Below are 60,948 nucleotides of genomic sequence, written 5' to 3' on the forward strand. Positions count from 1 at the left end.
CCGAGTTGGATGACCGTTCAAAACGTATTTTCCCAGTTGGAGCTCATTTTCTTCTGAGTTCCCAGTTGTCTTGAACTCACTGAAGTCTGAGATTTCCCAGTTCCGAGTTTCCAGTTTTTTTTGAACACACAGAAGTCATGCTGGATTGACAGCATGGCCAATGTATTCAACCTTTTCTGGTTCATGGTGTTGCGTGTGAATGTTTATTATTTTAAGCTTGGAAAAGAGACCCTTATACTCAGACTTGGACCACACACCCTCTCCACCGAATAGCAGGGGAAGCAAAATAGTGATTGCTTTGCAACGCTTGCAGTCAGCCACTGATTCCTTCCAAACAACTGTTGAATTTGTTGTGTAATGTTTACGTCCAATGGCCGATGAGAACCGATACGTTTTATCTATAATTTATCTTCATATGACAAGGATTGAAAAGGATTTGCCAGTAGATTGTCGACTTGATTCATGATGATGACTGCTTGTCTAGCTTGCTAGCTAAGATTTTGAAAGTATGATTTTGACATGATCAGTCCAATCAAATAAGATTGGTAGATATAACGTGATTTGACGTCATTTTATCTGTGGCCAATGACCTTGAGCCTTCTTGGATGGGCACTTCTAATGTAAATACAGTGGGGAGAACAAGTATTTGATACACTGCCGATTTTGCAGGTTTTCCTACTTACAAAGCATGTAGAGGTCTGTAATTTTTATCATAGGTACACTTCAACTGTGAGAGACGGAATCTAAAGCAAAAATCCAGAAAATCACATTGTATGATTTTTAAGTAATTAATTTGCATTTTATTGCATGACATAAGTATTTGATACATCAGAAAAGCATAACTTAATATTTGGTACAGGAACTAGAGAAGATTACCAACCCCTACGCTCTGTATTTTCCTCTGGCTGCCCCTCCACCACAGAAAGCACTGAGCTAGGCTGAAACACCTGCATTTTGGAGCTGCCTTACCCAAGAGAGCGAAAAATAGACATTGTTTGTAAGCGGCTTTATTAACTCCTAAAAAAAAATTTCACATTGTTTGCAAACTGATATGTGACACGTATTAACGCCAAAATAACACGCAAAACAGCCCTGAATGACCTGCCCTGAATGACGGGTCGCCACTTGGTGCATGTCTGTACTGTATTGACTGAATGACGGGTCGCCACTGGGAGCATGTCTGTACTGTATTGCCTGAATGACGGGTCGCCACTAGGTGCATGTCTTTCTCTGTCAATTGTCATTCCCTGGGCCTGGGTAGAGGCAAAGCTCTGTAGATTAAATCCCCAAGCTGTGATGTTATGGTGGCAGCCTGCTAGGTCTTTGTGTCAGATGTCTCCATTGGAGACAGAGATGCTCCATTGGCATGAGATGCAGTGACAGACCCCACAGGTACCAGGTAATTAACACCTGAGTTGGCCTAGTGGCAAGGCTTTGGCTTGGTACACTATTAGAAAAATGGGTTCCAAAAGGGTTCTCCGGCTGTCCCCATAGAATAATCTTTTTTGGTTCCAGGTAGAACCCTTTTTGGTTCCAGGTAGAACTCTTTCGGGTTCCTCTGTGGAAAAGGTTCTATATGGAACCCAAAAGGGTTATACCTGGAACCAAAAGGGTCTACCTGGAACCAAAAGGGGTTCTTCAAAGGGTTCTCCTATGGGGATAGCCAAATAACCTTTTTTGGTTCTTGATAGCACCTTTTTTTCTAAGAGTGTACACCTTCCTGTAAGTTCTTCTTGTCCATTAACAAAGTCAAAACTCTGAAACATTCCCTGTATTTGGCAATGGTCCCTGCTATCCGGAATCCTTGGGACGTCCTGACTCTGACATTACCCCATTGAAGTTGACATTTAAAATGGTTTAAGGTAAGGGTTAAGATTAGGGTTAGGGTTAAGGTTAGGGTTAGGGTTATGGTAAGGTAGGGGTCAGGGTTTAGGGTAGGAACATCCCAAGGATTCTGGATTGCACTAACCATTTGGCAATGTCATTCAAGCGTATTTCCTCTCAGTTGTTGACCAGGACAAGCATGGCTGGCTCCCCTATCTGGATGGAGGACATTATGCTATCACCAAATGACCCAGGTGTGACACACCACACCAAACAGCAGGGGTCGCTGTCCGTGTAACTCAGTGTAACTGCACCCCCATATATAATCTGTCTGTCTTTCTGAACCTCTGTGCATGTTGGCGTCCATGCTAGAAGAGGCCGGTTTAGGTAAACAAGGGTATAGTGGAGGCCAGTGACCCTGCTGGGGGAAAGTGCTGGCGTAGGGCCTTTGTGTTGAAAAGGCCTGTGTTGTTTCAGAGAGCCCTGTGGCTGCTAGCATCAGCACCAAGCGGGACTGGCATGCGCTGGGCCCTTATTGGCAAATATCATGAGTCATCAGCACGGTGGTCCGACCTCTTTGTTAGAAGGTTTAACTGCATGTTGCCTATTGACCACTTTCTATGGTAACGGGGCTGGACTCCTGGCTTACCACATCCCGCGTCGCGGACGCTCGTAGTCCTACCCCCCTGACCTGACACATCACACACACGCCTCTCTCTACAACCCTCCACCTGAGGCCTACAAACAGAGACAATACATAGGCCTAATACCTTTACTACAAAACGTCATAGTTTCCCTAATTACACCCGATCTCTATCTGAAAGATTTAGTGACATTTTGTGAAGCATTTAGCATTTAATGTTATTGACAGAAAACAACTGTATTGATCAGAAGTCGAGAGGAGTGCTCCCATTGAGTAATTTACTCAATATTTATTTACCCCTGAAATTCGGGTATTAAAGTATTTGGTGAGCAATTCCAGTAGAGGGGTGTAGAGAGAGTGTCCAGACTGGGAGTCTATGTACAGTAGGTGCTGGCTCAATGAGAGGATAGAACATCAGAAACAAAGAGAAGAGTGCAATGCTTTGCCAGTCTGATTCTGAAATAAGTCTTGATAGTCTGCAATACGTCTTGATAGTCTGCAATACGTCTTGATAGTCTGCAATAAGTCTTGATAATCTGCAATAAGTCTTGATAGTCTGCAATAAGTATTGATAGTCTGCAATAAGTATTGATAGTCTGCAATAAGTCTTGATAGTCTGAAATAAGTCTTGATAGTCTGCCATAAGTGTTGATTGTCTATTTTTGACTTACCACTTATTTTTCTTAAAACAGCATTGTTGGTTAAGGGCTTGTAAGTAAGCATTTCACTGTAAGGTCTACACCTGCTGTATTCGACGCATGTGGCAAATACGATTTGATTTGATTTGATGGTCTGCAATACGTTTTGATGGCCTGTGATGAGTCTTGATAGCCTGCAATAAGTGTTGATAGTCTGTGATAAGTCTTGATTGTCTGCAATAAGTCTTGATTGTCTGCAAGGAGTTTCATAGTCTGCAATAAGTCTTGTTAGTCTGACTGCAATAAGTAATGATAGTTGCAGCATCCAGTGTTTGCATGACTGAAGTTAATTGAATTGACTACTTTCCAACCCATTAAAGTAATTTAAATTAATGAAATATACCCCTTGATTTAGAAGAATGATGTATTTTGCATCATATGATGCAAAATGCATCATAAGGGGATAATGTCTGTATTTTGAAAGTAACATATCTTGAAAACTTTATCGCTGACAAGCAAAACATTTTGGGACTATGACAACAATGGACTACAAAAAATAACAAATACCAAAAGAAAGACAGAGGGCCATCTATCATTTGAACACAATGTTTTAACTTTATTAATAAATGTGAAATAACAGTTATGATTATAAACAAGCATGTAGTGAGGCAACTCTAAAAGTTCTGAACGCGATGGATGGACCCCACATTAGAGTGCATGGCGTTCCACTCGGTGAAGCGGCAGTACTCTGCCCTCTCCAGCAGGTGCTGGCGGCTGTGGTAGATGGGGTGCTCGTAGAACACCCAGGCGCCGTCCATCACGGTGCAGGAGTGCACCTTGCAGTGACGCCAACGCTCGGTGAGGTTAGGGTTGTCTTCGCTGAACTCCATCATCTGACCGGCAAAGTCAGGACGCTCGTAGAGGCGGATCCTGAACATGCCAGAGGCCTGGAACACAAAGAGGGAACAAAGACAGGGTCTATACCCATGCTCATAACTTTTTAACTGTTTTAAGGCATTGCATATCTGATTCCAGACCTGTGCTGTGAGATTTCACATTAGGATTCACGTAATCAGTAATCAACTAGGCTAATACTCAACTACAGCGTGAATCAAAAAGTTACATCTGCATATTAGTAGGTTTTTTGTTATGTTTTCTTCCAATACCTGGTCACTGGTTTTGATTGAATGCAATACAGCATATTCAGGTAATTTGGTTGTACAATATGATTGATGAGATAGCGGGTAGAGCTATTGGGAAAGCTATTGTGGAAAATGCTGGGTGGAGATATGCAAGGTTTGGTCCCACATGATGTGGCTCCTGAGCAGTGGCAGTTATTTTACACAGAAATGTATATGGGGAAGACATTTGACTCTCTTTCTCCAAGAAGCATCCTCCACAGCTCTAACATACAGCAACTCTGTGTGTTTTCTAGGTTTTGAGTTGTGTGAACTTGAAGTCAGTCACACTAAATGCCTTTACACCTGAGCAAAGGGGTCAAGGATCTGACCATGTATAAGCTCAGCATTGGGCAAGCATCTAAATGACAATCGCACAATGCACAACTTCAATCAATGTTCAATATAACTGTTTATTAAAGATTTATAAGCTAATAATTAACTTATTTGAAACTACAGATAAACCCTTTATAAATCCTTCAACACTTTAACACTTCAACATACATTTCTACACTTGTAAAGTGTTTCTAGTAAAAGTCTGTTTTTGTAAAAGTCAATGCCCTACTGTTTTATATATCTGCCAATGTCTTAATTAGGCCACTTATGCCCAACTTCATATTTGCTTAGACTTAATAATCATTTCTACCCATGCATATTGCATATTTCAATCAGGATTTCAAACTCTCTGAAGTAAAGTACTTGGATACCTAAATGGACATTTCAAGTTTCCAGTTTTAATGTCACATGCACAAGTACAGTGAAATGCCTTTCTTGCATGCTCCAAACCCAACAATGCAGTAAAGAATATCAATGTAGCACTAAAAATAACATAAGGTAGAACAAAAACACACGAGAAATTAAAATAAGAAATAAGAAGAACACGAGAAAGTAGGAAGCTACAGTGAGGGAAAAAATTATTTGATCCCCTGCTGATTTTCTACGTTTGCCCACTGACAAAGAAATGATCAGTGTATAATTTTAATGGTAGGTTTATTTGAACAGTGAGAGACAGAATAACAACAACAAATTCCAGAAAAACGCATGTCAAAAATGTTAGAAATTGATTTGCATTTTAATGAGAGAAATAAGTATTTGACCCCCTCTCAATCAGAAAGATTTCTGGGCTCCCAGGTGTCTTTATACAGATAACGAGCTGAGATTAGGAGCACACTCTAAAGGGAGTGCTCCTAATCTCAGCATGTTCCTGTATAAAAGACACCTGTCCACAGAAGCAATCAATCAATCAGATTCCAAACTCTCCACCATGGCCAAGACCAAAGAGCTCTCCAAGGATGTCAGGGACAAGATTGTAGACCTACACAAGGCTACAAGACCATCGCCAAGCAGCTTGGTGAGAAGGTGACAACAGTTGGTGTGATTATTCGCAAATGGAAGAAACACATAACAACTGTCAATCTCCCTCGGCCCGGGGCTCCATGCAAGATCTCACCTCGTGGAGTTGCAATGATCATGAGAACGGTGAGGAATCAGCCCAGAACTACACAGGAGGATATTGTCAATGATCTCAAGGCAGCTGGGACCATAGTCACCAAGAAAACAATTGGTAACACACTACGCCGTGAAGGACTGAAATCCTGCAGCGCCCGCAAGGTCCCCCTGCTCAAGAAAGCACATGTACAGGCCGTCTGAAGTTTGCCAATGAACATCTGAATGATTCAGAGGAGAACTGGGTGAAAGTGTTGTGGTCAGATGAGACCAAAATTGAGCTATTTGGCATCAACTCAACTCGCCGTGTTTGGAGGAGGAGGAATGCTGCCTATGACCCCAAGAACACCATCCCCACCGTCAAACATGGAGGTGGAAACATTTTGCTTTGGGGGTGTTTTTCTGCTAAGGGGACAGGACAACTTCACCGCATCAAAGGGATGATGGACGGGGCCTAGCCAGTCTCCAGACCTTAATCCCATAGAAAATCTGTGGAGTGAGCTGAAGGTTCGAGTTGCCAAACGTCAGGCTCGAAACCTTAATGACTTGGAGAAGATCTGCAAAGAGGAGTGGGACAAAATCCCTCCTGAGATGTGTGCAAACCTGGTGGCCAACTACAAGAAACATCTGACCTCTGTGATTGCCAACAAGGGTTTTGCCACCAAGTACTAAGTCATGTTTTGCAGAGGGGTCAAATACTTATTTCCCTCACTAAAATGCAAATCAATTTATAACATTTTTGACATGCGTTTTTCTGGATATTTTTGTTGTTTTTCTGTCTCTCACTGTTCAAATAAACCTACCATTACAATTATAGACTGATCATGTCTTTGTCAGTGGGCAAACGTACAAAATCAGCAGGGGATCTAATACTTTTTTTCCCTCACTGTATATACAGGGTCAGTTATAATACCATATTTACAATGTGCAGGGATACTGGAGTGATAGAGGTAGATACAGTATGTTTAGGGGTAAGGTGACTAGGCATCAGGATATATGATAAACAGTGTAGCAGCAGCGTAAATGATGATTGTATGTGTGTGTGTGTGTGTGTGTGTGTGTGTGTGTGTGTGTGTGTGTGTGTGTGTGTGTGTGTGTGTGTGTGTGTGTGTGTGTGTGTGTGTGTGTGTGTGTGTGTGTGTGTGTGTGTGTGTGTGTGTGTGTGTGTGCAGTCAGTATAACTGTGTGTGCATGCTATGTGAGTGTTGGAGTCAGTGGAGGCTCTTCAGAGGAGGAAGGGGAGGACCAACCTCCTCAGTGAATTTAATAAAAATCTAAATAGTGAAACATTAAAAAAGTTATCCTTTTTACATAAAACTATACTAAATGAATCGTACTACACCGGCTCCGATGCTCGTCGGATGTGGCAGGGCTTGAAAACTATTACAGACTACAAAGGGAAGCACCGCCGCGAGCTGCCCAGTGACACAAGCCTACCAGACGAGCTAAATCACTTCTATGCTCGCTTCGAGGCAAGCAAACTGAAGCATGCATGAGAGCATCAGCTGTTCCGTATGACTATGTGATCACACTCTCCGTAGCCAATGTGAGTAAGACTTTTAAGCAGGTCAACATTCACAAGGCCGCAGGGCCAGACGGATTGCCAGGACGTGTACTCCGAGCATGCGCTGACCAACTGGCAAGTGTCTTCACTGACATTTTCAACATGTCCTTGACTGAGTCTGTAATACCAACATGTTTCAAGCAGACCACCATAGTCCCTGTGCCCAAGAACACTAAGGTAACCTGCCTAAATGCCTTCCGACCCGTAGCACTGACGTCTGTAGCCATGAAGTGCTTTGAAAGGATGGTCATGGCTCACATCAACACCATTATCCCAGAAACCCTAGACCCACTCCAATTTGCATACCGCTCCAACAGATCCACAGATGATGCAATCTATATTGCACTCCACACTGTCCTTTCCCACCTGGACAAGAGGAACACTTACGTGAGAATGCTATTCATTGACTACAGCTCAGCGTTCAACACCATAGTGCCCTCAAAGCTCATTACTAAGCTAAGGACCCTGGGACTAAACTCCTCCCTCTGCAACTGGATCCTGGACTTCCTGACGGGCCGCCCCCAGGTGGTAAGGGTAGGAAACAACACATCTGCCACACTGATCTTCAACACAGGAACCCCTTAGGGGTGCGTGCTGAGTCCCCTACTGTACTCCCTATTCACCCATGACTGCATGGCCAGGCACGACTCCAACACCATCATTAAGTTTGCCGACGACGCAACAGTGGTAGGTCTGATCACCGACAACGATGAGACAGCCTATAGGGAGGAGGTCAGAGACCTGACCGTGTGGTGCCAGGATAACAACCTCTCCCTCAACGTGATCAAGGCAAGGGAGATGATTGTTGACTACAGGGAAAAAAAGAGGACTGAGCACGCCCCCATTCTCATCGACAGGGCTGTAGTGGAACAGGTTGAGAGCTTCAAGTTCCTTGTTGTCCACATCACCAACAAACTATCATGGTCCAAACACACCAAGACAGTCGTGAAGAGGGCACGACAAAGCCTATTCCCCCTCAGGAGACCGAAAAGATTTTGCGATGGGTCCTCAGATCCTCAAAAAGTTCTAGAGCTGCACCATCGAGAGCATCCTGACAGGTTGCATCACCGCCTTGTATGACAACTGCTCGGCCTCCGACCGCAAGGCACTACAGAGGGTAGTGCATACAGCCCTGTACCTCACTGGGGCCAAGCTTCCTGCCATCCAGGACCTCTATACCAGGCGGTGTCAGAGGAAGGCCCTAAAAATGGTCAAAGGCTCCAGCCACCCTAGTCATAGACTGTTCTCTCTGCTACCACACGGCAAGCGTTACCGGAGCGACAAGTCTAGGTCCAAAAGGCTTCTTAACAGCTTCTACCCCAAAGCCATAAGACTCCTGAACACCTAATCATGGCTACCCAGACTATTTGCATTTCTCTGTAAGGTCTACACCTGTTGTATTCGGCGCATGTGGCAAATAACATTTCATTTGATTTGATGTCACCAAATAATTGATTAAAACACACTGTTTTGCAATGAAGGTCTACAGTAGCCTCAGCAGAACTAACTCTGTAGGGTAGCACCATGGTGTGGCCGGAGGACATCTAGCTTCTGTCCTCCTCTGCGTACATTGACTTCAATACAAAACCTAGGAGGCTCATGGTTCTCACCCCCTTCCATTGACTTACACAGTAATTATGACAACTTCCGGAGGACGTCCTCCAACCTATCAGAGCTTTTGCAGCATGAACTGACATGTTGTCCACCCAATCAATGGATCAGAGAATGAATCTTGTACTGAAAGCATAAACTACAGCTAGCTAGCACTGCAGTGCATAAAATGTGGTGAGTAGTTGAACAAATTCATTTCTTCCAAAATTAAGAAGAGAGAGAGAGAGAGAGAGAGAGAGAGAGAGAGAGAGAGAGAGAGAGAGAGAGAGAGAGAGAGATACTCAAACACCCGTCTCAAACAGAGAGGGGCAGCTGATGTGTTGTGCACTGAAGTCAACAAGCAAAGGGAAAAGGTGAGAGGTGGAGAACGCGTAGATATAGTTGCGAGAAGGAATTCCATATACAACGAGCGAAGTGATCATGCTGTTTTTATGTGGCTGCTATGAAAGTGAACTGTTTGCGTGTGATCAGGGGTGTATTCATTCCACTGATTCTGTTGAAAAACATTTCTTAAACGGAAGCAAACGGAATGAAACGGGGATAAACATACCTGCATGTGTCCAATAAAAACTCTAAATTGCAACTGTTGGACTAATGATTCCACCCTAGATCAGCTAGATGCAGGCAAGCGTGTGCAAGGTGGGATTGAATGTGTCACCATCTGTCACCTTGATTACTCAAAATTCTCTAGACCTGTACACCTACGTTGTAAACTTTAATTCATAGGCTAGGTTGTAGCAACCTCATGATAGGTACAGAGAAGATTTGAGTATCATTTAGTAGCCTAAACCTTTCGATGTTACATTGAGCTGGGTGAATGGAATATGAATGATAGTCATCCAATATGCTATAATATAGAAATAAGACCATGCTCATAAAGAAAAGTAATAATCTTCCCTCATCTTAAACGGCACCAACCACCACTGGTTGGAGTGTCAGTGTGGGTGAGTGAGTGTGCATGGAGAGTGCAAAAATAAAATACAAGGGGCAACTCAGATAGTCCATGTAGCCATTCTGTTTGCTCTTTAGCAGAGGGAACAGTCTATGGCCTGGGCAGTGGAGTCTTTAACGATTTTCTGGGCCTTCCTTTCACACCGGCAGATATAGAGGTCCTGGATGGCAGGGAGCTCGGCCCCAGTGATATACTGGGCTGTCCGCACCACCCTCTGTAGCGCCATGCGATCAAGGGCGGTGCTGTAGCTATGCCAAGCAGTGATGCAGCCAGTCAAGATGCTCTCAATGGTGCAGCTGTATAACTTTTTTCGCATTTGAGGGCCCATGATGACAAACCTTTTCAACTTCCTGAGGGGAAAGAGGCACTGTCTCGCCTTCTTCACGACTGTGCATGTGTGAGTGGACCATTTTAAGTCCTTAGTCATTTGGACACAGAGGAACTTGAAGCGCTTGACCTGCTCCACTCGACCCGGATCCCAAAGGCAACACAACTAGTGTATTTTGGTTGTCAAAGAGGTAAATTAGAACAGTATGAAAGGGTGCCATCCCATGAAATTCCTTAGCAGGAATTTCTCGTCAGAAGCTAGCCACTTATTTTATAGAACTAAAAGCTACAACCCCCCAAGGCAAGGACAATATTTCAGGAAGATAGAAGACTCTTATTTTGTGTTTATGTAAGAATTCTTTATTACATTGCTGTGTGCATGAACTGTTGACTTTTTTGAGTGGAAGCAGGAAGGATGTTTAAATGCTGTGCCTAGATATGTGGTCAAGATATTCAAGTCAACTAGGCTAAGTAAAAATAAGTATTGTGCAGATATACTTTTGTAGTTGTTACTTGTGCAGATATCCTTGTGTACTTGTTTTTTTTAAGGGGGTAGATCAGCTTTAATATTGCAGATAGATTGTAACTTCCATCAATGTAATTGTCTGCATCACTTCCAATCCCCCATATGTTTTTTTCTCTCGCAAATATATATATACCAAGCCACCAGCCCTCCAAGATCCCCCCCCCCCCCACAGTTCCAGAGAGCTCCAGAGAGCTGCCCCTCAACCATCCGAGACACTTTATGTTGGTGTTTCCTTTATTTTGGCAGTTACTTGTACATTCCTTTGTTCAGAGACTTTCCTTCTTAATCCTATTCTTGCTGAATTGTGTTGTGTGCTGTGATGATATGGTATTCTAGGTCTATGAGTGGTACAGTAACATTCTGATTCATTGTAATGTGTCTTGAATTTAAACATGTAAGGGTCTTCTGTTATCATCCAACTTTTCTTTCAGACTTTTTTTGAAACCGTGTGTCTGCTGTGCCTGTCTCATATACTCTACATCAGGGTTGCCCAACCCGGTTCCTGGAGAGCTACCCTCCTGTAGGTTTTCGCTCCAACCCCAGGTGTTACTAACCTGATTAATCTTATCAACCTGCTAATTATTAGAATCAGGTGTACTAGATTAGGGTTGGAGCAAAAACCTACTGGACGGCAGCTCTCCAGGAACAATCAATCAATCAATCAATCAAATTGTATTTATAATGCCCATCTGCAAGCAATGCAGATGTAGAAGCACGGTTGGGCAGTCCTGCTCAACATGTTGAACTGGCTTTTTAATTGTGTGACACTGTACTATGTGACAAACTGTATTTGAGTGTTCATTTGTATGGGTAACCTGTGTAGAATTGTGTAAATACTTATTTCCTTGGAGTGCAATAAAGGATTATATTTTATTCTATTCGGTTTTTATCTATTCTACAGTTGATGAAATACTGGTAAAGAAAACTGAGTGAGTAGATCTACTGGTGTTGACGTACGTGTGCCCTGTGGTGATTCCCATGTCAAAGTAATGAAGACAACAGCGTGTGTGCGGATTAGACAGGGTTTTATTTGTTGGACTGCAACACTCTCACACAGAGGTGGGTGTCATAAGAACGGCAGAGAGGTTTCTGGGAAAGGGAGTTGTCGTAGGGTTCTAGAACTAGAACACTAGGGGTCTTAGGGTTCTAGAACTCTGTGATCCTGCGGAAGGAGCCCACGACAGGGGAGGTGGCGCCCCAGTCCGTGAAGTTACGGTACTCTCCGCGCTCCAGGAAGTACTGCTGCCCCCTGTAGTTGGGCAGCTCATAGAAGACCCAGGCACCATCCATCACCACAGCAGAGTGGAATTCACGGAACTTGAAGGCTTCGTGGACCGATGGGCAGTCCTCGCTCCACTCTGCCATCTGGCCAGCTAAATCTGGACTGTCATAGAACCTGATCTTGTAGGAATTCCCATAGATCTGCAAAATAAATACAATCAAAAATACATAAATGCCAGTATCCCTAATTATTCATGTCAAAGTAATCACTTTAATTATTGGAATTGCCATTAATCTGTATGCCCTTAACAATATTAGGCCTTTGGAATGCCTCTTTAAATGGGTTTCTTGGCTGTTGTCCTGGTTTCCTTCAACAATTGATGTGCATGGGCCTGGACGTGAGGCAAACTGCTGCCAAAACATGAGCTTTTTATCTCTCCTTATTGTCTGTTGGCTTCTGACTGATCATTGCCTGGTTGGTGCACCCTGGGGCATTTCATTCACTGCCCTGCATCCAAACCTGGTCAGACACATTTTAACATCCTAATTGCCAAACCCAAATAGTGTAATATAAATTACACGTTTAGTGATGTCTCTCTGATGTAAAATGTACAACATTTAAGATCGGGAAAAGATCTGTCAAAAAGCAAAACATTCTGGAAATATAGAAAATCAAGAAACAGCACAGATTATCAAATTCTTGCCTCAAGTGGTCTGTATCTATCTACTGACACAAAGAAATGCCCGATCCATCAGTGCCATCTTCAAACTCAACAATAAAGTTAGTAGGCTTACAGTTTGTAGCCTACTGTTGGTAGGAAGGCTTACGCTTTTAATAGAGCGACAGGATCTGATGCTGTCATTGAAGCCCATCCACTGCTGGTGGTCAGGGTACTCCCCAGGGGTCAGCACGTACTGGTAGCCTGCGTAGTTGGGGCGCTCGTACAGCACCCAGCAGCCGCTCTCCACCCTGATGGAGTTACAGCGGCTGAAGTAGGAGTGCAGATCTGGGCAGTCGCTGTTACACTCATAACTACGACCTTGGAAATTCTTATCCTCAAAGAATACGATCTGGAAGAGAGAGAGAGAGAGAGAGAGAGAGAGAGAGAGAGTGAGAGAGACAGAAAAGCCTGGTAAGATACAAGCCATAAGTTTCATATAGTACTTCTTCCAATCTGTGGCTGTCATGATTGCTCTTCTGGCGAAGCAGCAATGCTGCAATACATACAATGCTGCTTGAAGTTACAGAAGTAACAAAAATCAAATCAAAGTAAAATTTAACTTCTGATTTCAGTGGTCGAAGTAAGGCAGATTATTATAAAACTAAAAGAATAAACTTTTTCTGTAAAGTTTTTCATACAAGTTTTAAATGTATTCTATGATATTGTCTAAGTAATCCAAAGACTCTTCTTACCTTTCCCATTTTTTTATTGTTATTGTTCACCTCCCACTCACCAGCAGCACTGCCGACGTTTATATCCAAATTCAGAATGTGCCGACAAGGGAAAGCCTTTGTTAACTAAATTAGCCTGATTTGCATATCAGCAAAATGGTTTGTTCAAGTTTGATTTCCCTTTGTCCCAATGTAATGGCTCTGTATCAAAGAATTGCCAGAACTGTGATGTGAAAGTTATAAAGGCCAACTCTACCAACCTATCCTCTAAATGCATTATATGGATTGCTTTCAATCAGTCTGCTCTCATGGAACCTTTATTGGTTTCTATTGGCATCTAGTATTGTGTGATCTATAATAGTTTTTTGGGGGGGGGATTTCATTTTGTCTTGAGCATGATGTTCAGGAACTGTCTTGTTTTGCAACTGTCTCGTCTCAAGTTGTAGAACTGTCTCGTCTCACTGTCTGAAGTTGTAGAACTGTCTCGTCTCATCGTCTGTAGTTGTAGAACTGTCTCGTCTCATCGTCTGTAGTTGTAGAAGTTGTGTAAAAAAAGGTGTAAGGTGATAACTTTTGACCTGACGAAGATCCGTTTCGGATCGAAACGTAGTCAATAAAGCGGTGAATTGGGAGCTTAAAGAGTGTGCGGGCCTTTCTGTTCTTTAAGGGGATAGCTTTTGACCTGAAGAAGATCTGTTTCGGATCGAAACGTAGTCAATAAAGTGGTGAATTAGGAGCTTAAAGAGTGTGCAGGCTTTTCTGTTCTTTAAGGGGATAACGCCACTTGTTCGTTAGTCAGTGGGAAACTATAATTAGTTATTATTATTATTATTATTATTATTATTATAATTATAACTACAATTAATGTATCTTTCTGAAGGCAAGTAAGTTCTTAATGACAAGACAATGCATATCTCAGAGGCCAGTATAATTTATAAACAAATACGTTTTTTTTTAAATAGGAACATCAAGATAAAGCAATGGATTTTACAGGATGATTGATTAATGGATTTGGCAAAATTATATGATATGGTTACAGACACAGCATCCCAAGGGGAAAAGGGAATCAGATGGCCCAAAAGTGTCAGGCAAGCAATTATTCGAATAATTCTACGACGGAACAAGGCAAGAATGTCTAGCAGAAAGATAGCCTAATACAGAGGTACACACAGATTGTACACGCTCAAACCAATCAGGGATCTTAGGGATGAGAAGACAACATTGAATGCGCTTGAAAATTCTGTAGTAATCTCGGGTCGAGATCCAAATGGGTCCTTTCATGCACAAAGGAAAACTGTCTCTGATCAATAATCCATGGTTGATATTTGATCTTCGTCCACTGAGATCGAGACGAAATCAATCTCGATGCGAGATCAAAGGACTAGTGAAACGGAAGTTGGGTTGCAATGCTCTAGCCCAAAGTTCTATGTGTGCTACAGAGGTCGTTCAGGAGGGAGTCCCCCTTGGGGACCAGGACAGTTTCTGAAGGACATGAATTACGTCATTCACAGTATTTTATAGTTTTCCATGGAGGGTTTGACTGTCAGTCTACTCAACCTCTGATTGGCCGAGCTTCAGATCAGTCCTTCCAAGTAGAGTCCAGGTGTGAAAGGAGGTGTGGTTGAGTTAGGGCCTGTTCATAACAAAATATGTCCATAACTGTCTTTACCTTCTTTGTGCAATCACAAAACCTGTTTCAATGTTCATGTCATTTCCTTGTGGATCCGTACATACCAAATTGACATAGTAATAACTTCAAGTTGATGATAGCTAGCCATTATCTGAAATTCATTACACAAAGCATAGTGAAAGACATAGCATAATTACACAATCATTACTTTGTTAGGTTGGATATCAGAAATATCCTCTATGTGTCCTTTGGGAGGGAGAATTTAAGCGAATTTAAGGTTTTGTAAGTCCAGTGTGTTTCACTGTAGCAGTCTGGTCCCTTGGTTTCATCCATGGCCAACACTCTGCACCATCTCTTTGTTGTGCAAAAGTGGAGGGCCTTCCCATTGACAGAGGACCATGTGCTGCAGCCTACACCATGGCTAGTTCCTTTGTTATTAAATGGTGGCCATTTGACAGTAGTCAGTAATCTGATTTTTAAAGGAGGAAGATGAGGAAGAAGGGTTTCTTCTCAACTGGGTGTCATCCTGGATGAGGTGAAGCCATTGAAGAAGAATGGAAATCTTCCTCCCCCATGAAGAGCTGTCTCCTTCTTTGACTGTTGGTTGGCCTTCCCCATCTTGGTGTCGACTGTAGATTGGAAGGTGTAGATTGGGATAAGAAGGTGTCCTTCCTAGTCAGACAGTGTGGGCGAGAGTGCAGTGGAGGGCGACTCTGTGCTAAGATCAGTGGTGTGGCGTGAAGTCGCTACAGCTGTAACAACTGAACTTTCATCCCAATAGTAGTTATCGAGTCATAATTTAGTAGTAATTGATGTGATCCTTTTGTGACTTTCGATGTGCTCTTAATTTACAGTAGATACAGAGGAATGAGCATGGCAATGGACTGTTAACAAAACTGCCTGAAATGATTGATGACACAACATTAACTCTGAACAAGGATATTTTCTCAGGTTGCAAGTGTGACCACTATGACTTAGTTTCTTAAATCTTTCAATGAATGTCTCAATCGGATCTTGAACAAGTATTGATATATTTCAAGAATGACAAAGGAACTCCTCTGTGGGCTCTGTGCAGTCAGAGTAGAGAGTTCCTGTATGATTATATAGGGACTTTGTGACTCTGTTCTATAACAAAATGAAACCTTAGATTAGATTAATTAACCCTGGATCTAAGGCTGTATTACTCCATTGAGTATTTGTAATCAAACAATGTATAGCCTCAACATGTATAAAACTGTCGTACCCATCTCATGGACTTTTTCATCCATACAGTGGCTTGCGAAAGTATTCACCCCCCTTGGTATTTTTCCTATTTTGTTGCCTTACAACCTGGAATTAAAATGGATTTTTGGGGGGTTTGTATCATTTCATTTACACAACATGCCTACCACTTTGAAGATGCAAAATATGTTTTATTATGAAACAAACAAGAAATAAGACAAAAAAGACAAAAAGGTTTCCCTCAAGAATTTCCCTGTATTTAGCGCCATCCATCATTCCTTCAATTCTGACCAGTTTCCCAGTCCCTGCTGATGAAAAACATCCCCACAGCATGATGCTGCCACAACCATGCTTCACTGTGTGGATGGTGTTCTCAGAGTGATGAGAGGTGTTGGGTTTGCGCCAGACATAGCGTTTTCCTTGATGGCCAAAAAGCTCAATTTTAGTCTCATCTGACCAGAGTACCTTCTTCCATATGTTTGGGGAGTCTCCCACATGCCTTTTGGCGAACACCAAACGTGTTTGCTTATTTTTGTCTTTAAGCAATGACTTTTTTCTGGCCACTCTTCCGTAAAGCCCAGCTATGTGGAGTGTACGGCTTAAAGTGGTAATATGGACAGATACTCCAATCTCTGTGTCATGATCGTCATTCATAGAGGAGGACCAAGGCGCAGCGTTGAATGCGAACATTTTATTTATTAGAATGATCACACGATCAAAACAACAAAACGAAACGTGACGTCCCTGGTTACATAAACAAACCAACACGGAACAAGAAACCACAAATAATGAATGCCTAACGGCTACCTAAGTATGACTCCCAATCAGAGACAACGAGCTACAGCCGTCTCTGATTGGGAGCCACCCTGGCCAACATAGATATACAACAACTAGAACATAAACAAATGAAAACTCACACCCTGGCTCAACATACTAGAGTCCTCGGAGCCAGGGCGTGACAGTACCCCCCCCTAAAGGCGCGGACTCCGACCGCGCCAACCAAATACAACAGGGGAGGGACCGGGTGGGCACTCTGCCTCGGCGGCGGATCCGGCTCCGGACATGACCCCCACTCCTTCTCTAACCCCCCAAAGTACCCCTGGTCCGGTCTGGCCCTGCTGACCAGAGCTGAACTGAACACTGGTGGAGCGGATTGCTCTAGCTCCGGCGTGACGCAGCACCTGACCGGTGCCGGACCCGCCACCGGTGGAACAGGCACGGGCCGTGCCGGACTGACGACGCACACCACTGGCTTGGTGTGGGGAGCAGGAGCGGGCCGAGCCGGGCTGACGAAACGCACCACTGACTTGGTGTGGGGAGCAGGAGCGGGCCGGACTGGGCTGACGAAGCGCACCACTGACTTGGTGCGGGGAGCAGGAACGGGCCGTGCCGGGCTGACGACGCGCACCACTGACTTGGTGCGGGGAGCAGGAACGGGCCGGACAGGGCTGACGAAACGCACCACTGACTTGGTGCGGGGAGCAGGAATGGGCCGGACTGGGCTGGCGACGCGCACCACAGACTTGGTGCGGAGAGCAGGAACGGGCCGGACAGGGCTGACGAAACGCACCACAGACTTGGTGCGGGGAGCAGGAATGGGCCGGACTGGGCTGGCGACGCGCACCACAGACTTGGTGCGGAGAGCAGGAACGGGCCGGACAGGGCTGACGAAACGCACCACAGACTTGGTGCGGGGAGCAGGAATGGGCCGGACTGGGCTGGCGACGCGCACCACAGACTTGGTGCGGAGAGCAGGAACGGACCGGACAGGGCTGACGAAACGCACCACTGACTTGGTGCGGGGAGCAGGAATGGGCCGGGCCGAGCTGGCGATGCGCACCGTAGACTTGGTGCGAGTGGCAGGAACAGGCCGGACCGTACTGGGAACACACACCACTGGCCCTACGTGGGGATCAGGAACAGGCCGGACCGGACTGGCAACACACGCCAGTACCTCTCGCCGTGCCTCTACATCTTCCACCCCCTCTTCGACCAGTGGCCCCCGTAACCTGGCGGCCTCCTCTGCCAATCCGCTGGGCCGCTCTGCCGCGGTCTCCTGCTGGCCCGTCGTCCACGGCGTTAGCCCCCCTAAAAAAATTTCTGGGCGTCTCCCCTACCCGTGGACCAGGTCTCCATGTCCCTCGCCAGCCTTTCGCCCTTCTGCCACAATGTCAAGCCCTTCTCTTCCTCACTCGGCTTGACCCAGTCGAGGAGGCGAAGGAGATCTGTTAGGGATCTCCCTGGCGATGGCTCCTGGACACGCTGCTTGGTCACATCTTGGTGGTTTCTTCTGTCACGATCATCATTCATAGAGGAGGACCAAGGCGCAGCGTTGAATGCGAACATTTTATTTATTAGAATGATCACACGATCAAAACAACAAAACGAAACGTGACGTCCCTGGTTACATAAACAAACCAACACGGAACAAGAAACCACAAAATAATGAATGCCTAACGGCTACCTAAGTATGACTCCCAATCAGAGACAACGAGCTACAGCCGTCTCTGATTGGGAGCCACCCTGGCCAACATAGATATACAACAACTAGAACATAAACAAATGAAAACTCACACCCTGGCTCAACATACTAGAGTCCCCGGAGCCAGGGCGTGACAGTACCCCCCCCCCCTAAAGGCGCGGACTCCGACCGCGCCAACCAAATACAACAGGGGAGGGACCGGGTGGGCACTCTGCCTCGGCGGCGGATCCGGCTCCGGACATGACCCCCACTCCTTCTCTAACCCCCCAAAGTACCCCTGGTCCGGTCTGGCCCTGCTGACCAGAGCTGAACTGAACACTGGTGGAGCGGATTGCTCTAGCTCCGGCGTGACGCAGCACCTGACCGGTGCCGGACCCGCCACCGGTGGAACAGGCACGGGCCGTGCCGGACTGACGACGCACACCACTGGCTTGGTGTGGGGAGCAGGAGCGGGCCGAGCCGGGCTGACGAAACGCACCACTGACTTGGTGTGGGGAGCAGGAGCGGGCCGGACTGGGCTGACGAAGCGCACCACTGACTTGGTGCGGGGAGCAGGAACGGGCCGTGCCGGGCTGACGCACGCGCACCACTGACTTGGTGCGGGGAGCAGGAACGGGCCGGACAGGGCTGACGCAAACGCACCACTGACTTGGTGCGGGAGCAGGAATGGGCCGGACTGGGCTGGCGACGCGCACCACAGACTTGGTGCGGAGAGCAGGAACGGGCCGGACAGGGCTGACGAAACGCACCACAGACTTGGTGCGGGGAGCAGGAATGGGCCGGACTGGGCTGGCGACGCGCACCACAGACTTGGTGCGGAGAGCAGGAACGGGCCGGACAGGGCTGGACGAAACGCACCACAGACTTGGTGCGGGGAGCAGGAATGGGCCGGACTGGGCTGGCGACGCGCACCACAGACTTGGTGCGGAGAGCAGGAACGGACCGGACAGGGCTGACGCAAACGCACCACTGACTTGGTGCGGGGAGCAGGAATGGGCCGGGCCGAGCTGGCGATGCGCACCGTAGACTTGGTGCGAGTGGCAGGAACAGGCCGGACCGTACTGGGAACACACACCACTGGCCCTACGTGGGGATCAGGAACAGGCCGGACCGGACTGGCAACACACGCCAGTACCTCTCGCCGTGCCTCTACATCTTCCACCCCCTCTTCGACCAGTGGCCCCCGTAACCTGGCGGCCTCCTCTGCCAATCCGCTGGGCCGCTCTGCCGCGGTCTCCTGCTGGCCCGTCGTCCACGGCGTTAGCCCCCCCCCTAAAAAATTTCTGGGCGTCTCCCCTACCCGTGGACCAGGTCTCCATGTCCCTCGCCAGCCTTTTGCCCTTCTGCCACAATGTCAAGCCCTTCTCTTCCTCACTCGGCTTGACCCAGTCGAGGAGGCGAAGGAGATCTGTTAGGGATCTCCCTGGCGATGGCTCCTGGACACGCTGCTTGGTCACATCTTGGTGGTTTCTTCTGTCACGATCATCATTCATAGAGGAGGACCAAGGCGCAGCATTGAATGCGAACATTTTATTTATTAGAATGATCACACGATCAAAAGAACAAAACGAAACGTGACGTCCCTGGTTACATAAACAAACCAACACGGAACAAGAAACCACAAATAATGAATGCCTAACGGCTACCTAAGTATGACTCCCAATCAGAGACAATGAGCTACAGCCGTCTCTGATTGGGAGCCACCCTGGCCAACATAGATATACAACAACTAGAACATAAACAAATGAAAACTCACACCCTGGCTCAACATACTAGAGTCCCCGGAGCCAGGGCGTGACACTCTGCTGTGGAGCTTTGCAGCTCCTTCAGGGTTATCTTTGGTGTCTTTGTTGCCTCTCTGATAAATGCCCTCCTTGCCTGGTCCGTGAGTTTTGGTGGGCAGCCCTCTCTTGGCAGGTTTGTTGTGGTGCCATATTCTTTCAATTTTTTAATAATGGATTTAATGGTGCTCCGTGGGATGTTCAAAGTTTCTGATATTTTTTTATAACCCAACCCTGATCTGTACTTCTCCACAACTTTGTCCCTGACCTGTTTGGAGAGCTCCTTGGTATTCATGGTGCCACTTGCTTGGTGGTGCCCCTTGCTTAGTGGTGTTGCAGACTCTGGGGCCTTTCAGAACAGGTGTATATATACTGAGATCATGTGACAGATCATGTGACACTTAGATTGCACACAGGTGGACTTTATTTAACTAATTAGGTGACTTCTGAAGGTAATTGGTTGCACCAGATCTTATTTAGGGGCTTCATAGCAAAGGGGGTGAATACATATGCACACACCACTTTTCCGTTATTTTTTTTTTTGAATTTTTTGAAACAGGTTATTTTTTCCATTCCACTTCACCAATTTGGACTATTTTGTGTTTGTCCATTACATGAAATCCAAATAAAAATCCATTTAAATTACAGGTTGTAATGCAACAAAATAGGAAAAACACCAAGGGGGATGAATACTTTTGCAAGGCACTGTATCTCTCTATGAATTTGAGTGGTTCCATTTCCCCCTTGCATGATTCAATTTATTTTTCAACAATTAACACCAGTGTAGAGTGAATGCAACAATAAACAGTGTTGCCAGTGTTATTTACAGTTACAGAAACATAAACATTAACTCTGTGTGGTATGGCACAATCAAATCAAATTTTATTGGTCACATACACATTTTTTGCAGACGTTATTGCGGGTGTAGAGAAATGCTTGTGTTCCTAGCTCCAAAAGTGCAGTAGCGTCTAACAATTCACAACAATACACACAAATCTAAAAGTGAAATAATCGATTTAAGAAATATATAAATATTAGGATGAGCAATGTTGAGGTGGCATTGACTAAAATACAGTAGAACAGAATACAGTATATAGACACTTTTGAGTGTTACATATAACACTAAGTGTTAATTTAGTTTTGAGGTAGCCTAGCAGTTAAGACTGTTTGGCCAATAACTGAAAGATTGCTGGTTTGAATCCCTAAGCTGACTAAGTGAAAAATCTGTTGATGTGCCCTTGAGCAAGGTACTTAACCCTAATTTGCTCCAGGGGTGCTGTACCACTATGGCTGACCCTGTAAAACAACTCATTTCACTGCACCTATCCGGTGCATGTGACAATGAAACATATATAGAGTTGCTCTGGATAAGAGTGTCTGCTAAATGATTTTGCTGTGTGGGTCACCTGCAAGGCAGTGTTACTCCAGGGAGCCAACGGAAGTCTTTAGGTCTCAGGCAAAAATCAATCAATGATTGAACCTGGGTCTCCTGAGCACCACAGGAGTGCGCCTAAGCTTAGGTACTTCAATAAATCGACATAAAACAACAATTTTGTTAAAGCTGCAATATGTAACTTTTTGGGCAACCTGACCAAATTCACATGGAAATGTTAGTTCTACTGTAGATATGTCATTCTCATTGAAAGCAAGTCTAAGAAGTGGTAGATCTGTTCTATGTGCGATATTTCTATGCTTCCCTTTCTTAAGTTTCATTTTTGAGTCTTTGACTTTCGGTTTTGTACATCAGCTTCAAACAACTGAAAATTGAATATTTTTGGTTTATGCAAAATATATTTCACAAAGGTTTAGATATTACAATGATTCTCTACACTATACTTGCTTGTTTTGTCACATAAACTGAAATTAGGTAAACTACTAGAATTTCAGCAACCAGGAAATGGCGGGGGGCAATTTCTGCATAATGCACCTTCAATTTCTTGAACCTGTCACGGTTTCGGCCGAGGCTGCCTGTCACACTCTGGTTCTAGGACTTTTTGTGTTTAGTCAGGGTGTGTAGATTTCCGTGTGTTGTGTACTGTGGGTAGTGTCTAGGTGTTCGCGTTCTATGTTTGGTCAGTGACTCCCAATCGGAGGTAACGAGTGTCAGCTGTCGGCTCGTTATCTCTGATTGGGAGCCATATTTATATGTCTGTGTTCACCTTGTGGTTGTGGGTTTTTGTTCTATGTTCAGTCGGTGTACTGAGGACGTTACGGATCGTGTTTTGTTTTGTCGTTATTTCAACATTAAAGTCATCATGTTCACTCCCAACGCTGCGCTTTGGTCCTACTTTATTGGCGATCGTGACAGAAAAACCCACCACAACGAGACCAAGCAGCAGTTGGAATACGAGTGGTGGAGCCAGAAGAGCGAAGGTTGGGAGAGGACTATGGAGGCCTGGTCCACCGAGAGGAGAGACCCCCAGAAAATGTTTAGGGGGGGGCTCACGACGTCGGGGCAGAAGGTGTACGGCCCGGAGGAGTGCAAGAGGTTGGCAGATATGGCCGCCAGTTTAAGGGGGCCACTGGTTACGAAGGGGATGGAAAGTGTGGAGGCACGGCGAGAGGTACTGGGGGTGTTTCCAGTCCGGTCCGGCCCGTTCCTGATCCCGTGTAGGGCCAGGGGTGTGTGTCCCCAGTGCGGTTCTGTCTGTCCCTGCTCAACGCACCAAGCCTACGGGGTGCGTCGTCAACCCTGTCCAGCCAGAGCCGTCCGCCAGACAGGATCAGCCAGAGCCTTCCGCCAGACAGGATCAGCCAGAGCCTTCCGCCAGCCATGAGCAGCCAGATCCTTCCGCCAGCCATGAGCAGCCAGATCCGTCAGCCAGCCGCGAGCAGCCAGATCCGTCAGCCATCCACGAGCAGCCAGATCCGTCAGCCAGCCACGAGCAGCCAGATCCGTCAGCCAGCCATGAGCCGTCCAGCCAGGATCCGCCAGAGCCTTCCAGCCAGGATCCGCCAGAGCCGTCCAGCCAGGATCCGCCAGAGCCGTCCAGCCAGGATCCGCCAGAGCCGTCCAGCCGGGATCCGCCAGAGCCATCCAGCCGGGATCCGCCAGAGCCTTCCAGCCGGGATCCGCCAGAGCCGTCCAGCCGGGATCCGCCAGAGCCGTCCAGCCGGGATCCGCCAGAGCCGTCCAGCCGGGATCCGCCAGAGCCGTCCAGCCGGGATCCGCCAGAGCCGGAGCCGCCGCCGAGGAGGAATGCCCACCCAGCCCTCCCCTGTTTGCTTGTAGTTAGGCGCGGTCGCAGTCCGCACCTTTGGGGGGGGGGGGTACTGTCACACTCTGGTTCTAGGACTTTTTGTGTTTAGTCAGGGTGTGTAGATTTCCGTGTGTTGTGTACTGTGGGTATTGTCTAGGTGTTCGCGTTCTATGTTTGGTCAGTGACTCCCAATCGGAGGTAACGAGTGTCAGCTGTCGGCTCGTTATCTCTGATTGGGAGCCATATTTATATGTCTGTGTTCACCTTGTGGTTGTGGGTTTTTGTTCTATGTTCAGTCGGTGTACTGAGGACGTTACGGATCGTGTTTTGTTTTGTCGTTATTTCAACATTAAAGTCATCATGTTCACTCCCAACGCTGCGCTTTGGTCCTACTTTATTGGCGATCGTGACACTGCCTCTCTTCCTTGTTCGGGCAGGCTTCGGCGTTCGTTGTCTCCGGAATTCTAGCTGCCATCGTTGCATGTTTCTATGTTCGTTTGCTTTTGTCTGTTTGTTGTGACACCTGTTATCGTTTAGGTTAATTAGCGTCCTATAAGTTACTCGTTGTGTTTGTCCAGTGTTGTGTGTGATTGCTTTATTGTCTGTCGTGCGTTACTGGAAGTGTTTACATTTATTCGCTCGGTTGAGCTATCTCTCCACTGTGTTGGAGCGTTTTACGCACCTGTGTAGTGCGCCCGTTTGTTTTGTCCGCCTACGTGCGGAGTTTCGCCTTCGGGCCAGTTGGTTCATTTTTCCCTCGTGGAATTTCACTAAAGTCTTTTGGACTGTACTTCGGTGTCCTGCGCTTGATTCCACCACTACACCCACCTACAGCATCACTGACAAAATCACACACCTTCAAGATGGAATCAGCAGGAGCCGCAGCAGCCCAGGCAACGCTGGAGGACAGGGTCCGAGAACAGAGTGACCAGATCCTGCAGATGGGGTCCGCACTGCAGGAGGTGATCACCACCATCCGAGGCTGGGGGACTCCTCCACCGCCATCCTCTCTGCCAGCACCATCGGCAAGTCAGCCCATTCCCGCTCCGGAAGCCAGAGGAGTTCGACTCTCGCTCCCGAGGGCCTACGATGGGACCGCGGCCGGGTGTCAGGGATTCCTTCTCCAGGCCACCGTGCACCCGGCGCCTTCGGGACATGAGAGCGTGTCCGCCCTGATCTCCTGCCTTTCCGGGAAGGCGTTGGAATGGGCCAACGCAGAGTGGAGGAGGATCGACGCGGACACCATCACCTACGACGAGTTCTCCCGCCGCTTCAGGGCGGTGTTCGACCATCCCCCGAGGGGAAGCGGCGGGGAGCGTCTGGTCTTCCTCCGGCAGGGGAAGAGGAGTGCCCAGGAGTTCGCCTTAGAATTCCGTACTCTAGCGGCGGATGCAGGGTGGAATGAGCGGGCTCTCAGCGATCACTACAGATGTAGTCTACGCGAGGACGTCCGTAGGGAGCTGGCCTGTAGGGACACCAGCCTCTCGTTCGACCAGTTGGTCGACATGTCCATCAGGCTGGATAACCTGCTAGCTACCCGCGGACGTTCCGAGGGGGTCCGTCCATTTCACCCTCCAGCGCCTCCGAGCCGTGCCCCATGGAGCTCGGGGCGCTGGCGCTAGAGAGAGGAGGGGTCGGCTTACGAGGGGGTCCATCTCCTGCACCAACTGTGGTCGGGGAGGACACACCGCGGCTAGGTGCTGGGGATGGCCTCCTAGGGGAGAGGACGACAGGTCCCGCACTGGGGGAGTCCTTTTAGGTGAGTAGGCGCCCACTCACCCAGAGCTCTCTGTTGCCCATTTCTGTATACCTGTGCGTTTCCCACAGGTAGCACCTCATTCCCAGCATAAGGCGCTGGTAGATTCAGGCGCGGCTGGGAATTTTGTTGATAAGAAGTTTTGTTTAGCCTTAGGGATCCCCCCGTCTCCCTGTTGATGTCCCTTTCCCGTTCATGCCCTAGATAGCCGTCCGTTGGGTGCGGGCTTGATCAGGAGGTCACTGCGCCACTTAGGATGTGTGCGCAGGGGGTCATCAGGAGATGATTCAGCTATTTCTGATCGACTCGCCTGCGTATCCGGTGGTGCTGGGCATGCCCTGGTTGAGTACCCATAACCCATCTATTTCATGGCAGGAGAGGGCTCTGATGGAGTGGTCTGCCCAGTGTGTGGGTCGATGTTTGGGCGTTTCCGTAGGGGGCTACCTCGGTGGAGAGTCCAAACCAGGTGCCCGCATTGCACGTTCCCCCTGAGTATGGGGATTTGGCTATTGCGTTTAGTAAGTCGAGGGCGACGCAGTTGCCGCCCCATAGGCAGGGGAGATTGTGCGATAGACCTCCAGGCAGGAGCTGCGCTCCCACGGAGCCATGTGTATCCTCTGTCTCAGGAGGAGAAGAAAGCTATGGAGACTTACATAGACGAATCTCTGAGACAAGGATACATACGGCCTTCCACTTCCCCCTGCGTCCTCGAGTTTCTTTTTGTGAAGAAAAAGGATGGTGGGTTACGCCCGTGCATCGATTACCGTGGTCTCAATCAGATCACGGTGAAGTACAGTTATCCACTGCCGCTGATTGCGACCATGACGGAGTCATTGCATGGGGGCGCGTTTCTTCACTAAATTAGATCTCAGGAGCGCGTACAACTTGGTGCGCATCAGGGAGGGCGATGAATGGAAGACAGCCTTTAGTACCACCTCGGGCCATTACGAGTATCTTGTCATGCCATACGGGTTGATGAACGCTCCGTCAGTTTTCCAATCATTCGTGGATGAGATCTTCAGGGACATGCAGGGGCAGGGGGTGGTTGTGTACATAGATGACATTCTCGTGTACTCGCCTACCCGAGTCGAGCATGTGGCCCTGGTGTGCAGAGTGTTGCGGAGGCTGGTGGAGCACGACCTGTATGTTAAGGCAGAGAAGTGTCTGTTTTTCCAGGAGTCGGTCTCCTTTTTGGGGTATCAGTTGTCTGCGTCAGGGGTGAAGATGGAGGTAGACCGGGTGTCAGCCGTGCGTAATTGGCAAACACCAACCACTGTGAAGGAGGTGCAGCAGTTTTTGGGGTTTGCGAATTACTACCGGAGGTTTATCTGGGGTTTTGGACAGGTGGCAGCTCCCATCACGTCTCTTTTGAAGGGGGGTCCGGTGCGTCTGCAGTGGTCTGCCGAGGCGGACAGGGCGTTTGGGAGGCTGAAGGACCTGTTTACCTCGGCCCCGGTGCTGGCGCATCCGGATCCCTCTTTGCCATTTCAGGTAGAGGTGGACGCGTCTGAGGCCGGTATAGGAGCCGTGCTTTCACAAAGGTCAGGCGCGCCACCTAAACTCCGCCCCTGTGCTTTTTATTCTAAGAAGCTCAGTCCGGCGGAGCGAAACTATGACGTAGGGGACAGGGAGCTGTTAGCCGTGGTACAGGACCTAAAGGTGTGGAGGCACTGGCTTGAGGGGGCTCAACACCCTTTCCTCATTTTGACGGACCACCGTAACCTGGAGTACATCCGGGCAGCGAGGAGGCTGAACCCTCGCCAGGCAAGATGGAATATGTTTTTGACCCGGTTTACATTTAAGATCACGTACATCCCAGGGTCACAGAACGGTAAGGCAGATGCGCTGTCTCGGCGGTATGACACGGAGGAGAGGTCCGTGGAGCCCACTCCCATACTGCCGGAGTCGTGTCTGGTGGCACCGGTAGTGTGGGAGGTCGATGCTGAGCTCGAGCGGGCGTTACGCACCGACCCTAGTCCACCGCAATGCCCGGAGGGTCGGAAGTACGTTCCGCTCGAGGTTCGGGATCGATTGATCTATTGGGCTCACACGTCACCCTCCTCTGGACACCCTGGTATCGGCCGGACAGTGCACTGTCTTAGTGCCAAGTACTGGTGGCCCACGTTGGGATGTGAGCCCACAAGGGATGTGAGGGTTTATGTTTCCTCCTGCTCGGTGTGCGCCCAGTGTAAGGCGCCTAGACATCTGCCTAGGGGTAAGTTACTACCCCTGCCCGTTCCACAACGACCATGGTCTCACCTCTCGGTGGATTTCCTTACTGACCTTCCTCCTTCACAGGGAAATACCACTATACTGGTCGTTGTGGACCGGCTTTCTAAGGCCTGTCGTCTGCTCCCCATGCCGGGCCTTCCTACTGCCCTGCAAACTGCCGAAGCACTATTCACCCATGTGTTCCGGCACTACGGGGTACCCGAGGATATTGTGTCTGATCGAGGTCCCCAATTTACCTCCAGGGTTTGGAGAGCCTTTATGGAGCGGATGGGGGTCTCGGTGAGCCTCACCTTGGGTTACCACCCGGAGAGTAATGGGCAGGTGGAACGCGTGAACCAGGATGTGGGTAGGTTTCTTAGAACATACTGCCAGGACCGGCCGGAGGAGTGGGCAAGGTACGTTCCCTGGGCCGAGATGGCCCAGAATTCCCTACGCCACTCCTCCACTAACCTAACCCCTTTTCAATGTGTGTTAGGTTACCAGCCGGTTCTGGCACCTTGGCAGCAGAGCCAGATCGAGGCTCCTGCGGTGGATGAGTGGGCGCGGCGCTCGGAGGAGACATGGAACGCTGCACACGTCCACCTGCAGCGGGCCCTCCGTCGTCATAAGGCGAGCGCCGATCTCCACCGCAGTGAGGGACCGGTGTACGCACCTGGTGATCGAGTCTGGCTCTCTACCAGAAACCTGCCCCTCCGCCTGCCCTGTCGGAAACTGGGTCGGCGGTTTGTAGGGCCATTTAAAGTCCTGCGAAGGTTGAACGAGGTGTGTTACAAGTTACAACTACCTGTTGAATATAAAAGTATTAACCCCTCGTTCCATGTGTCTCTTCTCAGGCCGGTGGTAGCTGGCCCACTCCAAGAAAGTGAGATCAGGGAGACTCCTCCGCCCCCATTGGACATCGAGGGGCACCGGCGTACTCCGTGAGGTCCATCTTGGATTCGAGACGTGGGATGGGGGTCTCCAATATCTAGTGGAGTGGGAGGGGTACGGTCCGGAGGAACGGTGCTGGGTGCCGAGGGAGAGACATTTTGGACCCGTCTCTCCTGACGGAATTCCATCGTGGGCACCCGACGCACCCTGCTCCGCGTCCTCCTGGTCGTCCCCGAGGCCGGAGTCGGCGCACGTCTGGAGCCGCGCGTCAAGGGGGGGGTACTGTCACGGTTTCGGCCGAGGCTGCCTCTCTTCCTTGTTCGGGCAGGCTTCGGCGTTCGTTGTCTCCGGAATTCTAGCTGCCATCGTTGCATGTTTCTATGTTCGTTTGCTTTTGTCTGTTTGTTGTGACACCTGTTATCGTTTAGGTTAATTAGCGTCCTATAAGTTACTCGTTGTGTTTGTCCAGTGTTGTGTGTGATTGCTTTATTGTCTGTCGTGCGTTACTGGAAGTGTTTACATTTATTCGCTCGGTTGAGCTATCTCTCCACTGTGTTGGAGCGTTTTACGCACCTGTGTAGTGCGCCCGTTTGTTTTGTCCGCCTACGTGCGGAGTTTCGCCTTCGGGCCAGTTGGTTCATTTTTCCCTCGTGGAATTTCACTAAAGTCTTTTGGACTGTACTTCGGTGTCCTGCGCTTGATTCCACCACTACACCCACCTACAGCATCACTGACAGAACCACTGTTGGCATGTCCTTGAACCACTGTTGAACCACTGTTGGCATGTCGTTGATTAAAGCCACAAACCTGAGTTTATGTTTTTGTTTTAGCCCAACAGCAGTCCCGCCACTTGGATTTGTATGGGGGATGGGGCTGGGGAAATGTAACCACAGTGCTATGGATGCCATGAGATTGAAATTATAGGTTTTAATGTTAACAAATAATCACATGACAACACAAACATAAACAATGGAGTAAAACAAACTTATATTTTTCATTATAATTGTGGAAAGACATTTGCACTATGTCAGTTCCCACATATTTAGGTCACTTATTGTGGTAAATGGGACTGACGTTTGTATTTTATAGACAAGTCTCTCTCTTGAGAAAGAGAGCAATAGATTCAGTATAATATTGGCAGTTCAATGTTTAAACTCGCTATCCCAAAATGTGCAGATTATTATCATAATATTTCGTAAATACCAGCATTTTGTGCTTTTGTATGGCACTCAAAAATGGCTAAACTTCAAGAAATCGACTCTGTTCTCTACATTCCTGCTTCCTCTGTGTGTCTTCAGCTGGTCCTCAGCGCCATGGGCACTCCTTTGTGGTGAGTTGTGATAGCGCAAAATAAATCAACAGCGGTTGCAGACCTGCTTATTCATCAGGTTCCAGAAAATGTGAATAACAAAACCCCATTGCGGTCCGTATAAAGTATAAAAGCCCTCTGGCAGCCACAGGTTGTTGGACAGAATCCCACAAAGAACATCAAACATGGGCAAGGTATGTACAGATCAGCCAGCTGTGGATCAGCCTGTCAGTCCTCTAACGTAGCACAGTCATATTCATCTGGGTTTCAGCTAATGGAAAAGAACAGCAGACAGCTTGAAATGGGATCAAGATAAACAAAGATGGATAGTTATATCATCACATATAGTAGGGTGACTGTGTCTTTTCAGTCATGATGAAAGGAAAGGCTTAGTGTCACTAATCCTGTGTATTAGTAACAGAACGTCACAGAACTTGAGAAAGTGAATTGAACATTTGATGTGTGGTCTCTTGCAGGTCATCTTCTATGAGGACAGAAACTTCCAGGGCCGCTCTTATGAGTGCATGAGCGACTGCCCTGACATGTCCTCCTACATGAGCAGGTGCCACTCCTGCAGGGTGGAGAGTGGATGCTTCATGGTGTACGACCGTTCCAACTTCATGGGAAACCAGTTCTTCTTGAGGAGGGGAGAGTACTCAGACTACATGCATATGGGAATGAGTGACTCTGTCCTCTCCTGCCGTATGATCCCTCAGGTAGGAGAAAGTCTCAGTGATCCATATAACTTGATACAATATCTCTGCAGATATTTTATCATCTTTGTTATCAAAAATCTAAAACTTGAACTGTATTTCTACTTAAACCAGCTTGATTTGATTTGATTTATTAGGTTCCCCATTAGCCGACCCCAATGGCTACAGCTAGTCTTAATGGGGTCCGACATATAACGAAAAAGACATTACAGACAAAATACTTTACAATTTACATTCTGTAACTGTAACTGTAATTTCCTATGGATATAGGTTTGGCTTACACTTTAGCAGACACTCTTATCCAGAGCAACTAGGTTTAAGTGCCTTGCTCAAGGGCACATTGACAGATGTTTCACCTAGTCTGTGCTGAGATGCAAACCAGTGACTTTCTGCTTATTGGCCCAACACTCTTAACCGCTAGGCTACCTGGTACACTTTAATTGGAATTACAGCTGTAAAGGAGTGTTGATTATGAGCATGATTTTTTTTTTGCACAACAGCACAGAGGATCCTTCAGGATGAGAGTCTATGAGAGGGAGAACTTTGGAGGTCAGATGCACGAGATGTTGGAGGATTGTGAGTCCTTCCAGGAGCGTTACCGCATGGCCAACTGCGAGTCTGCCCAGGTCATGGAGGGACACTGGCTGATGTACGAGCAACCCCACTTCAGAGGCAGGATGATTTACATGAGGCCCGGAGAGTACAGGAACCTCAGGGAGATGGGAAGAAGCGGAATGAGATATAGTTCTGTGAGACGCATCATGGAATCCTGTTAAATCTTTTAATTTGTAGCCCTTTTAAATTGTGAAATAAAATACCATCTAAGAGCATTTTTGTATCTGCCCACCTTTATTGTGAATTATTGTGGTTTTTGGTGTATTTTCTGATTTATTTAGAATTTAATGACTGACTTTGGTTATTCCTCTCAAAATACAACCTAACATGATTTGTCCACTTGGCTGTAGTTGATTCCCCAAGACAGACTTTGGGTATTTAGTTCCCTTACTGAGATACAGTACCAGTCAAAAGTATGGACACACCTACTCATTCAAGTTTTTTAAAACTCTTTTCTATATTCTAGAATAATAGTGAAGGCATTACAACTATGAAATAACACATATGGAATCATGTAGTAATCAAAAATGTGTTAAACAAATCAAAATATATTTTATATTTGAGATTCTTCAAATAGCCACCATTTGCCTTGATGACAGCTTTGCACACTCCAAACCTTTGACTGGTAGTGTACTTCATAGATAGGTTTTGTAAGCATTATATTTTTCAAGTCAATTTATTGATAAAAAACAATTGTTGCTTCAGCTGTGCTATAAAATCAAACATCAAATTTTAAGTGGAATATAACATAATAATGTGGCTTATCGATAACATTTAAATAACATTTCACTTACATTCAGATTATGTATCACTGTTTGAATAAGCATTGGATCAAAACAAAACGACCAAATAGCATGAAAAGTTATGAAACATTCGTATATTTATTCAAATACAGTGCTATTACTTATGGATAAAGTAGATTTTCTGAGAGCACAGCTCTTTAGAGGAGAAAAAATACCAATGCAAATGTTGTAGCTACTATAAAATAGGTGTACATACAATACATTACATTATTATTTTTATTTTTATTTTTTTACTCAGATCATTGGACTAGCCTTCAAGAAACAAATGGAAATGTGTTATGTTTTCAAGGCTTAGCTTACACAGAGAGAACAATAAGGGTCCAAGAACTAAACCTTGCGGAACACAGAAAGTTGAATTTGGAGTTCTGCGAGGTTCAGTGCTTGGAACCTTACTATTCTATCTCTATATACAGTATATTCGGAAAGTATTCTGACCCCTTTACTTTTTCCACATTTTGTTACACTACAGCCTTATTCTAAAAATGATTAAATTGTTTTTTTCCCTCATCAATTTACATTTACACACAATACCCCATAATGACAAAGCAAAAACAAGTTTTTAGAAATGTTTGCTAATTTATAAAAAAATTAAAAAATAAATATTTCATTTACATAAGTATTCAGACGCTTTACTCAGTACTTTGTTGAAGCACCTTTGGCAGCGATTACAGCCTCGAGTCTTCTTGGGTATGACGCTACAAGCTTGGCACACCTGTATTTGGGGAGTTTCTCACATTCTTCTCTGCAGATGCTCTCAAGCTCTGTCAGGTTGGATGGGGATCGTTGCTGCACAACTATTTTCAGGTATCTCCAGAGATGTTCAATCGGGTTCAAGTCCGGGCTCTGGCTGGGCCACTCAAGGACATTCAGAGACTTGTCCCAAAGCCATCCTGCATTGTCTCGGCTGTGTGCTTAGAATCGTTGTCTTGTTGGAAGGTGAACCTTCGCCCCAGTCTGAGCGCTCTGGAGCAGGTTTTCATCAAGGATCTCTCTGTACTTTGCTCCATTCATCTTTCCCTTGATCCTGACTAGTCTCCCAGTCCCTGTCGCAGAAAAACATCCCCACAGCATGATGCTGCCACCACAATGCTTCACCGTAGGGATGGTGCCAGGTTTCCTCCAGACGTGACGCTTGGTATTCAGGCCAGAGAATCTTGTTTCTCATGGTCTGAGAGTCTTTAGGTGCCTTTTGGCAAACTCCAAGTGGGCTGTCATGTGCCTTTTACTGAGGAGTGGCTTCCGTCTGGCCACTCTACCATAAAGGCCTGATTGGTGGAGTGCTGCAGAGATGGTTGTCCTTCTGGAAGTTTCTCCCATCTCCACAGAGGAACTCTAGAGCTCTGTCAGAGTGACCATCGGGTTCTTGGTCACCTCCCTGACCAAGGCCTTTCTCCCCCGATTGCTCAGTTTGGCCGGGCGGCCAGCTTTAGGAAGAGTCTTGGTGGTTCCATACTTCTTCCATTTAAAGAATGACGGAGTCCACTGTGTTCTTGGGGACCATCAACACTGCAGACATTTTTTGGTACCCTTCCCAAGATCTGTGCCTCGACACAATCCTGTCTCAGAGCTCTACGGACAATTCCTCCGACCTCATGGCTTGGTTTTTTCTCTGACATGCACTGTCAACTGTTGGACCTTATATAGACAGGTGTGTGCCTTTCCAAATCATGTCCAATCAATTTAATTTACCACAGGCGGACTTCAATCAAGTTGTAGAAACATCTCAAGGATGATCAATGGAAACAGAATGCACCTGAGCTAAATTTCGAGTGTCATAGCAAAGGGTCTGAATACTTATGTGAATAAGTTATTTCAGTTTTTTATTTTTCATAAATTAGCAAACATTTCTAAAAATCTGTTTTCGCTCTGTCATTATGGGGTATTGTGTGTAGATTGTGAGATCTTTTTTGTTTTAACCCATTGTTGAATAAGGCTGTAACGTAACAAAGTGTGAAAAATGTCAAGGGGTCTGAATACTTTCCGGCACTGTATTATCCCTTTGAAATAATAACCCATAAACATTGAATGCTATTTCATTGCTATGCAGGTGAAACACAAATCTACTTGTCAATAAAATCAGAAGATACATTCAAGACATACAGTATTTTCAACATAAATTACAGCCAGCGATTTGATTGTGCCTTCAGGTATACAATTTTATATTTTATTGTCAATATTTTATTTCTTTTTTTAAACTTATTTTTATGATGCCTTCTGCAATGCTATATATTTGATAGCAATGGTGCTTGGCCCTCTTAATGGCTGCTTTTAGGTATTTTCACAGATAGAATAAATGTTGCCATATATACCATGTCATATCATATATTATAAAATGTAAGTGATATTTCAGAATGAAGAGGAGGTATGTGATGATCAAGTAACACAAATACTGTACATAGTGTTTTTGCGCATTTATTTGAACAATTGACAATCAGATGATTTAGCATATGTCCGTGATACGCCTCATGCTCATGAACCTCATGCCCTTGGTCCCCATGCCCATATCCTTGAAGCTCCTGTACTCTCCAGGCCTCATGTACATCATCCTGCCTCTGAAGTGGGGCTGCTCAAACATCAGCCAGTGGCCGTCCATAACCTGGGCAGACTGGCAGTCTGACATGCGGTAACGATCCTGGATGGAGTCACAGTCGTCCATCAGCTCCATGTTCTGGCCTCCAAAGTTCTCCTTCTCATAGATCTTCATTTTATAGGATCCTCTGTGCTGTTGGTGGGGAATTGAAAACATTTGTATTAATTCCAAAGTATGACAGTTTTAGAAGCCTACTTTGTAATTTAACGGAAGAAATGCTATTTCTTCCTTACCATGGGGATCATGCGGCTGGACCTGATGCAGTCGCTCTGGCTCATGCCCATCAAACGCTGGTTGTCGGGGTACTCTCCTCTTCTGACCAGCATCTGGTGTCCCATGAAGTTGGGGCGCTCGTAGACCATGAAGCAGCCGCTCTCAACCCTGCAGGAGTTGCACCTGCTCAGGTGGGAGGTCAGCTCAGGGCAGTCCTGGCTGGTCTCATAGGAACGTCCCTGGAAGTTCTTGTCCTCATAGAAGATGATCTGCAAGAAAAGTTATAAGAATCCTATACAACACCTATTGCAGAATTAAGGTGCAGCAGACACACATCAAATGCAGTCATTTAGTTAGAATGATATGAACATTTGTTTAAATGCCACCTACCCTGCCCATGGTCATGGTTGCTGTTGGTTGTTTAAGCTTGACTGTAAATGCTAGTGCCACCCTTGCCCTTTTATACTTTGTTAGATGCCCACAGCATATGTAACCACATTGTGTTAAATTCCTGAGTCATCACCATGTAATCTACTGTAAACTAAAGCAGGTTCAATATTATTAGTTTTAGTAGCATTTGCATAATATTTTAAAGAGTTAGTATACTGTAGTAAATTAAACATGTAAATTACTTACCTATGGCTTTGATTATCATGGAACGTTAACTATGATTCCTAATTCTAAACAATACGTACATGACCCAGAAGCAGAGATGGAGGTTGGCGCACTGCCAACTGTGCCAACTGAGCAAAGCAAAAAGCGCTTCACTGGGTATGGGTCTGCTACTATTTTTGCTACGTTGCGGGAAATAACTCTGTGATACCTGGGGTTGCAATCTCATGACGCCTGTTGCGAAGATTTTCCATGTTTGTCCACAGAAAGTGCCCACAATTATGATTGTAACTTCATTGTTGGTACTACATTGAAAACCTTTCACTTAAAATGTACCAAACAACCTCATTCAAAAGGATTGCAGTCATTCCTATTTGTATGTGTATTGATTAAGGATCCCCATTAGATCCTGCCAAGGCAGCAACTACTCTTCCTGGGGTCCAGCAACATTAAGGCAGTTATAAACAATTACAAATATTACATGACATTACATTTCATAGCACTTTTCACAACACATTAAGTGTATGCCCTCAGGCCACTACTACTATGTTGACGAGTCTAAGCTAGGACTAGGTCTAAAGGACAAGAAGCCCTAGTCTAAGCTAAATCACTTGGAGTCAACAGTAATGTGTGGAATGCAAGCATTATGTACTATAAAACATTTTTAAAACGATTTGGTTCAAGAGACAGAGTTATTGTATTTCTTCAAATACCATCAACATAAGCAGGGTTGGGAAGCCTTTGGGAAAGGATTTACGGAAGATTGCTTGGTATCCAAACCTCCCCGACTGCCCTTAATGGCACCAAAGGAATTACAAATAATTTGTTTTTATTATATTTTGTGTTGTCCCTTTTCTGATGCTATATGACTTATTTTAAGCGAAATACAATAAAGTTCCTGAGGTTTGATATCACTATTTTTATACAATATTATTGGAATACATGACAATTAGATGAAACATTACAACAAAGTAGGTCGATACCAACTGTGATGTAGTGGTAAACAATAGGTGGGTAAACTCTGATCGCCGGTCGCAGTGAAAAAAGTAATGCTCCCTATACTTTCAATGCATTTTTCTGCAAAAGGTGGGCAAACTGTTGGGCAAACTGTTGGGCAAACTGTTGGGCAAACTGTGTTTACTTGCTTTTACCCTCCACTACACCACTGGATACCAACCTTACTCAAAGTAAGTGACTTAAAGGGTCATTCTGCAGTTGCTACATCTATTTTTGTACTTATATATTAATGATACATACTCAATGATGCTTGAAGAATATAACTTATAAATGCCCTATGAGCTTAGTTGTCTTACCCCAATCAGAACCATAAATATAAGGTTGTTTTACTCCAATGTTTGAAAACAATATGAATGTAAACAAACACTGTATAGCCTCAAAACATGGTTAAAATTATCATTTTGATATCATGGATGTTCAGTTCTTGCATCCATTTACATTTACATTTACATTTACATTTACGTCATTTAGCAGACGCTCTTATCCAGAGCGACTTACAAATTGGTGCATTCACCTTATAGCCAGTGGGATAACCACTTTACAATATGTATTATTATTATTATTTTATTTTTTTGGGGGGTGGGGAAAGGGGGGGTAGAAGGATTACTTTATCCTATCCCAGGTATTCCTTAAAGAGGTGGGGTTTTTCAAGTGTCTCCGGAAGGTGGTGAGTGACTCCACTGTCCTGGCGTCGTGAGGGAGCTTGTTCCACCATTGGGGTGCCAGAGCAGCGAACAGTTTTGACTGGGCTGAGCGGGAACTGTGCTTCCACAGAGGTAGGGGGGCCAGCAGGCCAGAGGTGGATGAACGCAATGCCATCGTTTGGGTGTAGGGACTGATCAGAGCCTGAAGGTACGGAGGTGCCGTTCCCCTCACAGCTCCGTAGGCAAGCACCATGGTCTTGTAGCAGATGCGAGCTTCAACTGGAAGCCAGTGGAGTGTGCGGAGGAGCGGGGTGACGTGAGAGAACTTGGGAAGGTTGAACACCAGACGGGCTGCAGCATTCTGGATGAGTTGTAGGGGTTTAATGGCACAGGCAGGGAGCCCAGCCAACAGCGAGTTGCAGTAATCCAGACGGGAGATGACAAGTGCCTGGATTAGGACCTGTGCCGCTTCCTGTGTAAGGCAGGGGTCGTACTCTCCGAATGTTGTAGAGCATGAACCTACAGGATTGGGTCACCGCCTTGATGTTAGCGGAGAACGACAGGGTGTTGTCCAGGGTCACGCCAAGGCTCTTCGCACTCTGGGAGGAGGACACAACGGAGTTGTCAACCGTGATGGCGAGATCATGGAACGGGCAGTCCTTCCCGGGAGGAAGAGCAGCTCCGTCTTGCCGAGGTTCAGCTTGAGGTGGTGATCCGTCATCCACACTGATATGTCTGCCAGACATGCAGAGATGCGATTCGCCACCTGGTTATCAGAAGGGGGAAAGGAGAAGATTAGTTGTGTGTCGTCTGCGTAGCAATGATAGGAGAGGCCATGTGAGGATATGACAGAGCCAAGTGACTTGGTGTATAGCGAGAATAGGAGAGGGCCTAGAACTGAGCCCTGGGGGACACCAGTGGTGAGAGCACCACAGCTCTGTCTATGAATTTGAGTGGTTACATTTCTTCAGCCCAATCCCTCAGCTTTGAATCTTTGTTTTCATTTCAACAACTTTCTTCTTGTGATGTGCTAGACGGTTTGCGCAAGATTGATGTAAAATAAATAATCCACTGTGGCTGATTTGCTTGATCCTTTCTTGCTGCAGCTTTCTGCTCCTCTGATCGCAGCATCTTTAACACATATTTTTTACCTTGCAATTATTTCTGGTACCATCCCCAGGGTCTGGAAGGTGGCCCATATACTCCCACTGGTACCATCCCCAGGGTCTAGAAGGTGGCCCATATACTCCCACTGGTACCATCCCCAGGGTCTAGAAGGTGGCCCATATACTCCCCCTGGTACCATCCCCAGGGTCTGGAAGGTGGCCCATATACTCCCCCTGGTACCATCCCCAGGGTCTAGAAGGTGGCCCATATACTCCCCCTGGTACCATCCCCAGGGTCTAGAAGGTGGCCCATATACTCCCCCTGGTACCATCCCCAGGGTCTGGAAGGTGGCCCATATACTCCCACTGGTACCATCCCCAGGGTCTAGAAGGTGGCCCATATACTCCCCCTGGTACCATCCCCAGGGTCTGGAAGGTGGCCCATATACTCCCCCTGGTACCATCCCCAGGGTCTGGAAGGTGGCCCATATACTCACACTGGTACCATCCCCAGGGTCTAGAAGGTGGCCCATATACTCCCCTGGTACCATCCCCAGGGTCTGGAAGGTGGCCCATACTCCCCCTGGTACCATCCCCAGGGTCTAGAAGGTGGCCCATATACTCCCCCTGGTACCATCCCCAGGGTCTGGAAGGAGGCCCATATACTCCCCCTGGTACCATCCCCAGGGTCTGGAAGGTGGCCCATATACTCCCCCTGGTACCATCCCCAGGGTCTAGAAGGTGGCCCATATACTACCCCTTCACAAAGGTGGTGACCCGTGTGACCTAAATTATTTCCAAACACTCTTGCCTAGGAAGAATTCTAGAATCCTTGGTAAATACTCAACTTTTAAACTACGAAATGTATTCTTATTGTACACCAGTCAGGTTTCAGATCAGGTCATAGCACCATCTCTGCTACTTCTTTGATTTTAAATAATGTTCTTAATTGTTTGGATAAGAAGAAACACTGTGTGGACCTTTTTATTGACCTGTCTAAAGCCTTTGACACTGTGGATCACTCATTACTTATTTAGAGGCTTTCATCAATTGGCCTGGACCAGGATGCATTTAGCTGGTTAGAAAATTATTTAAAGGACAGAACGCAGTGTGTATTTACTGATGGTGTTAAATCAGGTTTTCTGGACATAACAAAGGGTGTCCCACAAGGATCAATTCTTGATCCTGTTCTTTTCACTATTTACATTAACAATATTGGTTTATCTGAATGAAAAAAAAAGACTTTCACCTGTATGCAGATTACACTGTTGTGTATGCTATTGTCCCTACAGCTGAATAAGCTCTGTCAGAGCTTCAATCTGCCTTTATTGCCCTGCAAAAAGCTTTTGTTGAACTGAAATTGGTACTTAAAGGAAAATTCCACTTTCAAAATACAGAAATCCTCCCCGCATGATGCATTTTGCAAAATGCATCATACGGGTATGATTTCTGTATTTTGGAAGTTTAGTTTTCTTTTAAGTACCAATTTCAGTATTGAAGCCATTAGATGTACTTTATGATAGCGCATTGAGCTTTATTACGGGGGATAGGTTCAGTACACATCATTACATTTTGTATCAGAAAGTAGGCACTCCTTGAAGTCTCGTGGATCGATTGCGCTCTTTTTGTCTATAAAGCCCTCTTGCATAAACTTCCGCCATACCTTACCTCATTGTTAACCTTCAGATGTATAAGTGCCCAGACCCAGACTCAGGGATGGCTAACCCTGGAGATCCCTTCAATCTCCACCAAGTTAGATACATCTTTTTTTTCTTTTCTTTTTTTGCACCTTTCATGTGGAATCCAAAAGTCCATAAAGTTGGTGTATTTGGTGGCTCTAGGGCAATTCAGGTGGATGTTAGAGGGCCTTTATACTGAAGAATGTGTTTGTTTCATATGATTGTGTTTTGCTTTTCGTATTTGCTTTTCATGTATTGATGTGTATATACAGTTGAAGTCGGAAGTTTACATACACCTTAGCCAAATACATTTGAACTCTGTTTTTCACAATTCCTGACATTTAATCCTAGTAAAGATTTCCTGTCTTAGGTCAGTTAAGATCACCACTTTATTTTAAGAATGTGAAATGTCAGAATAATAGTAGAGAGAATTATTTATTTCAGCTTTTATTTCTTTCATCACTTTCCCAGTGGGTCAGAAGTTTACATACACTCAATTAGTATTTGGTAGCATTGCCTTTAAATTGTTTAACTTGGGTCAAACGTTTCGGGTAGCCTTCCAGAAGCTTCCCAAAATAAGTTGGGTGAATTTTGGCCCATTCCTCTTGAAAGAGCTGGTGTAACTGAGTCAGGTTTGTAGGCCTCCTTGCGCGCACACGCTTTTTCAGTTCTGCCCACACATTTTCTATAGGATTGAGGTCAGGGCTTTGTGATGGCCACTCCAATACCTTGACTTTGTTGTCCTTAAGCCATTTTGCCACAACTTTGGAAGTATGCTTGGGGTCATTGTCCATTTGGAAGACCCATTTGCAACCAAGCTTTAACTTCCTGACTGATGTCTTGAGATGTTGCTACAATATATCCGCATAATTTTCCTTCCTCATGATGCCATCTATTTTGTGAGCAAAGCACCCCCACAGCATGATGCTGCCACCCCCGTGCTTCACGGTTAGGATGGTGTTCTTCGGCTTGCAAGCAACCACCTTTTTCCTCCAAACATAACGATGGTCATTAAGGCAAACATTTATATTTTTGTTTCATCAAACCAGAGGACATTTCTCCAAAAAGTACGATCTTTGTACCCATGTTCAGTTGCAAACCGTAGTCTGGCTTTTTATGGCAGTTTTGGAGCAGTTGCTTCTTCCTTGCTGAGCTGCCTTTCAGGTTATGTCGATATAGGACTTGTTTTACTGTGGATATAGAGACTTTTGTACCTGTTTCCTCCAGCATCTTCACAAGGTCCATTGCTGTTGTTCTGGGATTGATTTGCACTTTTCGAACCAAAGTACGTTCATCTCTAGGAGACAGAACGCGTCTCCTTCCTGAGCGGTATGACGGCTGCGTATTCCCATGGTGTTTATACTTGCGTACTATTGCTTGTACAGATGAACTTGGTACCTTCAGGCGTTTGGAAATTGCACCCAACGATAAAGCACTTTTTTTTCTGAGGTCTTGGCTGATTTATTTTGATTTTCCCATGATGTCAAGCAAAGAGGCACTGCGTTTGAAGGTAGGCCTTGAAATACATCCACAGGTACACCTCCAATTGACTCAAATAATGTCAATTAGCCTGTCAGAAGCTTCTAAAGCCATGACATCATTTTCTGGAATTTTCCAAGCTGTTTAAAGGCACATTCAACTTAGTGTATATAAACTTCTGACCCCCTGGAATTGTGATACAGTGAATTATAAGTGAAATAATCTGTCTGTAAACAATTGTTGGAAAAATTACTTGTGTCATGCACAAAGTAGATGTCCTAACCGACTTGCAAAAACTATAGTTTGTTAACAAGAAATTTGTGGAGTGGTTGAAAAATGAGTTTTAATGACTCCAACCTAAGTGTATGTAAACGTCCGACTTCAACTGTAGATATGTATAGTGTAATTGATGTGTATATAGGTATGTATAGTGTAATTGATGTGTATATAGAAATGTATAGTGTAATTGTTGTTTATTGAAGTGCTGGGCAGGTCGTCACTGTAAATAAGAATTTGTTCTTAATTGACTTACCTGTATAAATAAAAGTAAAACAAGAAAAAGACAGAGCAGTAACACATTTAAAAGGCCTAGTCGATACATTCGATGCTCCAATGCACCTGTTCCCCATAGGAGCGGGTTGCAGTTGGCACTGCCCCAGATGCATACAATCTGGAATAATAACCATTTACAGACCGATTTAACAAACATTACAGCCCTCTATGCTGTGTTGCTGAGTTAGGCATTAAAAACAATGGACCATAGATCATTTAGCTATCAAGTTTAGTATAAAAGTGACAGGGGAGGATGAGTGGGCAAAGTTCGAGTGTTGTCAGTGATAGGAGAAATCATGGGCAAGGTAGGATAACTATATATATATTGTGGACTACCATGGGCAGTTCAAGGTCTATGCTGACACAAACAATTCAATATATGCATATCAAAAGCAACGTTATTAAGTAAAAATCATGTAAATTCTAAAATACAGAAATGTGAGTGAACACACCTAGTTCGAGTTCACATTCATTTATGTGATCATATTTGAGTGACCACATAGCTCATTGAAGATGTGTATTTTAATAACTTTATAAAAACCATATCTTCCTAGATCATCTTTTACGAGGACAAGAACTTCCAGGGACGTTCCTATGAGACCAGCCAGGACTGCCCTGAGCTGACCTCCCACCTGAGCAGGTGCAACTCCTGCAGGGTTGAGAGCGGCTGCTTCATGGTCTACGAGCGCCCCAACTTCATGGGACACCAGATGCTGGTCAGAAGAGGAGAGTACCCCGACAACCAGCGCTTGATGGGCATGAGCCAGAGCGACTGCATCAGGTCCAGCCGTATGATCCCCATGGTAAGAAGAGCTAATGTGTCATGGTTCAATTCAATGTGTTGTTTATTTCATTTAGCACACATGGATAAGTAATTCCAATAAAATTTCCTAAAACAGCACAAAGGAAACTTCAGGATGAGGATCTACGAGAAGGAGAACTTCGGAGGTCAAATGCACGAGATGATGGACGACTGTGACTCCATCATGAGTCGTTACCGTATGTCTGACATGCAGTCCTGCAACGTGATGGACGGCCACTGGCTGATGTACGAGCAGCCCCACTTCAGAGGCAGAATGATCTACCTGAGGCCTGGAGAATACAGGAGCCTGAGAGATATGGGCTTGGGGGCCATGGACATGAGAATCGGCTCCATCAGACGCATCATAGACTCCTGTTAAACCCCCATCAAACTCCACCTAATAAATGCTTTTATCTACTGTAAGACTTTTACTATTTTACTCCCTTCACAACGTGTTCAGAATAAGCAAGTATTGTACTTGTCAAATAATGTAGACTTCATGTAGCAGCCTTAAATCAACAGATGCACATGCACATCAGTATGTAGTATAGTGCATTAAGACTTCACTTTGAACCAGATCTCGCATACTTGAGATGTACAATTCATATTTCAAAAAAAGGATTGTACTCTAGGTTAGAGAGATCTTCTGGTTAGGGTTGAATATTTTCCCGGTATTTTACAAATGTTCTATCCTGAGAATAATTCCCTTTTCTCCCGGGTAACCCGATATTTCCCGCCAAAACCGGAAGTGTCATTCAAAAGCATTATAAAGCATATAAATGTCTGGATTTGATTAGAGCTTTGATCAGCATGAACATTCAAACCTGATGCTACCTGAGCCTGATGAGACATATATTTAATACATTTTATGAACCCTACATTTACGACATTTAATGAGCCCAAGCCGAAAGAAGCCCAAATGATTGTGCCGTTATCCTTTACATGTCACGATCGTTGAAAGGAGTGGACCAATGCGCAGCGTGGAATGCGAACATACTTTTATTAAACATTCACCACACGAACAAAAACAACAAAACGATACGTGAAGTCCTTGGGTACATACACAAACCATACACGGAACAAAATCCCACAAACACAAATGCCCAAACGGCTGCCTAAGTATGGTTCTCAATCAGAGACAACAAGCAACAGCTGATTCTCGTTGCCTCTGATTGAGAACCACCCCGGCCAGCATAGAAACACAATGAACTAGATCCTGAACATAGAAACACAAAACATAGACTCTACACACCCTGGCTCAACATAACAGAGTCCCCAGAGCCAGGGCGTGACAATACATATGTGATATAGGCACATTACGCCCGACAGAAAAACATAAAAGCCCATAGATATAGCTAGCTCTATGCTCTCTTGGGTAAATAAATGAAACTAGCTCCAGTAGGCTAATCTTTTGAGTGTGAACTGTACTGTATTGTATTATACTGTTTTATATGGACTGGAATTATGGACATCGTTCAAACCATGATGAAGCAGAAGAGAACATGCAATTCTGGTGCAGCACATGCAACCTACAAAGTTACAAGTATAGGCTAGCGAATTTTGAAATATAATAGGGCCTATTTGTATAATTAGTAGGCTGGTGCATATAAACCTTTCAAAATATTTCCCCTAATGTTATTAGCCTACCTCCTCTTTCTCTCTCTATTGTTGCTTCATTCCTTCCTCGCTTTCAACAGTTAAATTAAATATGTTTCGTTGTCCTTATCTTCATCATTCTAATGACATCCTTGAATAATATAGGACCAGAATTAGATGCAGAAGGCTTTCACTTCTCTTCACGAAGATTTAATGGTTATGGTTCTGAATAAATAACTGCTATAGCCTACCGCCATCGCGTGTTCGCTCTCATTTCAAACTACCCATGAGTTCTATTGGCTGCTGTATTTAACATTCAACAAAAAAGAGCTTGCATCCCTCATCGAATAGTCTATTGATATAAGAAATGCTAGAAAAAAAATTATGTCCAGCAAGCTATTCTAGTCTAGCTTTTCCTGCATGAGACTCCAAGAGCTAATGAGCGTTTTCTAAGGAGAGGCCAGCAGAGCACAGGTGTGTGCGTATTGCGCAGGAGACAGAGGCTATAAGTTAGAAGCTTATTATGCATAACCCATCATGAATTAGCTAAATATAAGGCTAATACTACATTGAATGTATTACCTGAGGTAGGCTAGGACAGCTATATATAGGGCTATATATATTAATCTAGAACAGAGGGATCTATTTTGGATGCAATTTGAATGGAGTTGATGGAGAGAGAGAAAGACTGTGAGAGAGTGCTCAGGCATGCACTGATTTAAAAGCAATGATAGATATTCGAGTGATAGGCTGTTCTAAAACTCTGCAGCTGCAATAAAAAATAAAACATCTTTATAATTAAAAAACAAGGTGACCCCCGAAAGCCAGATGGAGATGGCTAAATTAGACGCATATTTGTTCTTTATATTACTCTAACATAGGCTATGCTGCAGAAAATGTAGGGCTACCTGTCACAATAAAAAAAAGTGACCATGATGAGATGATAGGTCTACACATGCATAGTGCACTGCACTCCATACCGAGATGGGCTGTCTGTCCCCACCCTGAGCGTTGATTCATCCGTCAGAGGCCGTAGATAAGCCAGATTTAGACATCACATGTAATTTAACATTTCCATTTCACTCCATGCTGGTCATATAAATAATTTAGTATAATTTACCGGTTTCTCACAGTTATTTATCCCGGGAAAAGGGAGTGGTTTTGGGCAGTAAATCCCGGTAAATCTCGATAACCGGTTGCCCACCATTCACCCCTACTTCTGTTATGTACCTACGGCTACCGAGGTCAGTCATGTTTTACTCATCATAGCTACTTTTTTCCTACCTGATATGGACCCCCATCATACTAATTTATCTTACTATTATTACATTTACCATGATATTACTGGGTATACTGTATATTTCTGTCACGACTTCCTCCGAAGCTGCCTCCTCTCCTTGTTCGGGCAGGCTTAAGCGTTCGTCGTCACCGGCCTTCTACTGCCGCTCCATATCTCATCATTCCATTTGTTTTGTCTTGTCTATTACACACACCTGGTTCATGTGGTCCTCTGTAGCTCAGCTGGTAGAGCACGGCGCTTGTAACGCCAAGGTAGTGGGTTCGATCCCCGGGACCACCCATACACAAAAAAATGTATGCACGCATGACTGTAAGTCGCTTTGGATAAAAGCGTCTGCAAAATGGCATATTATTATTATTTATATCCCCTCATTAGTACATGTATAAGTGTTCCCTCTGCCCCCCTTGTCCTTGTGGGTGATTGTTTAATGTGAGGAGAGAGTAGCTCGGTTGAGCTATGTGTATTTTGTATTGCCGGGGTATATTTTCCCCGTGTGCCTGTTTTGTTCCAGTGCGCCTGTTTTGCGCATTGGACTGTTTGACGCTATCCAGCGTAACTCTGTACTATGGAATAAACTCTGTATTCTGTGATTTACCCTCCTGCGCCTGACTCCTTCATCACCTATCACAATTTCAAACAGAGAAAGTATATTCATACTCTATTAGAAGGGGAGACCTGCTATTCAATAACAGTACATTAATATGTATTTAATTAAAGGGTCTACAATCATAAATAAATCATGAAAAAACAGATTATACATGTACACTATTTACTTAAATTAATGTTCAACGAACTATGTATAGTTGTCGTGTGTTGCCGACTAGTACAGTTGAGGTCAAACACATTTGAGTAGCATTGTTCAAACCCTCCGCTTCATCCCAGCTCACTTCTGCACTACTTTCGTAGAGAGTACCTATTGAAAGAAGTGGAGGTAAGATTAGGTTACACTTAATATATTGTATAAAAATGGCAATTTCATAGAAAGTTTAATCAACTCTAAAAACAAGTAAATATACACTGAGCATACAAAACACCTTCCCCCACCTTTTGCCCTCAGAACAGCCTCAATTTGTCGGGTCATGGACTCTACAAGGTGTCCAAAGTGTTCCAGAGGGATGCTGGCCCATGTTGACTCCAATGCTTCCCACAGTTGTGTCAAGTTGGCTGGATGTCCTTTGGGTGGTGGACCATTCTTAATACACACGGGAAACTGTTGAGCGTGAAAAACCCAGCTGTGTTGCACTTCTTGACACAATCAAACTGGTGCGCCTGGAACCTACTTCAATATTTTGTCTTGCCCATTCACCCTCTGAATGGCACACATAAACGATCCATGTCTCAATTGTCTAAAGGCTTAAAAATCCTTCTTTAACCTGTCTCCTCCCCTTCATCTACACTGATTGAAGTGGACATCAATAAGGGATCATAGCTTTCACCTAGATTCACCTGGTCAGTCTATGTCATGGAAAGAGTATCTGTCCTTAATGTTTTGTACACTCAGTGTATATGTAAACACCAATGTGTATACTTGTGGGAAAATTTTGGAAAATGTGTGGATTCAACTTCCTCTCACACCCTCCTCTTAAAAAGTAAATTTAACTATAATCCAGGGCTATATTTTACTAACGTGAGAGCAGGTTTAGCAACATCACGCTTTGGTCTTCTGCATTAATTTGATGGGGTTATACAGTCATACGTTCGCCAGGCATAGACCTGAACTATAGCCCTGGATGGAGATATTGAAGTGTGAAAGTCTTCAAGATTGCTCTGTTACAGTTGAAGTTGGAAGTTTAAATACACCTTAGCCAAATACAGTGGGGAGAACAAGTATTTGATACACTGCCGATTTTGCAGGTTCTCCTACTTACAAAGCATGTAGAGGTCTGTAATTCTTATCATAGGTACACTTCAACTGTGAGAGACGGAATCTAAAACAAAAATCCAGAAAGTCACATTGTATGATTTTTAAGTAATTCATTTGCATTTTATTGCATGACATAAGTATTTGATCACCTACCAACCAGTAAGAATTCCGGCTCTCACAGACCTGTTAGTTTTTCTTTAAGAAGCCCTCATGTTCTCCACTCATTACCTGTATTAACTGCACCTGTTTGAACTCGTTACCTGTATAAAAAGACACATGTCCACACACTCAATCAAACAGACTCCAACCTCTCCACAATGGCCAAGACCAGAGAGCTGTGTAAGGACATCAGGGATAAAATTGTAGACCTGCACAAGGCTGGGATGGGCTAAAGGACAATAGGCAAGCAGCTTGGTGAGAAGGCAACAACTGTTGGCGCAATTATTAGAAAATGGAAGAAGTTCAAGATGATGGTTAATCACCCTCGGTCTGGGGCTCCATGCAAGATCTCACCTCGTGGGGCATCAATGATCATGAGGAAGGTGAGGGATCAGCCCAGAACTACACGGCAGAACCTGGTCAATGACCTGAAGAGAGCTGGGACCACAGTCTCAAAGAAAACCATTAGTAACACACTACGCCGTCATGGATTAAAATCCTGCAGCGCACGCAAGGTCCCCCTGCTCAAGCCAGCGCATGTCCAGGCCCGTCTGAAGTTTGCCAATGACCATCTGGATGATCCAGAGGAGGAATGGGAGAAGGTCATGTGGTCTGATGAGAAAAAAATTGAGCTTTTTGGTCTAAACTCCACTCGCCGTGTTTGGAGGAAGAAGAAGGATGAGTACAACCCCAAGAACACCATCCCAACCGTGAAGCATGGAGGTGGAAACATCATTCTTTGGGGATGCTTTTCTGCAAAGGGGACAGGACGACTGCACCGTATTGAGGGGAGGATGGATGGGGCCATGTATCGCGAGATCTTGGCCAACAACCTCCTTCCCTCAGTAAGAGCATTGAAGATGGGTCGTGGCTGGGTCTTCCAGCATGACAACGACCCGAAACACACAGCCAGGGCAACTAAGGAGTGGCTCCGTAAGAAGCATCTCAAGGTCCTGGAGTGGCCTAGCCAGTCTCTGTTAGGCCTACTGCTGCTAGGTAGCTCTCACTCTGCTCTCCCCCTCCCCTCTGTATGTTCTTGATTGCAGGAGTGAAGTCTGGTGTGCGGGAGTCAGGGTTCCAGCTGCAGCTCATTCACCATAATCACCTCAGCCTTAAAGACCCGGTCAAACTTGCCACTCATCGTCAGATCATAGTCAAGACGACCATGTTAGTCTCGCTGCCGACTCAACCTGCTTGTTTTCGCTCTTTGTGTTTTTGGCCTGTTCTATTTACTTTCCTCCTGTGCCACAGATTATTGGAACCTGACTCCTGCCTCCGCTTCACTCCTGCCACCACCATCCTGCTTCCCACTACTGGACCTCCCTTTTGGACTCACCACGGACACTAGGACATTACGGTACCTCTCCTGCTCAGAACCTGGATCCGTTACCCTCCCTGTAGACCTGGACTTGCTCTTCCCCTATTTTTGGAAACCTGGACAATTTAACTTTGTAAATAAACCTGTTAAACCTTCTCTGGCTCGGTGTAGTTGTCTGCATGTGGGTTCATATCCAGTTAAATCATGACAGCATGATCTGACCAACATGAACCCAGCAGACTGTAGCTCGGATACCACCCCAGAGTGCACTCAAATTCGGACTGCCATAGCCAATCAGGGCATTTTACTTGGTCAACATGATACTTTGTTTAAGACTATTTCTGAGAACAGTCACATGCTGCTTAATCAGGTTCAATTACTCACCCATCAAGTGTCTGCCCTTACTACCCAAGTTAATAATGCACCCCTCGTTCATGGCATACAAACTGCTCCTGCTCCGCCTGTTTTTCCTGCTCCTCCAGCCCAGATCAGAGAGCCTTTTGTTCCTGCTCCAGAGCGCAATGACGGGAACATGGGAACCTGTGGTGATTTTTTGACTCAATGCTCGTTAGTATTTGAACAACAGCCCCTCACCTACGCCTCAGAAAGAGCCCGTATTGCCTACCTGATCAACTCTACTAGCGGTTCCGCTCGTTCCTGGGGATCCGCGGTCTGGGAGAGTCAGTCGGACATTTGCAACGCTTACGTTGCCTTCACCACAAAGATGAGGAAGGTTTTCGACCACCCCGTACGGGGCAAGGAGGCTGCTAAACGGTTGTTTTCTCTTCGGCAGGGGTCTCGCAGTGTGGCGGAGATGGCACTGGAGTTTCGGACGTTAGCGGCAGTGAGTGGTTGGAATGACGAGGCATTACAAGGAGTGTTCATTAATGCTTTGTCTGAGACTTTGAAGGATGAAGTGGTGTCATATGATGACTCTCCTACGCTGGATAACCTTATTTCACTCACCATCAGGTTGGATAATCGGATTCGGGAGCGCCGCCGGGAGAGGAGTGTTAGTTCCAAGCAACCTGTCTGTCGTCAACCAACTCCTCCCCGCCTCTTCCCTACGGAGAAGGCCGAGTCTTCCCGAGTCGATACTAGGAGCACTGAACCCGAAGCCTTGGAGGTGGGTCGTGCACGGTTGTCCTCAGAGGAGCGTGCACGTCGTATTCAGGCTCAGGCCTGCCTGTATTGTGGAGAAGCTGGTCATTTCGTTCCTTCCTGCCCAGTTCGTCCGGGAAAAGGGCCGGCTCATCATTAATGGGAGAAGTTTTGGTGAGCCGAACAGCGGATTCTTCCTCTTCTCCCCGCATTCTGCTCCAGGCATCCCTCCAGTGGCAGGTCCAGGATTTCCCTGTTAGTGCGCTGGTTGACTCTGGTGCCGATGAAAGCTTTTTGGATCAAGAGTTGGCTCAACAAATGGAGTTAGAGACGGTTCCTATGGACCGTCTGCTGCAGGCTAGGGGTCTAAATGGACAATTGTTGACCCGTATTACTCATCAGACTGTCCCTGTTTGTCTCAGAGTGTCGGGTAATCATCAGGAGAACATTCAGTTTCACATAATTGACTGCCCACAGACCCCCCTGGTCCTTAGTATCCCCTGGCTCATAAGACACAATCCACACATTGATTGGGTGAGAGGTAGAATTGTTTCATGGAGCACATTTTGTCATGTGAACTGTTTGTGTTCTGCTCAGACCCCTGCCAGCACTGTGCCTCAACCTCCACTGGAGTCCATGGATCTCTCTGCTGTTCCTGACGTGTATCATGACCTGGCATCCGTTTTCTGCAAACACAGAGCTACTTCTCTTCCTCCTCACCGGCCATACGACTGCGCCATTGACCTCCAGCCAGGAGCCCCTCTCCCTAACAGTCGCCTGTACAATCTCTCCCGCCCGGAGACGGAGGCTATGGAGAACTACATGCGGGACTCCTTGGCGGCAGGTATTATTCGTCCTTCCTCGTCACCTGTAGGAGCGGGATTCTTTTTTGTTGGAAAGAAGGATAAGACCCTCAGACCCTGTATTGATTACCGTGGACTTAACAACATCACCATTAAGAACAAATATTCTATGCCTTTGATTAATTCTGCTTTTCCCCTCCTTCATGGTGCTACGATCTTTACGAAACTGGATCTACGAAATGCTAATCGCCTGGTGCGCATTCGTAAGGGTGATGAATGGAAGACTGCCTTCAACACGCCCTTGGGACATTTTGAGTATCTGGTCATGCCTTTTGGTTTGTCTAATGCCCCTGCTGTTTTTCAGGCACTCGTGAATGATGTCCTACGGGACATGTTGAATCGTTTTGTTTTTGTCTATCTGGATGATATCCTGATTTTCTCAGAGTCCTCCCAGGAACACGAACGGCATGTGCGCCAGGTGTTGCAAAGGTTGTTGGAGAACAAATTATTTGTGAAGATGGAGAAATGTGAATTTCATGTGTCTGAGACCTCTTTTTTGGGTTACATAATAGCTCAGGGGGAGTTGCGGATGGACCCAGCTAAGGTCTCTGCTGTCACGGACTGGCCAGCCCCCTTCACCCGCAAACAACTTCAACGATTCCTGGGGTTTGCGAACTTCTACAGGAGGTTCATCAAGGACTACAGCCGCATTGCTGCGCCACTCACCGCTCTCACCTCCATCTCATGACCGTTCGCTTGGAATGAAGGGGCCGAATCAGCGTTCGAAGAGCTGAAACATCGCTTCGCCTCGGCTCCCATTCTGATGCAGCCTGACCCCGACCGCCAGTTTGTCGTGGAGGTGGATGCATCCGACACTGGGGTAGGTGCGGTGTTGTCACAACGATCCCCTGACGATAACAAACTGCATCCCTGTGCTTTTCTTTCACGGAAACTTTCTCAGGCAGAGAGGAATTATGATGTTGGCAATCGTGAACTGCTCTCCGTTAAGCTGGCTCTCGAGGAGTGGTGGCATTGGTTGGAGGGGGCAGAACAACCCTTCATCGTTTGGACGGATAATAAGAATCTGGCATACATCCAGTCAGCGAAGCAGCTCAATCCCCGTCAAGCCAGGTGGGCACTATTTTTTGGTAGATTCAATTTTTCTCTGTCTTACCGTCCTGGGTCACGCAACGTCAAGCCTGACGCCCTGTCTCGTGTTCATTCTGCTGTTGATACTGGTAGTAACCCTGAACCCATCTTGCCTCCTACCTGCAGTATTGCTGCCATTACATGTGACATCGAAGGGATTGTTAGACAGGCTCAACATCTACAAGCTGACCCTGGGAGCGGTCCCCCTAACCGGTTGTTTGTCCCTGAGTCTGTTCGCTCCCAGGTACTTCAGTGGGCTCACTCGTCTCCCCTTACCTGTCACCCTGGAGTTACTCGGACCCTTGACTTTTTGCGACGGAAGTTCTGGTGGCCCAGGATGGAGGCGGACACTCGAGCCTTCATTGCTGCTTGTACGGTATGTGCACGAAGTAAGAACTCCACCCAAGCCAGCACTGGACATCTACGACCTCTACTTATACCCAGCCGGCCCTGGTCCCACATTGCATTGGATTTTGTCACTGGACTTCCCCCCTCGTCTGGAAAGACTGTCATTCTTACTGTGATTGATCGTTTTTCTAAGTTTGCTAATTTTTTGGCCCTACCTAAACTGCCCACTGCCAGAGAAACGGCGGTTATTTGGTCTCTGACAGGGGTCCCCAGTTTGTCTCCCAGGTCTGGAAAGCTTTCTGTAAAGCTTTGGGCATCACATCCAGCCTGTCCTCTGGATATCACCCCCAGACCAACGGGCAAGCCGAGAGGGCGAACCAGGAGATGGAGACCGCTCTCCGCTGTGTCACAGGGTCTAACTCTGGGTCATGGAGCTCCATGCTTCCCTGGGTGGAATATGCTCATAACACCTTGACTAACACTTCCTCTGGTTTGTCTCCCTTTCTGTGTGCTCTGGGTTATCAACCTCCCCTGTTCCCTTCTCAAGAGAGGGAACTGGCGGTACCCTCGGTGCAGTCCCACATGCACCGCTGCTTCAAGGTCTGGAGAAAGGCCAGGGTAGCTCTGTCCCGAGCTTCGTCGTACATGCAGAGGCAAGCCAACCGTCACCGGTCCCAGGCTCCCGGTTACTCTTCTGGTCAAGAGGTATGGCTTAAGTCATGTGATCTTCCATTGAAAGTAGAATCCAAGAAGATGGCGCCGCGTTTAATAGGACCGTTCAAGATACTGTCTATTGTTAACCCCTGCGCGGTCAAACTACAGCTTCCTGCCTCCCTACGGGTTCATTCCACTTTTCATGTGTCCCAGATCAAGCCTGTGTCTGTCAGCCCTCTGTGCCCGCCCTCTCGTCCCCCTCCTCCGTCCAGGATCGTGGGTGGGGGTCCTGTCTACTCTGTCCGGCGACTTCTGGATGTTCGCCGCCGGGGTCGTGGTTTCCAGTACCTGGTGGATTGGGAGGGTTATGGTCCTGAGGAACGTTCCTGGGTTCCCAGGAGCTTCATTGTGGATCCTGCTCTGGTCCGTGATTTTCATAGGTTATATCCGGATAAACCCTGTCGGCCGCCGGGTGGCGTCCGTAGAGGGGGGGGTACTGTTAGGCCTACTGCTGCTAGGTAGCTCTCTCTCTGCTCTCCCCCTTCCCTCTGTATGTTCTTGATTGCAGGAGTGAAGTCTGGTGTGCGGGAGTCAGGGTTCCAGCTGCAGCTCATTCACCATAATCACCTCAGCCTTAAAGACCCGGTCAAACTTGCCACTCATCGTCAGATCATAGTCAAGACGACCATGTTAGTCTCGCTGCCGACTCAACCTGCTTGTTTTCGCTCTTTGTGTTTTTGGCCTGTTCTATTTACTTTTCTCCTGTGCCACAGATTATTGGAACCTGACTCCTGCCTCCGCTTCACTCCTGCCACCACCATCCTGCTTCCCACTACTGGACCTCCCTTTTGGACTCACCACGGACACTAGGACGTTACGGTACCTCTCCTGCTCAGAACCTGGATCCGTTACCCTCCCTGTAGACCTGGACTTGCTCTTCCCCTATTTTTGGAAACCTGGACAATTTAACTTTGTAAATAAACCTGTTAAACCTTCTCTGGCTCGGTGTAGTTGTCTGCATGTGGGTTCATATCCAGTTAAATCATGACAGTCTCCAGACCTGAACCCAATAGAAAATCTTTGGAGGGAGCTGAACGTCCATATTGCCCAGCGACAGCCCCGAAACCTGAAGGATCTGGAGAAGGTCTGTATGGAGGAGTGGGCCAAAATCCCTGCTGCAGTGTGTGCAAACCTGGTCAAGACCTACAGTAAACGTATGATCTCTGTAATTGCAAACAAAGGTTTCTGGACCAAACATTAAGTTCTGCTTTTCTGATGTATCAAATACTTATGTCATGCAATAAAATGCAAATGAATTACTTACAAATCATATAATGTGATCTTCTGTATTTTTGTTTTAGATTCCGTCTCTCACAGTTGAAGTGTACCTATGATAACAATTGCAGACCTCTACATGCTTTGTAAGTAGGAAAACCTGCAAAATCGGCAGTGTATCAAATACTTGTTCTCCCCACTGTACATTTAAACTCAGTTTTTCACAATTCCTGACATTTAATCCTAGTAAAAATTCACTGTCTTAGGTCAGTTAGGATCACTACTTTATTTTAAGAATGTAAAATGTCAGAATAATTATAGCGAGAATGATTTATTTCAGCTTTTATTTCTTTCATCACATTCCCAGTGGGTCAAAAGTTTACATACACTCAATTAGTATTTGGTAGCATTGCCTTTAAATTGTTTAACTTGGGTCAAATGTTTCGGGTAGCCTTCCACAAGCTTCCCACAATAAGTTGGAGTAATTTTGGCCCATTCCTCCTGACGGAGCTGGTGTAACTGAGTCAGGTTTGTAGGCCTCCTTGCTCGTACACGCTTTTTCAGTACTGCCCACACATTTTCTATAGGGTTGAGGTCAGGGCTTTGTGATGGCCACTCCAATACCTTGACTTTGTTGTCCTTAAGCCATTTTGCCACAACTTTGGAAGTATGCTTGGGGTCATTGTCCATATGGAAGACCCATTTGCGACCAAGCTTTAACTTCCTGACTGATGTCTTGAGATGTTGCTTCAATATATATCCACATAATTTTCCTTCCTCATGATGCCATCTATTTTGTGAAGTGCACCAGTCCTTCCTGCAGCAAAGCAACCCCACAGCATGATGCTGCCACCCCCGTGCTTCACGGTTGGGATGGTGTTCTTCGGCTTGCAAGCCACCCCCTTTTTCCTCCAAACATAACGATGGTCATTATGGCCAAACAGTTCTATTTTTGTTTCATCAGACCAGAGGACATTTCTCCAAAAAGTACAATCTTTGTCCCCATGTGCAGTTGCAAACTATAGTCTGGCATTTTTATGGTGGTTTTGGAGCAGTGGCTTCTTCCTTGCTGAGCAGCCTTTCAGGTTATGTCGATATAGGACTCGTTTTACTGTGGATATAGATACTTTTGTACCTGTTTCCTTTGCTGTTGTTCTGGGATTGATTTGCACTTTTCGCACCAAAGTACGTTCATCTCTAGGAGACAGAACGCATCTCCTTCCTGAGCGGTATGATGGCTGCGTGGTTCCATGGTGTTTATACTTGCGTACTATTGTTTGTACAGATGAACTTGGTACCTTCAGGCATTTGGAAATTGCTCCCAAAGATGAACCAGACTTGTGGAGGTCTACAATGTTTTTTTCTGAGGTCTTGGCTGATTTCTTTTGATTTTCCCATGATGTCAAGTAAGGTAGGCCTTGAAATACATCCACAGGTGCACCTCCAATTGACTCAAAAGCTTCTAAAGCCATGACATCGTTTTCTGGAAGCTATTTAATGGCACAGTCAACTTAGTGTATGTAAACTTCTGACCCACTGGAATTGTGATACAGATAATTATAAGTGAAATAATCTGTCTGTAAACAATTGTTGGAAAAATTACTTGTGTCATGCAAAAAGTAGATGTCCTAACCGACTTGCCAAAACTATAGTTTGTTAACAAGAAATGTGTGGAGTGGTTGAAAAACAAGTTTTAATGACTCCAACCTAAGTGTATGTAAACTTCCGACTTCAACTGTATGTCTATTGGTGAGAGAGAGAGGGTGAGAGGGTGAGAGGGTGAGAGGGTGAGAGGGTGAGAGGGTGAGAGGGTGAGAGGGAGGGAGAGAGAGGGAGGGAGAGAGAGAGAGAGAGAGAGAGAGAGAGAGAGAGAGAGAGAGAGAGAGAGAGAGAGAGAGAGAGAGAGAGAGAGAGAGAGAGAGAGAGAGAGAGAGAGAGAGAGAGAGAGAGAGAGAGAGAGAGAGAGAGAGAGAGAGAGAGAGAGAGAGAGAGCTTCACTATGGTGAATCACTAAAACAATACAGAAAAACAGCATGTCAGAAATCAGCTCAATGTAATTGAAGAATCCATAGACTCTAACCACTTCCGGGAAAATTGGAAAACACAAAACAAACAACAACACAAAGAGCTATCTATCCAAAACGGAGACGTATGGGTAAACCACTTCTCTAATCTTTTTGGCCCTATAACAAAGAACAAACAGCAAAAAAAATACATGACCAAATGCAAATCTTAGAATCAACTATTAAAGACTATCAGAACTCTCTGGATTCTTCAATTACATTGAATGAACTACAGGACAAAATACAAACCCTCCAACCCAAAAAGGCCTGTGGTGTTGATGGTATCCTCAATGAAATGATAAAATATAGAGACCACAAATTCCAATTGGCTTTAATTAAACTCTTTAACATCATCCTTAGCTCTGGCATCTTCCAATCCACAAAATTGGAGACAAATTTGAACCTAATTGTCACGGATTCTGCCGAGACTGCTCCTCCTCCTGGTTCGGGCAGGCTTCGGCGTTCGCCGTTCCCGGAGTACTAGCTGCCACCGCTCTATGTTTCATAGTGTGATTGCTTTCGTCTGTCTTTTACACCTGTGTCCATTTGTGTGTTGATTACTTGTCTTATAAGTTCCTTGTTTTGCATTAGTCTGATTGTGTGTTGTTGTTTTCTGCCTGTCGTGCGGAGCTGCGTGTTTTGCACTCTGCCTATGTTGGATTATTGTTTACGCGTGTTTGCGTAATTGCCTCGCCTCCGTCTGTTTTCGAGGTCGTGTTTGTTTGTTGCACTTGGGACTATTAAAGTCTTTTGGACGTATCCTCTGTGTCCTGCGCCTGACTCCTCCACCACATCCACATCGGAACTACTGACACTAATAACTTCCGCAGGATATCCATCAACAGCAACCTTGGGAAAATCCTCTGCATTATCATTAACAGCAGACTAGTTCATTTCCTCAGTGAAAACAATGTACTGAGCAAATGTCAAATTGGCTTTTTACCGAATTACCGTACGATAGACCCTGTACACCCTAATTGACAAACAAACAAACCAAAGCAAAGCCTAAATCTTCTCATGCTTTGTTGATTTTGATGGGGATTTTCCATTTAAGCATAGTAAGCATAGTTAAATACATAATGACAAGCTAACAATGTATGGTTAAATAGTTAATCACAACATGACAAGAAGAGGCCTGAAACAAAGCAAGGAAATAGCTCGGGGAATTGTGAAACAGAGCCAGGAAATGGCTCTGTTAGATTTTAACCATATGATGAGGATTTTTCAGTGGACCATGGGATAGACATGGTTAATCAACAAACACAGAGCCAGGGTTAAACATTGATACATCTCTGTTGATAGGCAAGAACATGATTGGTTTCTCTCACTGGGTTTATGTGTTTGTTCTCTGGTCATCTGACCTGTCTTCAGTTGTCTTATCTTATCAGTGACTGAAACCAGGCTGAACTCTTTGTCTCTCCTTGAGCGTCTTCCTGATTCAATTATAGTGTGACGGGCTGGGACAGAGGGGTTAGGCTTGGGTATGTTTGAGAGATTGATTGTGGGCCTGCCATGTTGTCCACAATCCATCTCCAGGTCAAGCCAGGGTGAGCAAAGTTAAAACTGAAAATTATTATTTTTACATGACAAGGCTGTTATTTGTGCATGACAAAGCTTGATCGGTCACACCACCATTGTTTACAAACTGAATAGAAGTCAGATTTTGCCACTATCATAAACTAAGGAAGTGGGCGGAGCGATCAAGAGGTGGAAACTGGAGAATTGTGGTGGAACCCAAGAGGGAGGGGTTAAGGTAAAAATGTATGTAAAATGACTATATAAACTGAGAGCTTAGAAATGAAAGAGAGATGCTCTGCAGACCACCTCTGCTCCATTGCTTGTGTAATAAAGTCTATCTTAATTCCACTAAAACTCTTAAATACTTTGTGTTTGACTGAGGACAAAGACAATTTGCTACGACAATTTCAAAAAAGCTTTTGACTCAATTTGGCATGAGGGTCTGCTGTACAAATTGATGGAAAGTGGTGTTGGGGGAAAAACATACAACATTATAAAATCCATGTACACAAACAACAAGTGTGTGGATAAAATTGGCACAAAAAAAACACACAGGGTAGTGGGGTGAGACAGGGATGCAGTTTAAGCCCCACCCTCTTCAACATATATATCAACGAATTGGCGATGGCACTAGAACAGTCTGCAGCACCCAGCCACCCAGCCTCACCCTACTAGAATCTGAAGTCAAAATGTCTGCTGTTGCTGATGATCTGTGCTTCTGTCACCAACCAAGGAGGGCCTACAGCAGCACCTAGATCTTCTGCACTGATTCTGTCCGACCTGGGCCCTGACAGTAAATCTCAGTAACACAAAGATAGTGGTTTTCCAAAAAAGGTCCAATTGCCAGGACCACAAATACAAATTCCATCTAGACACCGTTGCCCTAGAGCACACAAAAAACGACACATTCCTCGGCCTGATCATCAGCGCCACAGGTAACTTCCACAAAGCTGTGAACGATCTGAGAGACAAGGCAAGCAGGGCCTTCTACGCCATCAAAAGGAACATAAAATTCGACATACCAATTAGGATCTGGTTAAAAATACTTGAATCAGTTATAGAACCCATTGCCTTTCATGGTTGTGAGGTCTGGGGTCCGCTCACCAACCAAGAATTCACAAAATGGGACAAACACCAAATTGAGACTCTGTATGCAGAATTCTGCAAAAATATCCTCAGTGTACAACGACAATCACAAAATAATGCATGTAGAGCAGAATTAGGCAGATACCCGCTAATTATCAAAATCCAGAAAAGAGCCGTTAAATTCTACAACCACTTAAAAGGAAGCGATTCCCAAACCTTCCATAACAAAGCCATCACCTACAGAGAGATGAACCTGGAGAAGAGCCCTCTAAGCAAGCTGGTCCTGGGGCTCTGTTCACAAACACAAACAGAGCCCCACGACAGCAACACAATTAGACCCAACCAAATCAGGAGAAAACAAAAACATAATTACTTGACACATTGGAAAGAATTTACAAAAAAACAGAGCAAACTAGAATGCTATTTGGCCCTAAACAGAGAGTACACAGTGGCAGAATTCCTGACCACTGTGACTGACCCAAACTTAAGGAAAGCTTTGACTGTGTACAGACTCAGTGAGCATAGCCTTGCTACTGAGAAAGGCCGCCATAGGCAGACCTGGCTCTCAAGAGAAGACAGGCTATGTGCACACTGCCCACAAAATGAGGTGGAAACTGAGCTTCACTTCCTAACCTCCTGCCAAATGTATGACCATATTAGAGACATATATTTCCCTCAACTTACACAGATCCACAAAGAATTTGAAAACAAACGCAATTTTGATAAACTCCCATATCTACTGGGTGAAATACCACAGCATTCCATCACAGCAGCAAGATTTGTGACCTGTTGCCACAAGAAAAGTGCAACCAGTAAAGAACAAACACCATTGTAAATACAACCCATATTTATGTTTCTTTATTTTCCCATTTGTACTTCACTTGCTTTGGCAATGTTAACATATGTTTCCCATGCCAATAAAGCCCTTAAATTGAATTGATTTGAATTGAGAGAGAAAGCGAGAGAGAGTTACAGAGAGAGAGAGGGGGGGGGGCGAAAGAAGCCAAGGAAGAGAGCCTCATCAGTATCTGCATGTTATACTGGCTTATACTTAATGCATCAGGTTTACTTAAACATGTAATAATATTAGGATCTACGAGAGGGAGAACTTTGGAGGTCAGATGATAGAGCTCATGGATGCACAAAAAAAAACAGTGAATACTATATTATTTTTTTACGTGGGCCCATAACTCCTCAGTCTGACGAGAGGACAGAACCTGCACAGTCATGGCATCATAGGACATCATAGGACATCATAGGGCGTCAGCTATATACAGCTACATGCCTATTTTGTAAACCACATCCAGATTGTAGCATTGAAGCTTCATCATGCAGACGTGAGGATTCCGCAGGACAGTGATCAGAGGGTGGTGGTCCCTCTCCACCACCACTGCTTGCCCGTATATGAAGTAATACAACTTTTTACAGGTGAAAAGAAGAGCTAACATCTCCTTCTCTATCTGAGCGTAACGTGTCTCCGTAGGCGTCAGTGCTCTTGATGCAAATGCCACTGGCCTACTTTGTTGTAGACGTACTGCTCCGAGACCATGCTGGGACTCATCTGCAGATATCACCACTGGTTTATCCACATCATAGTACTGGAGTACTGGTTGGCTTGACAGCAGCTCTTTCAGTTTGTTGAAGGCAGCATCATGTTGCTCCTGCCAGCACTTTTTCCCTGAGCATAAAAATACAACAAATCTGACATTGAATATCCCTTTGAGCATGGTGAAGTTATTCATTACACTTTGGATTACATTTACATCATTTAGCAGACGCTCTTATCCAGAGCGACTTACAGTTATTGAGTGCATACATTATTTAATTTTTCATACTGGCCCCCCGTTGGAATTGAACCCACAACCCTGGTGTTGCAAATGCCATGCTCTACCAACTGAGCTACATCCCTGCCGGCCATTCCATCCCCTACCCTGGATGACGCAGGGCCAATTATGCGACGCTCCATGGGTCTCCCGGTCGCAGCCGGCTACGACAGAGCCTGGATTCGAACCAGGATCTCTAGTGGCACAGCTAGCACTGCGATGCAGTGCCTTAGACCACTGCGCCACTTAGGATGGTGTATCA

At 45.6% G+C, this 60,948-nt stretch overlaps 4 protein-coding genes across 4 annotated transcripts; 2 read left to right on the forward strand and 2 right to left on the reverse strand.

Moving 5' to 3' along the window:
• Positions 1-3,779: 3,779 nt before the first annotated feature.
• On the reverse strand, positions 3,780-13,118 carry LOC121554925 (gamma-crystallin M2-like). The gene is made up of 2 exons (XM_041868629.2): positions 12,759-13,118; positions 3,780-4,052 (listed from the first exon to the last, which is right to left on the reverse strand). Exons 1-2 carry the CDS (start codon positions 13,116-13,118, stop codon positions 3,780-3,782), a joined length of 633 nt encoding a protein of 210 aa, XP_041724563.2.
• Positions 13,119-29,977: 16,859 nt separating this feature from the next.
• LOC121555090 (gamma-crystallin M3-like) lies at positions 29,978-31,293 on the forward strand. Its single transcript, XM_041868894.1, has 3 exons — positions 29,978-29,998; positions 30,281-30,520; positions 31,018-31,293. The coding sequence occupies exons 1-3, from the start codon at positions 29,990-29,992 to the stop codon at positions 31,291-31,293; spliced, it is 525 nt and encodes a 174-aa protein (XP_041724828.1). The 5' UTR covers positions 29,978-29,989.
• Positions 31,294-34,375: 3,082 nt separating this feature from the next.
• On the reverse strand, positions 34,376-35,143 carry LOC121555158 (gamma-crystallin M3-like). Its single transcript, XM_041868966.1, has 3 exons — positions 35,129-35,143; positions 34,759-35,007; positions 34,376-34,657 (listed from the first exon to the last, which is right to left on the reverse strand). Exons 1-3 carry the CDS (start codon positions 35,141-35,143, stop codon positions 34,376-34,378), a joined length of 546 nt encoding a protein of 181 aa, XP_041724900.1.
• A 6,980-nt stretch (positions 35,144-42,123) lies between these two features.
• Positions 42,124-43,008, forward strand: LOC121555157 (gamma-crystallin M3-like). The gene is made up of 3 exons (XM_041868965.1): positions 42,124-42,132; positions 42,382-42,630; positions 42,727-43,008. The coding sequence occupies exons 1-3, from the start codon at positions 42,124-42,126 to the stop codon at positions 43,006-43,008; spliced, it is 540 nt and encodes a 179-aa protein (XP_041724899.1).
• Positions 43,009-60,948: the final 17,940 nt, after the last annotated feature.

Source organism: Coregonus clupeaformis, chromosome 40 (genome assembly GCF_020615455.1).
Source record: "Coregonus clupeaformis isolate EN_2021a chromosome 40, ASM2061545v1, whole genome shotgun sequence".
Taxonomy (NCBI): domain Eukaryota; kingdom Metazoa; phylum Chordata; class Actinopteri; order Salmoniformes; family Salmonidae; genus Coregonus; species Coregonus clupeaformis.

Bases quoted from the DNA above. Each gene is read 5' to 3' on its own strand.
- LOC121554925 (XM_041868629.2), bottom strand. From the start codon at position 13,118: ATGACAGCCACAGATTGGAAGAAGTACTATATGAAACTTATGGCTTGT. The intron at 4,053-12,758 runs GTAAGCCTTCCT...TTTGTGTTCCAG, and splicing joins CCTGTCGCTCTATTAAAAGC to GCCTCTGGCATGTTCAGGAT.
- LOC121555090 (XM_041868894.1), top strand. The intron at 30,521-31,017 runs GTAGGAGAAAGT...TTTGCACAACAG, and splicing joins CCTGCCGTATGATCCCTCAG to CACAGAGGATCCTTCAGGAT.
- LOC121555158 (XM_041868966.1), bottom strand. The intron at 34,658-34,758 runs GTAAGGAAGAAA...CCCCACCAACAG, and splicing joins CCAGCCGCATGATCCCCATG to CACAGAGGATCCTATAAAAT.
- LOC121555157 (XM_041868965.1), top strand. The intron at 42,631-42,726 runs GTAAGAAGAGCT...TTCCTAAAACAG, and splicing joins CCAGCCGTATGATCCCCATG to CACAAAGGAAACTTCAGGAT.